Source organism: Erigeron canadensis, chromosome 3 (genome assembly GCF_010389155.1).
Source record: "Erigeron canadensis isolate Cc75 chromosome 3, C_canadensis_v1, whole genome shotgun sequence".
Classification (NCBI taxonomy): domain Eukaryota; kingdom Viridiplantae; phylum Streptophyta; class Magnoliopsida; order Asterales; family Asteraceae; genus Erigeron; species Erigeron canadensis.
In genome coordinates this window covers 37,469,079-37,540,031 of record NC_057763.1, presented here as the reverse complement: position 1 = coordinate 37,540,031, position 70,953 = coordinate 37,469,079, and the positions used below count along the sequence as shown (strand labels likewise).

At 34.1% G+C, this 70,953-nt stretch overlaps 9 protein-coding genes across 10 annotated transcripts in view; 3 read left to right on the top strand and 6 right to left on the bottom strand.

The window, feature by feature from the left end:
- Positions 1-459, top strand: part of LOC122592705 (proline-rich protein 36-like) — a 2,254-nt gene extending 1,795 nt beyond the window's left edge. The window contains exon 1 of the mRNA XM_043764997.1: positions 1-459. This exon is cut by the window's left edge and continues 1,795 nt beyond it. Coding sequence (XP_043620932.1) covers positions 1-249 — 249 coding nt within the window. The 3' untranslated portion in view covers positions 250-459.
- A 3,216-nt stretch (positions 460-3,675) lies between these two features.
- Positions 3,676-16,976, bottom strand: LOC122591111 (chromatin modification-related protein EAF1 B-like). Of its 2 annotated transcripts, none has more exons than XM_043763320.1 (23): positions 16,615-16,976; positions 14,590-14,749; positions 14,442-14,496; positions 14,254-14,351; positions 13,062-14,136; positions 12,842-12,961; positions 12,573-12,728; positions 12,193-12,384; positions 11,613-11,693; positions 10,395-10,452; positions 9,803-10,311; positions 9,680-9,733; positions 9,231-9,285; positions 8,978-9,066; positions 8,816-8,869; positions 8,633-8,713; positions 7,891-8,028; positions 7,686-7,799; positions 7,434-7,537; positions 7,146-7,352; positions 6,448-6,805; positions 4,857-6,261; positions 3,676-4,044 (listed from the first exon to the last, which is right to left on the bottom strand). In XM_043763320.1, exons 2-22 carry the CDS (start codon positions 14,718-14,720, stop codon positions 4,960-4,962), a joined length of 5,031 nt encoding a protein of 1,676 aa, XP_043619255.1. In that variant the 5' UTR covers positions 14,721-14,749; positions 16,615-16,976; the 3' UTR covers positions 3,676-4,044; positions 4,857-4,959. The 2 variants fall into 2 exon arrangements, with proteins under 2 accessions (XP_043619255.1, XP_043619256.1); XM_043763321.1 differs by having other exon boundaries at positions 9,815-10,311.
- A 2,252-nt stretch (positions 16,977-19,228) lies between these two features.
- On the bottom strand, positions 19,229-24,000 carry LOC122592581 (pentatricopeptide repeat-containing protein At5g48730, chloroplastic). Its single transcript, XM_043764843.1, has 4 exons — positions 23,641-24,000; positions 22,344-22,750; positions 21,148-21,855; positions 19,229-19,463 (listed from the first exon to the last, which is right to left on the bottom strand). The coding sequence occupies exons 1-3, from the start codon at positions 23,959-23,961 to the stop codon at positions 21,156-21,158; spliced, it is 1,428 nt and encodes a 475-aa protein (XP_043620778.1). The 5' UTR covers positions 23,962-24,000; the 3' UTR covers positions 19,229-19,463; positions 21,148-21,155.
- A 1,896-nt stretch (positions 24,001-25,896) lies between these two features.
- LOC122592064 (putative SERF-like protein) lies at positions 25,897-27,529 on the bottom strand. Its single transcript, XM_043764274.1, has 4 exons — positions 27,515-27,529; positions 26,778-26,848; positions 26,276-26,392; positions 25,897-26,197 (listed from the first exon to the last, which is right to left on the bottom strand). Exons 1-4 carry the CDS (start codon positions 27,527-27,529, stop codon positions 26,101-26,103), a joined length of 300 nt encoding a protein of 99 aa, XP_043620209.1. The 3' UTR covers positions 25,897-26,100.
- Positions 27,530-27,814: 285 nt separating this feature from the next.
- On the bottom strand, positions 27,815-28,464 carry LOC122590690 (peamaclein-like). The gene is made up of 3 exons (XM_043762871.1): positions 28,396-28,464; positions 28,221-28,248; positions 27,815-27,996 (listed from the first exon to the last, which is right to left on the bottom strand). The coding sequence occupies exons 1-3, from the start codon at positions 28,462-28,464 to the stop codon at positions 27,815-27,817; spliced, it is 279 nt and encodes a 92-aa protein (XP_043618806.1).
- A 5,309-nt stretch (positions 28,465-33,773) lies between these two features.
- Positions 33,774-34,865, bottom strand: LOC122590529 (peamaclein-like). The gene is made up of 3 exons (XM_043762725.1): positions 34,797-34,865; positions 34,620-34,650; positions 33,774-33,955 (listed from the first exon to the last, which is right to left on the bottom strand). Exons 1-3 carry the CDS (start codon positions 34,863-34,865, stop codon positions 33,774-33,776), a joined length of 282 nt encoding a protein of 93 aa, XP_043618660.1.
- A 7,110-nt stretch (positions 34,866-41,975) lies between these two features.
- Positions 41,976-44,231, top strand: LOC122594229 (small ubiquitin-related modifier 2-like). Its single transcript, XM_043766697.1, has 3 exons — positions 41,976-42,173; positions 43,219-43,368; positions 43,912-44,231. The coding sequence occupies exons 1-3, from the start codon at positions 42,084-42,086 to the stop codon at positions 43,972-43,974; spliced, it is 303 nt and encodes a 100-aa protein (XP_043622632.1). The 5' UTR covers positions 41,976-42,083; the 3' UTR covers positions 43,975-44,231.
- Positions 44,232-45,987: 1,756 nt separating this feature from the next.
- LOC122592426 (GPI transamidase component PIG-T) lies at positions 45,988-51,512 on the top strand. Its single transcript, XM_043764644.1, has 5 exons — positions 45,988-46,333; positions 47,069-48,319; positions 50,155-50,304; positions 50,398-50,578; positions 51,137-51,512. Exons 1-5 carry the CDS (start codon positions 46,118-46,120, stop codon positions 51,328-51,330), a joined length of 1,992 nt encoding a protein of 663 aa, XP_043620579.1. The 5' UTR covers positions 45,988-46,117; the 3' UTR covers positions 51,331-51,512.
- A 3,009-nt stretch (positions 51,513-54,521) lies between these two features.
- On the bottom strand, positions 54,522-58,928 carry LOC122593287 (heat shock 70 kDa protein 8). The gene is made up of 2 exons (XM_043765679.1): positions 58,723-58,928; positions 54,522-56,482 (listed from the first exon to the last, which is right to left on the bottom strand). The coding sequence occupies exon 2, from the start codon at positions 56,464-56,466 to the stop codon at positions 54,718-54,720; it is 1,749 nt and encodes a 582-aa protein (XP_043621614.1). The 5' UTR covers positions 56,467-56,482; positions 58,723-58,928; the 3' UTR covers positions 54,522-54,717.
- Between the last annotated feature and the right edge of the window lie 12,025 nt (positions 58,929-70,953).

Genomic DNA, 70,953 nt, shown 5'->3' with positions numbered 1-70,953 from the left:
AATAATGCTGATGGTGGAGATGAAGAAGAGGCAGCGTTACAATTGGCAGCGGAAATTAAGGGGTTTGCTGAAAAGTTTGTAAAAATGGAGAATAAGAAGATTGAGATGATGAGAGATGTAGAGAGATACAGGTTGGAAATGGAGAATAAGAGGATGGAAATGATACTTGAATCACAGCAGATGCTCGTAGAGACAGTTACAAAAGCTTTCGGTGGCTCTCATAAACAACACAAGCTTTCTGCAAATTGACAGCAGCTTAAGGTTATTGTATGGTTCATGATTCAAACTTTCATTTCTTGTGTAGTCAATAAACTTATATTTGCTCATATATAATAAGTAGAAATTGTTGCAAATTTGTAGGTTTTTCATGTCCCATGAGTAAACTATTTAACATGTGAAGGATATGTAACAGAATTTGGAATACATAGTTAATTATAAATCAAGATTGGCACTTTGGAATTTGGATGTTGCTTATTGTCATTACTTTGATGAAGCCACGAAGTGGTGTGAATTTGCTTTCTGTTAAACTTTTATCATTTGAATTTATTAGAGCTTCTTGTTTCGTAGAATGTGGTCATTGCAGTTGATTCATAGTTCATACATACTCTTTAGTACGAGTAGTTTATATCAAAATGCCAATTGATCCTTTTTTGAAATAAAAATTATCTTGATAGGGATCTCAAAATATCCACAATTGATACCATAAATGCTTGAAGAAAAGGCAGGTCTTCTCGATAGTAAACTACAATCTACAATGACTTGTTGCTTATGTCTAAACATGTGTTCCCGACTAAAACTTCCATTTGCTACAACTGAACTTGTGAACAATAACTTGATAACTCGTACCAACACCAAACGATTGTCCAGAGTTTAATCGCCAAACTGTTTGAAAGATCCAGGCAGATTTTTTTATCACGAGTGCAGGATAGACTCTAAAATTGGGTCCTGTAAAAGGTACAACATATGACAAACACTGAAACAATGTTCTAGAAAACAATAGAAAAACAGAATTGCAACTTGCAAGATCTATGGAACTAGAAACAACTGACAGAAAGACCAAACTAAATTATTGATCAATCTTCTGTATGTAAGGCAAATGGCCATATATTGTTAAAATGGGCCAAGAAATTGATCATCTATATTGAAATGATATTATAATCCATAATTTTTTTCTAAGAATGGCGATATGGTTGTCTCCCATTGAAGAAAAATATGATTTGTTGGAGATTTTCTATTTTAATTTAGTTCGGTCGACAATACGTAAGGGTATATAGGGTATATAGTTTTTACTCTTGGAACTTTTGTTAGCTGTACACTGTACCCAGAGGCGGTACTAGGAAAAATCTCTAAAGGGGGTAAACTTAGAAAACTTATGAAAAATAAATCTAAAAGGAGGCAAAATGTTAAAAACCTATAGAAAATTTATAAAAATTTATGAAAAACTTAAAAATACATGACAAAATTTAAATTTAGAGGGGGACATTGGACCCCCTTGCCCCCCTTTTAGTATCGCCCCTGACTGTACCTGTATTCACATAGCTAGAAGGCAGGCTTTTTTCCTCGGCAATAAGGTTTTAGCGAGTCAATAACTCAAAGTTGAACAAACGAACGAACAGAATTTCATGTGGAAATTTTGCAGTAAAGATATGCTTCTTAATGATATATTGATATACCATACCTTATACGTAATGTTTTCTTTCTTTGGTCATGCTAGCTAGCTATCTTGTTCAAATGTGTTAACTCTTCTTCAAGAAAAAAAAATATGTACCAGGATTATTTGTATACTTACCATCTTAAATGGTATTTATTATGGTAACATATAAATCTCTACTCTTGGCAGCTTGGTTTACTCAAAATTACATAAACTGACCACCCTCTTAAAAAAAATTCAGCATAAACCATTCATGCACATCAAAACATCGTTAAACTTAACCAGTTGTCATCAAGTTTTTGTGCGATTGTTAACGATTTTCTTAAGATTTATGTATTTAATAGTTAATAACCAGCTTGTGCCTCTACCAAAATTTTGTTAGCAAGTTCGTAATCACTTTCTATATAGCAATAGGTTTGCCAAGTGAAGAGCCCTCCCTCACCCTTGACCATTATCCAGTGATTTTTTGTTACATCTTCTAATATTCTTCATTTAGGCCTTAGCTTGTTGTTGCGCTTCAGTTTTTTTCCATATGCTTCCTCAACTTTCTAAATTGAACCTCAAACTTCTTTCTGTTTTCACTTCAAACCTTCAGGCTTTTGGTTGACCTTTTTACTTTACCGGTTACCAAATTTACCCTCAAAACTATTTTACCTTTTCATTTTGAACATTCGGACTACTGCTCTGACTTTGTTTTACCAGTTACTCCGATAAGAAATACGGGCAAAGAAATCTTGTTTACTTCAATTTTCACCACTTCGGTTTCTAAGTAATTTTAGTGTGGTTCGTTTTTTTTTTAAAAAAAGTAATTTTACTATTGATGTGGGGTAAAAAATCACGCAACTGAAAGATGAATTTATGTGTTGTTAGAACACTCCTAAATCCTTAGATCATTCCAACCACAATATGCTTGAATGCCAAAGCAAACATATTGTGCTATCAATATGCCATGGTTATATGTTCAATAGGACGGGGGAAAAATGATCAATTATTTTACTCCCTAACATATTAAACACATACTTCATAAGTGAAACCACAAGTGTTATTATATTTTATTTTTAGACACATGCGCGTATATGTATATTTTGATATAGTATCTTTTAATTTGATATAGATAATGACGTGGTATTGGCAAATTGGATTTCAATATCTTAGCTAAAGATAAATTGAATTCAATGTATTAATTTAGAGTGCTAAGAAACATATTACAGAGATGGTCAGCATGCTTGAGCATTTTCCGATCATTGGAGATGGCCTATGCTCCTTAAAACTAGTCAATATTAGTTACTTTCTCATCATATATTGACTATGATCATTGGAGATGGCCTATGCCCCTTACTAGTTTTAAGGACCATATAAACTAGTCTCGGAAAATATTAGTTACCTATGATCCTACCGTAAAATGTTTATTTTCTGGACATTGAAGTGTTTTATACTTTTAATAACATAACATAGAATAGCATATATAAACAAAGTTAACTATCAATTTGTTTTCAAAGATAGATCCCACTTATAGAAAGCGACCTTTTTTATACAAAATCATGAAGCGAACAGATAATTTGGACCAATAGCGAATCAAACTATTCCAAATAGGACCACTGATGTAGCTCAATAATGTCTCACGTATCAAACATTCAAACTTACACCTCGTTATGCCTTACATACGAACAATTATCACCCAACACTTTTCAAGCAAAACCAAATCCATGCAACAAAACCTTCAAGAACCTACATACCAATGACAGACTTTTTGGAGGCATTCAAAATTAATTTTGTGCAGGCAGGACAACCACTTTTGCAAAATACTATAAAAAGACATCATTCATGAGAGAAGAAATATTTAACAAATTACTGAGAAAGTAAGATGTTTTTCTTGCATTCTCACAGGTACATATGATAGTCAATCATTCTTATAGCCGTAAATTTAATTTGCCGAGCTATTGTGTAAACTCAAGATCGACCAATTCAAGTTTGATTTGGTTATCTAAACTGTAATAGACGCTAAGGAAGTGCGGGACTGCAAATGCAATCAATGAAGTGATACATTAAAGACAATTTAACAACATTAATCTAAGTATACACTAAATGAGCTAGTATTTACAAAATTTCCAACAGGCTTTGGCCAATATATCAATGATAACCCGCCTATTACAAAAAGGGTGCTAATACATAGGGCTGATCTAAGGATTAAAAAGATAGATAAAATAAACAAAATGTATAAAGGACGAGAGATGGAAGTCCTGTACACGTACCTCTTTATCCTCCATCTTCTAATGATTTTATACAAAACACCCATGAATTAGCCCCGTCAGCATTACTTTAGTTCAGTTAACCTATTTAGATACCAATATGCAGCTTGTTTCCATCTATTTCCTGATGGAACTGAGCTTCATCTGCAAAATATATCATACCCAGCAATTAGCAGTCTATACAGCTGAATATTGTATTGTACCGTTTCTTATGTAATGAAGTAATACTGATTGCATATCATGTAGAAATAGAACAGCAAAAAAAAAAAATCCAGATAAAGATGATGGTGTTTTCACTGGTTAACAAGAGTGGAGTAGTTGGAAAACAATATCTGAACAAGTTATAACCTGTTCTCATTTAATTTCACTATTCGCATTTCAAAATTGGATGGAGTATGTAGAGGTGCCAAATTTGACCTTATGAATGGGGTAACGAGGGATGTAATATGTTTCATATGAGTCAAATTAAAATCTCAGTAAAAAGGTAGCTGGTCAAACAGGTCGGAAGTGTATCCAAGTGTAATATTACTTCAAAACATTCCTAAATCCATTATCTTATAATCAAAGAATTAGATTATTGTTGCAATAAATATTATTTTGTGATCAAAATTCACGCCTGAACGATTTACAAAAATGAAAGTGTATCCAAGTGTAATATTACTTCAAAACATTCCTAAATCCATTATCTTATAATCAAAGAATTAGATTATTGTTGCAATAAATATTATTTTGTGATCAAAATTCACGCCTTAACGAATTACAAAAATGAACAAACTATTAGCAGGCAGACCTAACTCAACCCTGCCCTACCCCGCCCCGCCCCGCCCCACCCATAATGATATATACATGAAAATCAACCTGTCCCGTACGTCCATAGTCTGACACCTCTAAACCAATAGAGATGCATATATGGCATTTGAGGAAAGACAAAAAGGTAAATGTAAGGGGAAACTAACCTGAAGATTGCCCCCTTACATGGTAACGACAGCTCAAACAAAACGGTACGGCCCAGGCTGCCATATTCCCGTCTAAAATTAGCAGGTAGGTTAGAGGTAGTAGTTATGAAGGAGGCTGCTGTTGCTGTACAACCCCATCATGCTCGACGGGATTAGGCAAGCTGTCTGATGTAGACTGCCTATGAACCGTATCTTGGTTCATAGCTAATCCAGAATGTTCACTCTCTGTACCTACACTGTTTGTTTGCGGGGAAGACACCAGTACAGAACTCTTACCCAACTGTGTTTCTGCATTAGCTGGAGCTATAGATGAAAAAACAACAGCTGTTCTGGTACTATCTGTGTCATTAGAAGGTGCAAGAGGTATTTGGACAGCTGGAATTAGCTGAGAGGTGTTGAGAACCATAAGTGACTCATCTTGTTTTTCTGTAGACTGGTCAGATGTGTTGAACTTACGATTAAGCAGCACTTTTTGAGGAATGGTCGTTTGTTTTCGATTTGCCAGCTTCTGGTTCCCCTGAGGCTGTTGCTGGTTTGTACTTGAGGCAATCATTGACGGATCATTATTCTTATTGTCGCCATTATCAGACAATTGAATAGGCTTCTGTATTTGACCAGAAAATGTCTTCTGCTGGTGTGGTTGACTTAAAGAATGAGGGACAGATTGCTTGTCAGCAGCCTGAGAGGAACCAGCATTTAAGTTTCCATGACCACTTTGCAGGCCTTTATTCACAGAAGATGGGCTCCCTGTAAAGCCATTCATAATGGAGGAATCAGTAGAAAGGTTCTGATTCATTATCATATTTCCCCTAACAGCTTTCATAAGCTTTGCCTGCTGCTGAGGCATCGCCTTTTGCCGTGGCTGAGCATGTTGAAACTGCTGTGATAGACGTGGTCTCTGCTGCTTCAAGACTTGGTTGCCACTTGTTTGCGGGTTCCTCACAAGCCCATGAGGTGGTGGTACAGGATGTTTTGGAGTCATAATTGGTGTGCCCATAGGTGAAATGGACACTGGTGGGGACAAAGATCGTGCACTATTTTGTGGAGATGAAACAGGAAGTTGAGACTCTTGTGTTTGTTGTACATGTGACATCATGGAACTGGGTGTAGAAAAATGCGTCTGTTGTTGTAGTAATCGCTGTTGTTGAAGGTGTCTCTCTTTTGCTATTCGCATTACATAAGAAGGATGTTGTGTGTTGGTTGCATGATTTGGCGGTCCTTGGAAATGATGTGAATGATGGGAATTACTGCTAAGCACATGTGGTGACCTTTGGGGAGAAACTGGATGTGCATATGAGTGTTGAGAAATTGGATTAGGAAACGATGAGCCTGTTCCACTGGAAAATGGAGGAACTGCTTGAGTCGCCCCACTTTGTGATACTTGCTGGTCGGTGTTCTGGTTGGGCTGTAGAAAGAAGCTAGATAATAAAGCTAACTGAAACAATGTATAACTAAAGACAATAAACGAGATAACAGAATGTAGCAAAAGAAACTTAATATTAATATTCTCCCTAAAAGTCTAGATCACTTAAATATAATTAATTATTAATTAAGAAAACAGCCTGAATGAATCAAAATAAAAAGAACTGACCCGAACCATATGCATGGGATCACGTGGCCTCAACATTGAGTTTCCTTGACCAGGACCAGGACCAGCATGCATACTGGCAGAGCTTGATGTTGCCATACCAGAATTCAATATAGATGTCGATGCAGTCCCTTGATAGCCTGGTCTTGCCATCTTAATGTTTCTATTTACCCCACCCATTACACCCGCACCGTTTCCAGCAGGTAAAATCCGCACACCCCGATCATTTACTGAATGGGACCCGGGAGGCAAACTTGATTGTTGAGCATTCCTTGCATTTATCATTTGATTATACTGTTGCAATCTTTGCTGGTCATCTACTGATAATGACCCTGTTCTTGGGATCCCATATCTCCCTTCTCTGAAGTACAAAAACAAATATCAAAATTTGAATCTTTGATAACAGAGAAACTAGGGGTGTGCAAAAACCAGTCTATTTAACCAGATAACTGAGAGAGTACCGTCACTACTTGGTTCAATTCTATAGACCCGGGTTTTTGGTTCACCTGGTCAGGTTACCGGTTCCGGTTCAACCCGTTGACCCGGCGGTCCAACCAGTCCATTTTTAACATTTTTTAAACCTATAAAATTGATCTGGTGTCATTGAACCAGTCACCCGAACAGTTCCTGGTTAACCGGGTTCAATCATCCAGGATGACCCTAATTTTTAAACATTGCTCGTAAATTATTTGCTGAGTTACCTAGAAGAAGGATTGTGTGGAGCAGATGCTGGAGGAAGGTTATTGGCATGAACCGAATTGGAAGAACCAGGTGCTGAGGAGGTCGACCCAGGAAGCATTGTTGGTACAGCACCTTGGTTCGGAGCTGGTAGCCCACCACTATGAGGACCTTGGTAGCCAACTGGAAGACCATCTGGGCTTGATGAGACTGCTTCTAGTTGAAGAGGCCTTCATTGAAGCACAGGGTATCAGGGATTCATGAAAAGAAACAATGGTAAGGACTAAACTAAAGTATAGCAGACAACTCACGTAAGTACATGCCCACTATTCAAGTTATTTGGGCAAACTTGAGAAAGAGCAAATGCATGAGAACTATGGGGCTGCTGCAACTGTTTTGGATCCTGATTATCATTCTTTGCAGATAAGAGAAAGAAAATAACACAGGTTAAGTGAAACATAACTCACATAGAACTAGCAGTCGATATACTTGAAGCATTAGACAAACAAAACACACATCGTGACAAGTTTCAACAAAAAAAGTAAAATAGAGAGATAGTCAACCTGTGTCCTGTAATGTTGTTTTTGTCCAATCGTGATAATTTTCTCAAAATGAGATTTGAGAGTATCCTCTTCCATGGGTCCCTGCAACCGTTGAAATAATTGTCTGGCAGTGCCCTGAATATATTATATCAACATATAGTAGAAACGATTTAGCTCAATTGTAGAATCAATTAGGATAACTAAGGTACATAAAATAAAATATTGCCTCTGGAATGCCAGGTAAAGTAGATGGATAAGGTTGAGATGACCCTGAATCCTCAGCACTATCAGCACCATCACCATTGTTCCGATCCATTAAAATTTTATGGCGCTCTTTGCATTCTTTAGACTTGCGGAAGATGCACTGCACAGATTGCAAAAATTAAATATACATCTATGATGATTGACTACATTAGTAAAGCAAGGTAGCAATTTCAATCCATTTACTTTGTAATTCAAAATATAAAATGAGCTAAAAAGGGAATGATTCAAGAGTAATGGAAGTTGTTTAAGATCTAATTATATCGCATACAACCTTGTAAATCAAATTGTCAAAGTTTTCAAGGGTAACTATAATAACTTTGTAATTCAAAATTATCTCAACAGCTATTCCTAATAGTGCAAAAAAATGTTTGTGGGTCAACCCAAGCCAACTGGCACCTTTCAATTCGTACTAAAATGACCAGTCTTAACCTGAACCTGTATTTAGTTTTGATGGATCAACCAAAAGCACCCATCTTCCAATATTTAGTACATTATGATTCCTGGTTTACAGGGGATGATCAAAGAGACGGTTGGAATATGTAATAACTGAAACTTCAGATATAAAACACACTCGACTTTAATCATGTAAATCAATCAAGACCAACCGGAGTTTCCAAAGAAATTAGAGAAATATACAAACTACACTAACAAAAGGCTTGACAGCTCAACAAAAAATTACAATAACCTTGGTACCCTGCAATTACCTTGAACTGCAAAGTGCTGTTGATAGCATCACTTATAAGCTCCCAGTTGGGACCCATATCATGCACCAGTACAACAAGGGCCTGGGAAAACAAGAACAGTATTATGACATCTTACTAAAAACACGTAACCTCAGCAACAATATATATATATTGACAAACTGAAAAGGAAACCAAAAAATCAACCTGATCTTCAAACAATGACCATGGACTTCCTGAACCTGGCTGCCCAACAGGGGTCTGCAGATGTGTTTAAAATTGATCATTCATGCACAGGACATGTAGAGTATACTTGGAACGGAATATCTAGACTTCACTTAAAAGTATCAGAAACGCTAGACATAATACCTTGGGTGCTTTGACTTTCCTGCCGCGATCACGCACAAGTAATTTCATGAACTTATTTGGATTGGACATATTACTCATTTGAGATGCCACTGGAGAAGGGACATGACCAGACAAAAAAATAAGATTGTCAGATAAATATATAACGAATGTCTAGAAGTATTGTTAGATGACTAAGATGTGATTAAAAAGCTCATGATAACTTAAATCAGTTTTATGAAACCATTGACACAGATGAGAAGCAAAAGAGCCATACCACTGCTGCCATTAGAGTCAAATTGATGTGTATCCAGTCTCCTTGAGTGGTCCTTCTACATTTTCATGAATGTGGATAATTTTAGATTACATGTATTAAATTAATTAATGGAAATATCAATCTGTGAGTGTAACATTGGCACCATGGTAAAAAATAGTTACTATTTGGTGCCAGAGAGAGAGAGAGAGAGAATAATTTTAGCATTTCATCAAGAACATGGTTCGATTAAACCTTGTATAAATGTTTAAGATTGAACAAAGTTAATTCGTGAACAGTTCAGTGTAGTAAGCATGATCTAGTTGATAACCCTATAGCTATCTAAACTTTCTTATATAAAACAAAATGACTTGAATTACTCGCATGTTCTCAATTAGACACCCTTATATAACTTATAAATATTGATAATCTTGGTATGCAAAATACTAGTTCTAAGGATGCTAAAATTTCACCTGGTCATTCTGGAAATTAGAATCAAGTTGCCATCGGTGGTCAAATGTGGATCCCTGCAACACCGTTACACAATCAGAGACAACAATTAAAAAGCAACAAGGCACTAGTAAATGTTAACAAACCAGATGTTTTGCCTTCTTTTTCTTTTTTGGTCTATTTGAAACTTCCATGGAGTCAAAATGTAACTGCTTCTCATAGTCTCCCACTGATTCAACTTCCATATTGTTTGGCATTTGGGACCCTCCATGTAGAATGCTTTGCTCATCCTGAAAGGAATTGTTATCGCCACTTGAAGCATCTGTTCTATTTGGCACCTGTATGTGTCCAGAAGTTCCAACATTGAATGGACTTATGATCCTCTGTCTGGATGCAGTACGTACACGCTTTGTTGGAATTCCAACATTTAGATTGCTGCCATATCGTTTTCCACTTAACACAGAAGGTTGAATTCCAACGGTCCTTTCAACAGGTGGCATATATGGCAGATCACCTCCCATCTCATATGACCTTGGGCCATATAATGTAAACTTTTGTCTTCTTTTTTCATTGGTTTTTGTAGACTTGATGCCTTCAAAACCACCTGGCAGATAATATGTGCTTGTTTCTCCCTCGTCCTCTTCAAATGCATTATCTTGAGATATGAAATTTGCATAAAGTTAAGAGTTACAACCGATAAATTTGATATACAAGGTCATTTGAAGCAATCTGTATTACCTGCAACAGCATCATACCCAGACGTTTCCACTTCCTCTTGCATGCTACTGCCAGTTCTCTAAAGAGAGTAGCAACATCATTAGTCAACAACCAGAAAGGATAAACATGGGAGGAAAAGGATGTTATTTGATTTATTTAAGCAGGCTCCATGAGAGCACAAGCAAATTCCCCAACTCTTTTAATATATGAACTTCTAAATTCCACAGACACGGGCTTACAGAATCCTTCCTAATAAGCTAGACTTCGTTCCACTACAATAGCCTAATATATTTTGAATATTTGACAAATAACTACAAGACGTATCAGGTGTCAAATCTAAACCACTTAAATCCATAAGACAACATACATTACTTTTTTACTATTCTCGCCATAACCTTAATTAATTTATAAATGTGTCCCGGCCATATTCTAGGAAACTTACACAAGCCTTCGTAAATTAGCAAACACATTGATCTGCTGACCCTTTACAAGTTTTATAACTTGAACTAGCCTACATTGATTAGAGAGATAGAGAGTGGAAGTTGAGGTGCCCGACTCAGTTCACCCCACGGACATTGCTTTTGGTATTAGATTTTATAAATTGTTTTGCTTCTGATGTCATACATCTCTTGTATAACGTAGGCTACACTGCTACAGAAATGAAAATTCATTCACCAACAAAGAGTACCCTCACTCCTCGATATTAAAATTCAAAACCAAATATAATATGGCTGAGGAAGAGTCCGGAAACAACCACAGGAATAGAGGTTAGAGCACGTACTCAGAGCCGAAGTTCATATAATAGGGATCCCTCCCCATTCACCCATTTACAGAATAAATAGATAGACATATTCATCATAATACCATACCAAGTATAACTGTTCTGCAAACTATATCTTGCCATATTATTTAATTATCGTGATCCACTCATGCAGTCCAAAATCTATGTCCAATTTCCTTTTAGGTGATATCACATCTTGTGTCCACTTTCATGTGATATATTTTATTGCTACAACGCCTAAACTACCTTAATCTAAGAAAGATTGAAAACCCAAAAGACCAATTTAAGAACTTCACTTACAAGGACTGAAAGCTTCAAGACTACACACAAACACATTATCTATATAAACGATTACTGAATACATATTATAGGCAAAGCCGAGAAGACGTCAAAGGAAGAGAAGTCAGTTCAAAACAGCACATGAAAAAACATTGTATCATTTGTTTAAAGGTTTCTACCTCAAACTGTTGCAAATGGGAATCAATAGCTTTTCTGTAGGCCTCGATTGCACCAGGTGGTACCATATAAAAGAGGTTCTCCTGCATTACAGAAGACAGGAGTTTATATCAAACCAGCTAGATAGAAAAATAGAGAAATAGCAAACAAGCCATACATGTTATTTAAGTTAGGTCTGTCAAAGTGTCATTGTGTTTTTGTAGAAATTAGGGGTGTGGATTGGGTCATAGCAGGACCAACCCGAACCAGATCTAAAACTGATGAATAGTGTAACAGAAAAGGGAACGATCTAAAACAGTTTAGTCCAAAACAAGGGTTTCCTGATATGAACAATATAGAGAATAAATTAGGTTGTTTCAAAATGAAAAAATGATCATATTTTAAGGCCGCATTGTTTCCAAATTCAGACCTAAGCGAGATCCAATATTTTAAAAAACTAAAAGCGTAACTGAAGCAACAATAAAAAATTAAGAACAGGAAATCAAACACAATACAGCCATTTCTAGTTCGATTTTTCAGTTACGGCCTTGCTGTAACAATGGTTGAACGTGATTTGCGAAAATACCAAGTTTTAGTACATACTTCTGTCAAGTTATCCTCCCATGAACAGTCTATAATGCCTATATCAGATATGCTATCAGGAGGTGCAGGTGCTTGATTTGTAGGCAACTGAGCTTGAGAGCTATTATACTCCAGGAACCTTGCCGCGTATCCCTGAACCCCAAGTGCAATATCTTTCTTAAAGCATTCTGGCTTTGATCCCTTGCATTCAGCCTGTCATTATAACAATATAAGAGGTAGGTCATTTATGCATACTCTTAGCAATTTACTCAAACTTCATTACATTGTGAAGTAAATTATTTCAAAACTACGACCTTATCAACCAACAAGCATTAATACTTATTAGTGTAGCTCATAAATAAGCTATTATTCACAATAACAGTTTCAAACATATTGAAAACCTGTATCATGTGCCAGAACTGCAAGACAGCTTCTGCCAAGGTATGAGACACTTCCTTATGCTTCTGCAGAAAACTTTGTTGCTGGAATCTTACCCGCGAAGCATAAGCAACTCTCTGGGAAATTTGAGCAGCTGCAGTAACCTTCCAAAGGCGCTCCTGTTTATAAACAGGAAAGTGAGAATCAAAATGAACACACGGCCACATAACTTCCTGAGTTATGAATACTTAATTGACTAGGTTGACTTAGCTTTAAATCAGCAAAAACAAACCTGCGCAAAATCATTAGCCAACCATGACATTTCTTCAAGGACAAAATCCCATTGTGACTTAGGCCGTCTCTCTAATGGCAACATTCTAGTTGATAATTCGGCTATCCTCTTACGTTTTGCCTGTTTATCACAAGATCTCAAATCAGCTATTAAGAACACTTATATGGGGGAAGCGATCAAATTTCTTCAGTTATATAATTCATTAGAATACAGAAGCAACCTCAATAATACGAGCCTCTTCTAAAACTGAGTCCTCATGCTCTCTGACTGCCAATTTCAAGTTGTCCTGAGTGCATGCATATTGCTCTGAAGCATCAGTGGAATGCCGAACGGACAATGTAGACTCCTGCAAGGGGGTCTCATTAGGTCTCCTATTGCAAGCATTTCCATCTTGAGAAATGAAATCGGGTTCCACGGAAATGCTTTGTTTTCTTTCTGCTTTTAAATCGACGCAATCATCTGAGTCAACTCCTATGGCAGATTCCGGCCCTTTTATAACATTTGTTTTTCTGGCAGAGCCATCCACATTTCGAGTTGGATCAATATCTAATTCATTCTTTTCTGCACCTGAATCGTTACCTATCAAAATTTGCTCCATTGGCCCAGTAGTACTAAGACCATTTCCATTACATTCATCAAAATGTTGAATGGTTAGAGTGCACGATGACTCAGCATCCAAGACCTTTTTGGGGTCAGGTATGATTTTTATCTCTTCTGTATTCCCAAAGCCATTAGGTGAATGTCTAGAATCTGTCAAAGGTGCCTGCTCTATACCCCCTATAGATTCAGGATCAATCAAAGCCTTCGTGGGTGGAGCTTCTAAACCATCAGACTTTATTGTCGGATCACGTTGATTCTCTTGAAAAGCATTAGCATCTAAAACAGCAGAATATGGACCATGTGCAGGACCAAGGGTTGATTCTGCAGCTGGGACAACATCTAATTCATTCTCTCTATGACTGGTAGAATTCTTGAGAGCCACACTAGCATTAGGACTTATGGGGTTGGAGTTGGAATTTAATAAATAGTTCCGCTCCTGTTTGTCTGCATCATGTGTTAATCCCTTAAAATCTCTGGTAGCATGTCGAGAAGGATCACGATTTGGCCGGGATCTAATCCTACGCTTATATGCTTTTTTAGGCAGTTCTAATACAGCAGACTCGCCTGATTCTTTTAATAGCATGAGATTATCAGCACTGTTGGGTTCACAAACTGAAGGGGCCCCTAATCTACCACTACTCTCAACAGAATCTCCATGAGGTGAAGCAGTAATTGCAAAACTACCTTTTGTTTCACTACATCAACATAAGAAAATCATAATAACACAGAAAAAATTATCATTAATAATGATGATGACGCTGGAAAAGAAATATTCAATGCACTCATTTAACACTAGATACACACTAACACACCTTGTCACAAATTGCTCAGGATGTCGATCTGTCAGTGATGTAGACTGGAAACTAATAGACGCTGCCTTTCCAGGTTTTAAGTCTAACGGATCTCCACCCTGAAGATAACAAGCGATTAATCATTTAAGTATGCTCAAAATATGCTTTATAGCATAAGGATAAAGATAAACATAATCCCATCTGCCTACTTTCTGTAGAAACTCTAATTCTCTTCTAAACTTCTCAGCAGCGGTGAACGTTTGCCTGCAAAATGATCCAGCATTTTTCAGTTTGTTTGATAAAAATAAAATGATAAAAACAAAAATTATGCAGTGCACAGAAGAAAACCGCTAATACCTAAGCTCTGCTTGAGTTTTCTCAAGGTCTGATAATTGCTGCAAAGATGGTGTTGAAGAAATTCCAACTCCTCCCATGGAATTAAGCTCGGCATTGACTACAAGCACAAATTCTGAAGTACATCCATGCATACCCACTTAAAGCACCTAAAGCTATGTTCCTGCCATTGATACAAAAACTAAATGAAATTACAAATAAGCAATAGAAAATCCATAAAAAGAAAGGGATCATATATATGTTGTCAACAAAAGCATGAAATAAAATGCTTATAAAACATACTAAAAGAAAAGAAGCATACGGTGACCTGATAAAAGTTCATGCTGAATCAACTGTAATGAAACTATATGCAGTACTTAAGTTTTAACAATTCTCTTATAACAAAAGAATTATTTAAGATTTTGTTCGGATCGGAAAGATGAACCAAAGAGAGATACTAAAGTATAGGGATAAAAATGAATTGATTAATTAAAAGAGTGATAATGCACATATCCAAAGCAGATATCATAAACTAAGCATGCTGATTAACGAAAACTATATGAATACCTACAATATCAATTAAATGCCTCCAGGGCCACAAGTCACAACTAAGCAGAAAAGCAGTAATGCAGTATGAACTAAAAATCATAAACCATCTACCCAACACGTACAACAGTATTTAGGTTCATTAATATAAATACCTTGGGACCCAACACTATGGAGCTAGGTGAAGTAGTGCACACAGTCCAATATTAAACCTAAATTTTGATGTAAGAAATTTCACTAAGCAGCAGACAAGTATCAAACCTCGCTAATAACAGGTATTCAACATTTTCCGGTAATACTAAGACTCATCTATTGGTAACTACAAAATGACTAAATCCTTTTTATTACATAATCTTGGATACAATGTATATTAACCCTCTTAACTGCGAATTTTGTATCAGTATAAACCAAATTGATAGTCCATGGATTATTATGATGACAAATACTGGCCTACTACTTTTGAACAAACACAATCATGATACCAGCGGGTCATTTCAACAAGTAGAAACATATCTCGGATGTCATATTCCTGCATGTGGTTAAGCTGCATGATAAAAACCTAAAAAGGTTATCAATCTTCTCCATGTTTGCAATCTAATCTCCTAGAGAAGTATTTGTCATTGTTAACATCAGTATATCATATATTCACAACATTGTCCAATACGCACAAAATAGCTTACGAGTACTTTGTATCATGATAGAGTCGGGATACAGAACCACAACCAAATATAGCCATCAAGCCTGTAGGTGATCAAAAGGACTATGAAGGGAACCAGACATACTTTACACATCCGACCAATAATTCCCATGAAAAGGCTATAAAACATGATTGACACCTATGAAGATATAAATCAACCTCTATGCTATTTGTTTGCAGATTAAGTTTGAACCATAAAGTTACTTGTGCGGTTGTGCCTGATGAACGAGATTCATATGTATGATCATAAAGAATAAAAAAGAAGTCTTTCTTTCCTAATTGAGTAATAGTTGATCACAAAGCAATAAAAAGAGATATATCTTATATATAGTATTATGTCACGCGACATTCATTTTATTACTAAAAAGTGTGTTATACAAAAAAAACAAGGATTACAAAAATGAACCAGCATAGAAATAATCATTATTTACCAAAACCGTACTATATTTATCGCACGATCATGAATGCAAACGACAGTATCTAAGACTTACTCACGATAAACACACGAGTTAAACTTCAGTTAAACAGTCTTATAACACAGCTCCATTTCTTACTACATTTCATGCCTACTTACAACTACCATCACAAACACTCATAATCTCAACAAAAAAACATGCTCCATCAAAACACACTAATTCCGCATTTCCGACATGCATTCAATCGAAACACGATGATAAACAACACTGCACTTACATAACTACACATACATTAATCTAAAATGAAATCAAACAGAAAAATTCCCAAATTTTCAGATTCTAGGGTTTACAAAAAATACAATGATTTCGTAAAATTCAAAAGAGAAATACCTGAATTACAACAATATCCAGCTTAGAAATGTTTACCCTCACACTTTAACCTTAAATTTTGACCTAGAAATGATCAATTTTCCAAATTAATTTTGCCCTAGAAAATATAGGACACGATGATGAAAAGAATAATAGACTGAGTGTATATCTCTCTTTTGAAATTGCTTGCCCTAATTAGTTAGGATTTATAAATAGATATAGATATATAGATATATGAATGTTGGATATGTATATATATATAAATGTTTTGTTCTGGTTCGTCTTCAAGCTCGTGATGTTAATTGGTTCTTCTCTCTCTTGAAGGTTTCTCTCTCTAAGATTTGTAAAAACTATTTCGTCGTCTTCTTTCCCAGTGAGTGAGAGTAGTGGGCCGGACATGCAGACCGTTGAATCAAGAGGGCTTCTTCTTTCTTTTTCTTTTCTTTCTATTTGGGCTTTTTGTTTACCTTTTTGTTTCTTCAAAAAGAGTGAATCTAAAACCAATATTTCACTAGCGTTATATCCGGCCATTGTCCGAGAATAAAAACCGAACATAAGTTTAAATGTGAGTCATTAATTTTAATATGTCAACCGTTGCTATCGGACTACAATAAATCACTAAACAATACAACGTAAATCTTGGAACGCAAAACTTTGGTTGCGAAATAAAAAATGGCGAAAAAAAATTGAAATAAGAAGCTAAAAACTTTGACCGTGAAAAAAAAAAGAGAGACTAAAATTGTAGCACTATAAATCCTTAAAAATAAAACTTTAATGGTAAAAATAAAAATGTCTTAAAAGATTTAATGGTTAAAGTGTGAAACACTAAAACATTACTCTCTAAAAGTAATGATATATATCAAAATAAAAATAAAAATCAAAGAAGACAAGATGACATCTACAGATCCAACATACTAAGTAAAAAATGAAAAGAAAAATAAAAGCCAAGCAGGCAGGCATACTGTTGATCCAGTAGCCAACCAAGTTGATTCACTGTTTACCTGAATTTCTTTTATATAGAATTTAATTTTAAAACTATCTAAGTATATACCGTGATATCTTTCATAAAAAAAAAAAACAATGCCAAACAGGCAGGCAGATTTTTGTATTGTTAATTATGCATTGTCGATCTAATTTGTATCCAGAGTTAATTACATAGATGGTTTTTTGATATACGTATTTTGCGGTCCTTTTGAATCTGAGTTATTGTAGATTCGGTTCATACATTATTAGTGTTTACACTTGGCTCTTGCTTTAACGGTAGTTTATCAAAGCCTTCGTTAAAGGAACATCAAAGTCTATATCATAAGTCATAACCATATTCGAGTATTGGACACATAGTCAACCTTGAGATCTTTATCTCAATCAAAGTATGTATTTAAGACTTCGTCAGTTCAATAATGTAACGATTATAGAATATATATTTATTAAAGAAAGTATTGGCTTTGTCTTATTACTAAAATGCAAGGTCAAACCGTATGCTAATACATGTATATGACACAAAAAAGTTATTATAGTATCTTTTTTCAGGCATATAATTGCATTTATTTGATATACTTTTTAATCGTTTTTTGTTTATAAATGTATTTTGAACGAGTTAAAAAAAAAAATTCACATCATTTATATCTGTCGATATGTATATTTGGAGTTAACCGAGTTTAAATTATGAGGCTCCTTTATCATATCCAAATTTTGCGGATATCGCTATTTAGATCGGGTATTTATATCAAATATATTTCATTACAAGTTCTCGTCTTTCAACATACAAATTCAGTAAAGTGAAAAGTTGATGCTCGTATTTTAAGAGTATATTTGGCGTTGATGTCTTACACGTTCATTTGATGGCTCATTTTAAATTTGAAATGCATTTATAATATTTCCACGAGTCATGTGAACCATTTTTTTAACTTCAGTTATGTATAAGTCATACGTGCAAGATAACATAACATCGCATACCAATTTTTTTAGAAAGAAAAAGAAGAACCAAATGCAAAGACATAAAAATAAGACGCTCATATTAATACTGAATATCGGACCATCCATTTTACTATTTTAGTATGCATTATGCAGGGGGCAATTAAGACATTACGCTACCTTTCTCTGGAGTGAAATCAAGTGATAAAGAAGTTAATAACTCATTTACTAAGCATTACTGAACCGAAGATGAACTACACCTAGCGATCGACATGCAGCCATTTGCTTAATAAAGGTGCAAACCCCACGGCTAGCACCCAAGGTAAAACAGGTCCAATTCCAGGTCAGACTGACCAATATAATCAGCTGAAGCCTTTTTACAAACTTGAAAAACTCATGAAAAAGCTATTTAAAACCGTTGACGTTCTTAAAAAAAAAAAACTATTTGAAACCGTATCATACAAGTTTGTATTTGCTTATTAGTTGGACGGAAACGAAACTAACAAAACCTTGGATAGATTTAATTTACAATTGAGCATAACCGGTCTAGATACAGTCTTGGCCATCAAGGGATATTTTGGACTGTTTTGGCCATTTCAAGCCTAAACAGACATTAATAAAAGCAGGCTCAATACATGTCTTGGACGTACAAAAAATGTCTTCAAGGTACTAGTGACTACTGGTTGACAAATTCTTATTCTTTTAGTTAAATAAAACGATGAAAGTGTAATATTAGTTTGTGGCATAGATTGAATATATATAACAGATCATATACATAAAATTCTTAATACATCATTGATGAAACTTTGCACGACAAAAGATTACAACATCATCAATGCAGTGAAATTCTCTAAGCTATAACTAAGATCTCCAAAAGCATTATTCAGCTGAATTCTCAAGTTTTCCTCTTTACTCTACAAAGAATTAGGGGACAAGATTTCTCCACAATACTCTTCCTGTGCAAGTAAAGCAGAATTTCGTTACCACATACACTATGTATAGTTAAATAGTAATATAAGTAAATTGTTGACTAGTTTTATATTGAATTATCAATACATTGTGGTGATGGTAATGTGTAGATAGGGAATATCAACCTGAAAGCTGCCCAGAACTGTGACAAATTTATTAGGACAAACCCAAAAGTAATTTTTTTACAACTATTCGTGATGGAGGAATTAGCATTCGGTTAATGAGTATGTCCTAAAAGAAAAATCAATCCAACAATCAACAGCTAACCCAATTCATGTGACACTATTGCCTTTTATTTTATTGCCATCAACATACCATCATTTATATATAACTAAGGCATACAGAAAAACTGAAAAGGGGAGACTCGTTCTCTCCATTTCCACGAAGATTTTTAAGTTAAGTTGGCACAAGGCTTAGAAAAACTTTCAACTTTAAGCCCTTTATTTTTTTTGCAATTTACTTGGAACTACCGAGAGAAAAATCATTGCGTTTTGGTATGTGTAGGGTCCGGTTAGGATACACTATGGTTCGATCCATTTACACGTAGTCTCTTTAACCAGCTAGAATCAAAGCACTATGGCCTAGTGGTATGTGAAATGACCCACAAACCAATAGGTTGTGGGTTCTAGTCTCATCGTGGACAATTTGTATATAGAGAAAATTATATTTTTGGTCTCTCAAGTTGGCAGGATTTTCAGTTATTTCCCTTAAGTGAATTAATTACAGAAAAACCCCTAAAGTTGGTCAATTTTTTCATTTTTCACTCCGTGACTAACGACCGTCTATTAGGTTCGTTAAGTGAGGGATAGATTCGTCATTTCACCATGATTCTTTCGTTTTTTTTCTTCCAAACTCAAACACAAACCCAGATTCGTCATGTTTTGCAAAAAAACGAAATTTCAAATGAAATCACGGCAGCCAAAAATTTTAAAAATCACGCCGGAAAAATTAAAATATAGATTTATCTCTTGTTTCTTCGAATCAGAACACGAAACATGTTGCAATCGACTCATAATTCAATCGTACACGAACCCGGGCCAAAATAATGTGATCTAGACTTCGCCGGAAAAACTAGACCGCCGAAAAAAATTGTTTGAATTGAAAAGAAAGACAAAACAAAGCAATTGCAATTCGAATCCAACCAAATCTAGCCAAAACCGATCCCAATCCAAGCAATTTCAAATCCAAGAACCCTTGTTTCCGATCTCAAATTTGTGTGTTTCGAGTGTGCGTTTGTGTGTCTTTCCGAGTGGGTATGTGCTCGGTGTGTGTTTTTCAGTTGACATTTCGTTTTCCGACCGCCGTGATTTTCAAGATCTGGGTTTGTGTTTGAGTTTGGAAGAAGAATAAGAAGATATCACGGTGAAATGACAACTCTACCCCTCACTTAACGGACCTAAAAGACGACTGTTAGTCATGGAGTGAAAAGTGAAAAAATTGACCAACTTCAGGGTTTTTTCTGTAATTAATTTACTTAAGGGCAATAACTGAAAATCCTACTAACTTGAGGGACCAAAAATGTAATTTTCTCTTGTATATATGTGTCGTTGCGTGTAACAAATTTGCATTTCTTAGAAAAATAATTTACCGGCAAGAGAAAAAACATAACACAAATTGACTCATTTGACAATAAACAACTGCCACCTCTACTTCTCAGGTTGGTATATTTACCTTCAAACTTATCGTCTGAAATCTTCTTTTCCAATGGAAGAGAGTGCAAGCCGAAGCTCCTTCACATGGTTACTCATTCCATTCATGTTATAAGCTTTAATCATAGTTCGATACGTGATTGTATCAGGTTGACATCCTTTACTTTCCATCATTGGTAGGACCCTTTTCATTTCTGCCAAACAGCCCATCATACCATAAGCATCCACTAAGCAGTTAAAAAACACAGTATCAACTGTTACATCTGAACTATCAATGTATCTCAAAAGACCCCCGATCTTTTCAGCTTTTCCAACTTGGGCATAGCCCCTTACAAGTGAACAAAGTGTCACACAGTTTGGTTTTATGCTCTCAGATTGCATTAACCTAAATAAGAATTCCATCTGGGTCAGATCTCCAGCCCGCCCAAATGCATCTATGACGATATTATAAGTCACAAGAGTCCATGTAAAATGGTATTTTTGCATGTATTCCATGACAGCACTCATTTTCTTATAGTTTCCAGTTTTCCCATAAGAATCCAAGAGTATATTAAAGGTTTTGATATTAGGTTGAATTCCTGCACTGAGAAACTTCTCATAGCACTTTTCCATTGTTTCTATTTGCCCGCTGCCACCAAATGCTCGAAGAGCAGAGTTCATGGTCCATACATCAGGCTTACATTCCCTTTGGCGGAGCATTTCCACAAGTGTTGATTCCATGTCCACAAATCTGTTGGCACATATAAAGTAAGAACAGTCACAAGTTAGTACCATGGAGCTCTGGAAAACGGATCAAAAAACAACTGTTGGTAGAGGGAAGGATGGGTTGACCAGAACCATCATTAGAGTCATCTATGATAACAAGATACATACTATTACTATAACAATTACAATAGTAACCTAACTATTTGATTAAGATGATGAGCGAGGTGCGAGAAAATGTAATGACTAATCAGTTTCTACCAATATATGCCTTGCTTTTTCTAGCAGTTTACCGTAAAAAGTACATAGTACATTGCACTATATTGCAATTTTCCCTACTAGACAAATTTCGACCTCTTTGACCAATAGCCAACTCTTTTTCAATTGACCAATTTGACCCATTAGATATACAGCACGGCCCGAATCAGCTCATTTATGAGTATATCTGACGCAATTGCCACCCATATTTCTATACATCAACGCCCTTAAAGAAATATTTATTTGTAGAACAGGTACCTTTTTGCTTTCCCATATGCATCAATAAGGGTATTATAAGTAACTGTATTGGGCTTCACACCTTGTGAGACCATTTCAGAAAGCAAAGATTGCACTTTATCAAATTCATGGAAATGAAGGCACGATTTAATGAGGATTGAATATGTGTATACATCAGGGTGGCAATCAGGAGTGTTTTTCATCTCATCTAGTATTGCATATGCTTTTCGAAACAGGCCACTTCGACTGTAGGCAGATAAGAGAGCAGTGTAAGACTCTTGATTCGCAATACAACCTTCATCGATCATGGCCTGAAACAATGAATGTGCTTTCTCAGGTTGCTTACATTTTCCAAGCATCACTATTAGCTTTACGTATATAGCAGAGTTAGGCCGGTACCAAAGCTGCTCACGGAGTAGTTCAAAAACCTGAAAACAGCAACTACGATTAGAAGAACACATCATATAGTGTCCACTTAGAACTTTTCATTAAAAGAGAGTTCCTGAATGGCAAAAAACATCTAATAAGACCTACAAATAATTTAATCATTATATGCTGAACCATGGGGGGCTTGTTATGAACTAAGACAGGTTGCACAGCTTGTGTGAATTCTTTTCACATAGACGTATATGTAATATGCATTTACATTTTAATAGAAAATATATACAGGAAGCTTACTAGCTGAGTACCTGGTGTTTATTCTAATGAAAACTATGTAAGTAATGTCCAAAAACCACAAAACCAGCACAATTAGCCAGTTAATTGTTACTAGTTAAGTTGTTAGTCCATGAAGTTAGTCACAACACCCTAAGAATTACCACTTACTTGACTAGCTAACAATTACCCCTACACAATGCAACACCTTTCTGGACACGGTAAACCAGTGAGTATCAGCAGGTTAAGCGCTCTGTTGGTGGGGGGTAATTCTTAATTCGTAACCATTTGCCAAATCTTACAACATTTGTGGACATGAAAGATGCTTAGGCTTATATTCATAACACGTTTTGGGGGCAGAAGAACAGGTGAGGCAAAGATCAAACCTAGGGGCTAAGTGAGGCAAAGCAGAGAATATCACCTCAACATCCTGAGCTTCTAAAATCTAATTTCCAGTTACTAGACTTTTCTGCACCCGAATCAGACGCGTGATATTTTAAATGGAGCTCACCTATTGGCCCGTTGGGATACTTTCCAAATGCCCCCAACTCTGAATCCAGATAAGCTAATGTACAACAATTACAAGTAATATACAAAATCCTACTATATATACCAAACCAAAAACCGAAAAATTCGCAACAAATTACCGAAAAAACAGGAGTACCTTAAGAGCAGATTCCCAACGCAAAGCAGTAATACGTTCATGAAGTGCTTCAAGTACAGTTCCTGGAAACAATCTAGTAGACCCTTTTTTCTTTTCAATTACAGCTTTCGTTGCTTCTCTTCTTAATATCACTGATATTGCTTTCTGTGATGCTATTTTTTTATTCACTCTCTCTTTTCTTTCTCTTCTTAACACTTCATCATCAATTGACATTGATTCCTGATAATTTACATTTGTGGGTCCGGTGGGTTTTTTATTTTCCGATGAACGGTTTATGTCCGGTGGGTATGGGTTCACCGGCGGCCCAGGAAGTGAGACCATTTGGGGGGATGAGGTCTGGTCTGATTTGTTGTACTTCAGATATTTGGTTTGTAAATGGGTTTAACTGATGTCGATTTTGTGGTTTTAGGGGTGAAGGATTTGTTGTATTTTACCCCCTTAGGTTTTTACTAAATTGTATCTTTGGTCCTTTAAAGTTCGGTAAATGAGGTGCAACATATATCAGTTGGATACCTCATACCTGGCATGGCACTATGGCAGTCGTGAGGTGCTGGTTGATATCCCTGAACCGTGAGGCCCTAACGCAAGTAAGCTTGGCCGCCCAGCGTTCCCAATGTTGGATGGCATGTACGATTTGATGTCTTGAGTCATATACTGACATCATGATATCTAAAATGGATTTGCTAAATCTTAGAGTATAAATTTTTCATTCTTTCTTTCTTAACTCAAATTATTATTCAAGAAGTTATGTCTTGTTTTACAAATATACTTCTTTAATAGTTTATGTTTCCAAATATAAACATAACATATTTGAAACTACTTTCCGGGAAAAAAAAATATATATTATTTTTATTTGTTGCCCACAACTCCACGGGTCTTGTATTTTTTGTCCAATGTCCATGGCTGGGACAACAAAGAAAACCTAGCTAAGAATTTGGTAGTTATGACTTATGATGGACTTCGAAATCACAAGCTACCAAAATTTTTAAGTATTTCTTGAAAGTAGTTTGCTAATTATAAAAAATACATAAACAATCCTAACTATTCTGATTCTATCTTTTAAAACTAATAATATCGTCATGTTACGTCATTTTACAAAATATGCTACAAACTTCGGCTACTAACCATCTAAATTCAAACATAAACATAACACATATTTAAATTTCAGCTCAAGCTAAATCTACCATAAGACGACTCGAGTTACCCTTCATGGCTAGACTCATAGTTTCCAACAATTTGTGGTGTATATTTTTGTTGGGAAGTAGAAAGTAGCGTTCGTGGGGTTCCAGGTCCTTGAGCCACTGTTATTGGAAAATATAGATCTTCGACTAACTTGTAAATAATATAAGTAAATACTTACGGTTTGGCGCATTCAATTGTTTAACTCTTCAAGTTGTAAACCCGAACCATTCCGGACAAGCTAGGTTCATTATATTCAGGAATCAGGATACATTATCGGAAATATGACATTAGCGTAATTACTTTCACTCGTTTACTGGAGAGCAATATCGAAGCAGAAAATCATAATAGGATGAACTGTTTGAAGATCAATTCCCTAACTCAATAACTTTACATGAGCTTTGAAGTAAGCAAATGCAAATTCCGAACAACTTGATACACAATCTCAATTCTTAATAAACAGGATGCTCTCTAATCTTCTTAAACAGCGATTGGGTTTGTTGTTAAGTGAAGTCTTGTGAAACATCTTTGTCAATTAGTGTATGCATCATCTGGTACAAGTTTTGAGGATCAAATAATCCTTGATGACCCAGATCGTATTAAGAAAGAACGAAAGTCACCAAAACACTTGGATATTTCACGAACAAGTGACTCACACAAATGAAGTCTTCAATCATATGGAAAATAGATTGAGTTAATTTGGTTGCTTTTTGTCACAAATCAATGCAAGTACCGTTTAGGGGAACGAAATAAAAGAAGATATCATATGGCCCCGCTTCCGTAAGGCCCTGCCACCGGATAAAGGATCATCCATCAGGCAGATAGATCATAGACAAAAGTCACGACCTTTTGTAACATGACTAAAGAGTTGGACATACGCCTAATGGGCACAGTAGAATTGCAAAGTAGATGGCTTAATGAAAGCTTAAGAGTCAGAGGTGGTATAGAAAGATGCTTTTGCTTAAAACATTAGCTTAAGAACTATAGTCAAGATATATCCGATCATTGTCGTTTAGATCAGACCAGCAATACATGTATTGGAAGTGATATCACTTTGACTTTACAGAGTCAGCTGTCTTACAGAATGGTTAGAAATTGAAGTGATGAATGACTTGCATACAATATATCATAGAATTAGAATATAATCATTAACAATTACCATTGAACACAACAAAGATATCACCATAGACCGGTACCACAAATCTGTCACAACCCAATAAAGAAACCAGCCAGCCGGCCAATGTGTGTAGAGCTATCTACAACTACACGCTGGCACACCTATTATTGCTTAGTCTTCACTCCATCTTTCCCACCTTTAGCTCCCGCAAACTCTTTTGCTGCTTTCCTTGACAATTTCTCTTGTAGTGCCTTCGCATCCCTAAACCCATAGATACATACAGTCATTATATACATATATATAAAGAAAATAAAGAGATAATAAATATATAATAAAAACCTTTCCCGTCTTTGTTCAGGAGTTAATCCATCGGCTTTTGGCTGCTTAGCCTTGCCGCCAGCTCTAGCTTGAGCCCTTTCTCTATCACGATCTCTCTGATTTCCGCGTATTCTTCTTCTATAGTTAAAGAATCCATTTATACTTTAAACCACACATATTTATTTATATTTTTACACCACATCATATTTGTTTTTATCAAAAATCCCCAATTTTCTAGAGCCATCTTTTATTTTTCATAAACATAAGAAATTTTTTTTCTAGAATTAAAAGGAAAAAAAATCAGAAACATATCATCAGTGTGAAGGATATGAGACATATTCTTATTATTCTCGATTCACCAACGATCTATAACAATGTTATCAGACCCTGTCAAAAATTTTACTTTTATTAAGTTAAATTTTTTTCTAAATAAATTAATTAAATTGGCTAGATTAAAATAAAGAAACTGGCTAGATTTTATAAAAAAAAAAAAAAAATCAAACAAATTAAATCAAGAGCTTACCTGATAGGAGAGTATGTCACGTATAAATGAGTAATTGTTGGATTAATAGAAAGTTGAAGATAAAAAAAAAACTATATGTATGTGGGGTTTGAAGGAGGGGGGTTTATAACATGTGGAATGGAAGATCCCAGAAGCCGCTGAATGGTTTGGAATTTATTCTCTGTGCTACGCGACTGTATGTGCTTTATAGTGGGGTTCACTTTCTGCCTATTTTAAGCCGTTGGATTATATATTACTCCGTATTAAACAAAATTTTACATATTTTATTTTTCATTTTCTATTTGATAGTTAAATAATGACAATTTTTTATATACCTACCTTCAACTATAAAAATAAAAAAAAATCATTTTAAATAAAACTTTTATCTTTAGTATTGTGAATTTTTTAATAACATCATGATTTAACCTCAATGTCCTAAATTCTCCCAAATCAATTCATTTATTGAGTATACAAGTACATTAAACATTACTATAACTTTATTCGTGCAACATATAACATCCACCGACCGTTAAGGGTATAATTAAAAGACTGGATGCATCAATCGGCATCAATTAAAATTAAATGAAAGAAAAAGTTATAACAGTATTATAATAATTCATGTGTAGTAAAACATTGCCACGTAAGCAAGAATGGAAATAAGGAAAACCTAAAATTAGGTCATTCCATATGAACTAATCTTAACTCAAAGTTTTTGTTAGGTATTAGACTTAATGGCCTAAAATTCTTCTAGTATATACTTTTGTTCTCACCATTTTTTAAAGATGAATTATAATCAATTTTTATCTATTTTTTCATCTATAGATCCTTTTCATAACCACGAAACATGCATCAATCGATTTATACGGATAGGACCACAAGTGTCATACAATAGTTTGGGCGCGTCGTAATTACCATCATGAGTCCTCCATGATATTTGTAATGAAAACAAAAACAATTACCCATCGACCAATTGAAACAACTTTTATTGTTTCATTTTCTTCTTGAATATTACAAATAATCAATTACGATAGTAAAACTTACTAATGTCCATTGTGTTTTTAAGGACATTTTGGTTTTCCATATTTTGTTTTCATATCTCGGTAACAAGGACATTCATTTTTGTTACCAATAGCGCCGGAAGAAACACATGAACATTTTCCACAACAATCTTGGCACACATCCATACATTGCCCACGATGGTGGGTTGCTGAACAACGAACTGAACATGCATATGGGCATCCTACAAACTCACACAAAAAAAGTTTGTAATTGGTTATATGATAAATAATCACTTATCACAACATTTGTTATTCTTAAACTAGAAAAAAACGGAACAATTTCTGTTACTAGCATCACGAATATCATGTGCAACATTGCAATAAACATGTGTTAAAAACATCTAATTGTCAAAAAAAAAAATTGTGTTAGAAATTAACATACAAGTTGAAGGGCAAATATATTTACCTTTAATTGGTACATAACCTTGTTTGGCCTGAATAATATACGGGTTAATATATGTTAGAAACATAAGTTTAAATCGTCTCCAAGAGAATTATGCATAATGAATAACCTTAGAAACATCTACGAGTAAATACACACACATAGATAGTTACATACATATATTATTGCGTATACTTACATTTGAAAATTCTAGGATGACAATGGTTGCAATAAGCAAGACAACGAAGTGAAATTGAAATCTTCCCATAACTTAGCACACAAAGTTACAAAACTAAACAAAATGATCGATACTGTATTGTTTTTATTTGTTTGTAAGATTTTAGAATTACTTCTTTTCGAAAGCCACACATATATATATATGAGAAAATGATCCGTACTGCAGATTTTACCTAAGCTTAGATACTGTCACTTTAAAAAAGTTATAAATTAAACCTTTGAATTTGATAAACATACATAGCTCCCTGAAATTTACATAACCTCCTCCTGAAATTTACATAACCTCCCCCTGATTTTTACATAATCCCCTCTGCTTTACCTAAGATAGGTATTGCATGCTTACCTAACATTTCCCCTATATATATATATATATATATATATATATATTATACAAGGTTTTTTACCCACGCGATGCGTGGCTGTTGAATTGATTTTTTAAAATTTTTAATATATAATTTGAATGTGTTGTTTATTTTTGTAGCTACGCGAATAGAGATAAAAAATTAATTAAAAAAAATTGAGCCTTACTTTTACAATTTACAATGTAAAGGAATAGAACAATCAACTAAATAAAAAAATTATAAAGAAAAAACTTCACATCAATTACTCGCAAAAATGAGTGTATCCATTTTTTTTAAAGTGATGCTTCAAAAAAAATATATTCATCAAGTATCTCCATCTTTTATGTCTATTTTTTGTTAATATACATTATTTATGTTAAAATCGACATCTTCATCCCTTAAAAAAGAATTGCGTATAAGGGAAAAAACGGAAGAGGATATAAATAAACCCACCAATTTCAAGAACACAACTTTATATAAACACATTGAAACTCCAACTATCTGTCAATGCTCCAAAAAACATCCAAGAAGCATGGTTTTTGATGTTTATATTTTATATATACAACCAATTCATACCAATATAGTAAACTATTTTGCATGAAAAAATATAAAGTATAAAAACCTGATTACATACAATTTGAATAATTAAGAAAACAATATAAAAACTTATATATTTGTGTAAGCATAGATATGTGAGCAAAAATATAAAATATTTAATCTTAATATCATAGATCCATCTTCCGTGTTCATCTAAAAAAATATTCGATGTTTATATATCTTATCTTAGTTATTATTAAAAGGCCCTTTACCGTGATTTACTTTACTAAAGTTCACGAAATATAAACTCAATATATGCCAATATAATTATTAATTATAGTGAATAGATTTGAATATTTTACCAACATTTAAAATTTGTTAAATATATATATATATGTGTGTGTGTGTATATATATATGTCAAAAATATGTATGGAGATGACACATAGGATAAAATCCTATGTGGCAATGTGCGAATAATTCTTTTAGTTGAAGAGACTATAAAATCACTCGGTTAACTACTGTTTTAATATATATATATATATATATATATATATATATATATATAATTATTAAAACAGTAGTTAACCGAATGATTCTAAAGCATCCTCAAATTAAAACTATCTTATAACATTGCCACATAAGCTTTAATCCTATGTGGCATTTTTATAAATTTTTTGCCATTAATTTAATTATGAAAAAAATGAAGTAAAACTAAAAACTCAAGAGATATTATTTAACGTTGGACGGTATTTTTCTTTAACAAATATTTGTTTCCTACCTTGCTCTAATTATACTAACATTAATTCAATATTAATCATATAATGAATTAAATATTACCTACCCAAAAAACACACATTAGTGTTCATCGAATACAATATATATAGGATTTAGAGGTTTTAAAGTTATCTTTTAATCTCATATTTCTTCAACCACTCAATGCCTAAATTCTTTTAATTATACTATCTAAATATACTAAATTAAATAAAACCATATAGCCAGTTCCACTTTAGTGGGTTGGTGGGGCATTATGCCTCTGGTGGTGCGAACGAAGGTTCGAGCTACATAAGGAGCAATTGGTGTATTAGATTTAGAATAGGAGTAGGTTTAGTCGTTCAAAAAAATAAAAATTAAAAAAAAGTAAAATAAAAACTATATATACATAAAGTTTTAAGAAAATAAAAATAAAAAATCAAATCTTATATCAAGATATAACACATATAGCTTACAATCTATTCTAACATTTATATTATATCAAAATATATTTTTAAAAATCATAATTTTCACAACTAAATTGAATGTATTATGCTTATTGGTTACTTTTTGTTCATGCCTTTTTTTGTTTATAGATATAACTAAACAACGTACGGGTAAAAGACCTAGTATATATATAGTTAAAAGATAAAATAAGAACCAACAAATTGTGCGAAAACTAATATTTGTAAGGATAATATTGTAAATTTACTAATACAAGTTAATTAGTTATCAATTTAAAATAGAAATCTTCCGTGACTTGCTCATGTTTTCATTCACTCATTATTCACGCTTTATTTTGTTCCGCCGCTTCGTTCCTTTTTATTTTCATTGCTATTATTTTGATCATAGTCATACTAAATAATTTCTTATAATTAACACAAGTGCACAATTTTATTAAGCAAAGCTAGAATTAAGTTAAAATGTGGCCCATAAATATATTTACGCTAAACCAACACGTAACAAATTAAAAACACATTTGTAAAAAAGTGCTAACATGTTTGACCATATATATTCGGGTTTAAAGAAACACACAATAAAAAGTTATAACACATATATACAACACGAAACACATATGTGATCGTATCCAAATATCACCATATCGACACATGTAGACAAATCAGACATATGTGTTCATCGAATCACACATGTTTTTAGTTTTGTTATTTTGTTATATATTTTTATTTTTTATCAATTGTGCATAATTCATAAATGACTTAACACAACACATGTATACAAATTGAATTAACAGATCCCACATTGTTAGCTGATCACACGCATTCATCGGATTTTTTGCTTCGTATAGTTGTTTTATTTTGATTAATGGATTACACTAATTCTTCAAAGACGGGTGCTGAAAGTTATTTTGTAGGTGCGTTAAGATGAAACATCTAATTGGTAGTAATAAATGAGGATATATTTGTTTTTCAATAATCTTCTGTAACGTTATATATTCTAACATTTTATATTCCCATCCTACCCTTTCAGACGTCCATGTTGTTTTAACTTTTAATAAGTGAATTTATTTGCCAAAATGTTATTGATATTTATTAAACCGTGATCTATTTAATCTAATGGTTATAATTAATTATCATGGTTCTCGACAATTTTTTAGTTCTCATGATAACTTTACTATATATATATATATAATAAAGATCAAATGAGAAGGTACCTTAAAGAGAGAATGGAGAGAAGGTTGAGTTTTTATTTTGTTTAGCTTCTTTTTTTGAACTTTTTTTCCGTTTTCCACTTTTTTCATTCTCTCTTTAATTAACCAATTTCATATAAAAATTTTAAAATTTTTAAAAAATATTTTATTTTCAAAGGACGTAGCCCGTAAGCTATAGGCGAAACCTCTCAGACTATGGTGGAACCATGATAGCTAAGGGTGAAGCCCGTAAGGTAGATCACCCCATCACCGATCACCCCCTATGACCTATCACCCTCAATGACCTATCACCCCCATCAGCTACCCTTTATTAATATCCTTAAGGGCGAAGCCCGTACCGTACCCTTACATGTATTACTTACTAACTCGGGTTAGAAAAAAAATTTTCTAAATTTTTTAATAACTTTTTTATGGATTGAGTTAATTAAAAAAAGAATGAAAAAATGAAAAAATATTAAAATATAAAACAAGCTAAAAAAAAAAATATAAAACGGACCTTCTATCTGAATCTCTACCCTATAAAAAAGGGTTCTACAACCAAGCTTGAATGTCTAACAGCCATATAAACCCTAACCTCGTATATATATACCAAATGTTTGCAATAAGTCAAACCAATCATTACAATAATAAAGTACCGTATGATTTATTAGGATAGAATATATATATATATATATATATATATATATATATATATTTTGATATTACATAAATTAATATTGTAATATTTTCCATAATTAGCATAACTTGTTTTGCTTTTGTTAAAGAAAATACGATGCTGAGAATATCAAAAACATAAAATGCAGTCCTTATCTATTTATTTATGAGGAAAAGTTAGGTAAAGTATGCAGTACCTATCTTAGGTAAAATAGAGGGGATTATGTAAAATTCAGAGGAGTTTATGTAAAATTTAGGGGAGGTTATGTATGTTTATCAAATTCAAAGATTTAATCTGTAACTTTTTTTAATGTGGCAGTACCTAAGATTAGGTAAAGTCTGCACTACAGATCATTTTTTCTTTATTTATTTATTTATTATTATTATTATTATTTTTTGTGTTTAGACCAGAAATAATTTAATTTAGTTGTGTAAACAAAAACAATAAATACAGTACGTGAAGTGAAAACGTAATATATTTTGATCAAATCAAAATCATGTATTTATATGAGCATGTATGTGCGATGTGGCGCTGATGGTTGTAGCGGTGTAGATGGTAGTGGCGACAGTGTTGGCGGCGGTATAGTTATTAATGTAAATGTAACTGACGTAAAATAAAAAAGTGTAGTTATTTTAAAGGTTAAAAGATATATGTTTTATTTAACTTATTAAGGGTAATATAAATATATTAATTATAACGGCTTAAATTGGTGAATATAGATTGCCTATTTTGTTTTTAGAAAAAGGTTATGCTTTATAAATGAGTAAAGATTCATAATCAAACAAAGAAAATATTATTAATGAATGTATATTCGTATATGATTTTGGTTTTTCTATGTCATAAGTAAGACGACTAGTTAATACTAATATATCAAATAACTATAAATGAAGTTCAACATGTCAAAAAGAGGTAGTATTACGTATTTGACGAACTTAATCGATTATTGATTTAAATATCTGGTTTACAAAGTCGGAATATGCGTTAGGAGGTCCGAAAGCTTTATGCTTGTACTCCCCTCCTTCCCACTAATTGTGTCCAAGTTTGAATATTCAAAGTCTACTCTTTTTTTTGTAAGTTTGACCTTAAATATTTTTTATTGAATTATATAATACTTGACGAAAGTTTTACCTAATGAAAACACATCTATTTTATTATCTACTCGTACTATTTATGTTTGATGTTGTTTTATTCAATGCTTGGATCGTCGTGACTTCCTACACATGTATCTAACGAAAAATTGAAAACAATGAAATAATTAATAGAAAAAATGGAAAACAAGAACATATGCTCGTAAATTGATTCGAAACAACTAATAATGTATCATTTCTTCTTGGATATTACTAAAAGCAATTATAAGAATTAAACTTATTATCCACTTAGTGGTTTTTAAGGACATTTTGGTGTTCCTTCTTGTGTTTTCCTATCTCTGTAACAAGGACACTCATCTTTGTTGCCACTGGTTCCAGAAGGAACACATAAACATTTACTGCAACAATCTATGCACACGTCCATGCAATTTCCTGGATGGTGTGTTGCTGAACAACGAACTGAACATGCAGCCGGACATTCTACAAACACATATAACACACACACAAAAATGCAATTATAGTCAATTGTAAGATAAAATCAACCCTTTTTTTTCACTATAACACTTACATATCTTGGGGTTGGCTATTGTAAAACAAGTATTAAAGTAAAACAAATAAGACAAAATCTTAACTCTTAGATCATGATCAAATTGATGCACGGAGATTCACGAAACAATTGATGCACGATAATTTTTATGATGCACAGTGATTTTCCGTGAAGAGAAACCTACTGTTTTATTTGTTTTACTTTAATAGTTGTTTTATTTTACCTGAAACCTATATTTCTTTAAAGAATCTAAAAGGATGTATTTTGTATTGTTAGCAAAGAGAATATCATATGTAACAACTATGTGTTATAAATATTATTACACATCTCTCACAATCTCACACAACCATATATCCATGTCAAGACCTATTAGATGGGGATGCTAACGATCCTCTACGGAGCAATGGCATCATATCATGATACCATGAAAGCTTGGTTAATGAAGCTCTAACAACATGGTCACCGTTCATTAACCGGACATGAGTTTCTGTCTTGATAGGAATCAAGGGTATTTAAGATCTACGTTGCAATGAACAACTACTTCCTTCTGAAATTAAGAAGTTCTAATAGATTGAAAGATTAGTTAAATATATTTACCTTCAACTGGTACGGAACCTTCGCTTCCGGCCTAAAAATATAAAGATTAACAAGTGTACATTAGAAACAACTAATAAATTTAAATTAAGCACAGGTTGAACTATTTATATAATTATATCCTATTTGAGTTCATGAACATATAAACATAAATACACACAACACATTGTGTATTCTTACAATTGAAAATTTTAATATCGCCATTGATGCAACAAGAAATAGGAGGAGATGATATTGAAATCTTTTCATGACTTGGCCCACAAAGATGCTCAACTCGCAAACTTGATTATTTGTAAGATCTTAGAAAATTGAATTCCATTGTGAAATCCACCCGTGTATATATATATAAAGAAAAGATGTACATACATTTTAGAAAATATCGCGGCAATCTATGCTACTATGAGTGATAATCAAAATGTTGTTATTGTTTTGTCATAATAAAATCTTGGCTAAGCATATATCGCATTTATGTGCAATTACTAACCAAATATGTTTCTGTTATGCGCATAAAAGATCAAATTCATTGTATTGTATAAATATTAGTTTATTACTTTTATATCCAATAGTATTTGGGATACAATGTAAGATATATAGTGAAAGTAATTAAGTAACATATTTACTTTTATAAAATTGTTATCAACGAACTAAATACAATAAAGAAAAATTAAGTTATAAATAGATACTAGATAATTTCCCCCATAATACATAAAACTATTAAGGCTTTCATTAATTAATTAATATACGTTTACTTATTTATGTTATAACTAAAAGAGAATGTTTGGGATAAACTTGGCATCCTTAAAACTCTTTTTTAGGCCTAAAACTCTTTTCTAATTATTTTAGAGCTCTCATCTTTTCTAAATATTTTTATTTTTTATTTACTTATTAAATAAATAATGATATTTAAAACCTTATCATAAATCTTTTCCTATCAAAACAAATCTTTTTAAATTTAAAAATATATATAATATCTTTAAATCTCTCTCAATAAATTATATATATACAAATTAGATTTTTATTAATCATTTTTATTCATATTATTTATCTCTTTTCTATATTTAATAAACAAATCAAGTTAAGTAAATTTCTCAACAAAAACACATACGGTTTTTTATATCATTTTAATTTTATTTTTGGTATTTTGTTCCTGTTTGTTTATTATTTGATATTAAATTGTTATGTTATTATTATTTTTCTCTTTTAATTTAGTTTGTTATCAATTATAGTTTGATTTTGACCGCTATTTTTTTTTACTACAAAAGAGTTTATGCTTTTAAAATTGTTTTGTTCATGTTTTGTTATTTTTTACCTGTTTTGTTATTTATTATTTTGATATTTACATTTGACATATATATTTTGAAAATATCCGTCTATTGAACGAGCCTAGAGACCAATAAACAAATATATTAAATGAGATACATTCACTGTATAATTTTGGATTAAGTTTAGATTGTAAATATTAATTATTTTGAGCCTTAAAATTAAATAATAATACTTATATTTATATTTTTTATTTAAGCAATACATCCTCTCTTGTTTTTACATACTACATGGTTGATGTATTTAACTTGTCTCTCATTATCATCATTTATTATTTTAAACAACTAATTAACACGTAAATAAAGTAAACTAGACGAATGTCCGCCTATTGCGATGACAATACAAAATTACAACATGTTCAACGTTTACCGTTTAATTCAAAGGCCAATATAGAAGAGTTTCATTGTATATGTGTGTGATGATGGTTTTGGGATTGTTTTAGTCTAATTGTGTATGTGATATGTAGAAGATGTGAAAAAAAGGAGGTAATATAGTCTTTTTAAGTTCTTAATTACTTAAATATGGAGGTCTAGTTTGCTTTATATGGAACGAGATGGGTACCTGGGCAATTAGTGTATGAGTTATGAATGTATTAAAAATTAAGAGTATTTTGGATATTTTAAAGGTAGAAAGTTGAAAAGAGAAGAGGGTAATTTATTTTATAATAGTGTATAGATTATAAATAAGCGATTAAAAAATATATATTTTAAATCCAACTGCATATTGTAATAGAACTAGTCTATACTATACGAATCTTCTATTATACTAAAGCACAATTATTTTAACAATTTATTAACCAATCATATCACTCGATTTTATAAAATTTCTAATTTTGACTTTCTTTGACTTTTTATTATCTAAATATCTATAGATTTTAATATAAATATAAATAAATGTCCCCCATCATGTCGACCATATACCTTTAAGATAACTACCTTAAAATTAATTATAATTAATATAAATATAAATATTTCATCTATATAATATATTTAATTTATTATTATAAAATCACTATATGAAGTTTTAATCGGCAAACAAAAGCCCAAACATAATGACACATCTCTATCTCATTCTAATCACAATCACAACAGGATACTATTGCAAAGGATCACAACAGGAGGTGGTCACAAACCAGGTTACAGAGCACCACGATATATAATAAACTGATCAAAGGATTACTTGAAACCTAAATCCAAACCAATATGAATTCATTTTATCTATCAATAAAAAAAAGGTACAATTTTTCCCTTTTTATATATTAGTTTTATGCATTAATTAATGTTTATGTTTATAGTTAAGAATTTCAATCAAATAATAGTCCTGATTCTTTTCAAACCATATAAGAACAATTATAATTCTTATCAAATTATATGATAGTTATTATATAAATTGTCATATTAGGCTGCATGATACCATACGTGCATAATACCATACGAACAAATTCAACCAAACCATCAAAATTACTCAATCAAACAAATATGGCTTATAAAAATCATATTACCCTTTTGTAAGACATTAATTATCGACTGCTGGTTTGTATCTACAACGTCCAGTTTTCTTACACGGATAGTTGTACGTTGCAGTATATCGAGTTAAGTCGAAAAAGGGTCTCAAAGTGTTGATCTGTGACAAAGATGAAAAGACTTACAACACTCAACAAATATTGCAAAAGATGAAGGAAAATTAAAAATATATATGATTTTAGTGTTCATTTATTATATTTTACCTTTTATTTCATAACATTCTTAATATTTGAATTGAACAATTAATTTTTAGTTATTACTTAAAATTTGAAATTATTAGCTTTTATGACTAAAATGTATGAATACCTAATATTGATATGTTGTAAGTCCCGTGTTCAGTGTTGAACACGGGTTTAAAATTGTTGAACTAATGACTTATTAACCAATCAAATCGCTCAATTTCATTAAATTAACTTTCGCTTATGTCATTATTTAGATTAAATATAAATTAAAAATCATAATAATCATTATCCAAATATATTATTATATTAGTATTTATATTAATTTGTATAAAAAGTTTCATTAATTTATACTTTTTTGTTTTCCATCAATAATTTACAGTTTTTAACCCTGAATACTTTATTTATATTTATTTATTATTAGCCATAACTTGAGAGAATTTTTAAAAATTTATAATCATTTACTTATTTTAAAAAAAAATCAACATATGATATATTGTATATAAAAAACTATTTTAAAACCTAATGACTTATTAACAAATATTCTAAATATTAGATTAGATTTTTATAAGTTATAAATCTTTTAGTTTAATATGTAATATAAATACAACTTGAACTCTAGATACATATCTCAAACATAATAACAGATAATGATATACAACATCCTTATCCTAAACACAATAGGAATCACAGAACATGGGACGATCACAGAACAAGACACGATTTACAACAGAAGGTTACTTGAATACTAAATCCAAATCAATATGAACTCTATTCAATATTCATTCTATCTCTCAATGAAAAAGGTACATAATTTTTATATATATATATTAGTTTTGTGTATTAATGTTTGAAGTTACAATTGTCACTCAAGAGTCTTAATTTTTATCAAAAAATATGAAAACAATTATAATTGTTATCCAAGTATCATAGGACAAGTGATTGAAAATAAACATATGCGTGTTATGGGTTCACAACTTCATATCATGATCAAGTACATATACTTGAATGTTAAGTACTAATTCTTAATTGAGCACAATTGGTTTTAAAAAATTCTATTATAGAGAAATTATTATAACATATACCTTGTGGAATGACTACGACAAACAATTCCATCAAAATGACTCGGCTAATAATGACAGCGACAAACCTATGATTATTGTACTATATCGTCAAAATTATAAGTTTTTATGATTTAAATGTATGAACATCTAATTTTGATAATATTGTAAACTCGTATCCAGTGTTGGACACGGGTCTAAAATCTAGTATAATACTAATATTAGCATAAAACATATATGGTGTCTCTTATAATTGAAATAAATTTGAATGATAAGTCATTAATAGTCATTAATCACGGGATTCGCACTACGGTGTTGATGGCTGCAACATCGGTCTGGAGGTGTTGACAACAGGTGTTGATCAAGGCGACTATTGGTAGTGTTGACGGTATTGAGTAATGCAGGTTGATGCAGATGTGACTGATGTAAAGGTGGTGGTGGAAAATATTTTACAAGATAGAAAGATACCCACGCAATACAACATTGATATGGTGGTGGCGATCGGTGGTGATGGGCCCTGAGTGGTGATTGCAGATGCAACGTGATTTACGTAAAGGTAGTTTATCAAAATAAGTAATGAAAATATTTTAGAAGATAAGAGGCTCATGGTGTAAAATAGTTCATTAAGGGTGTATAAATTATATATTAATCAACTTGTGAACAAATAGATAGACCTTTTTTCGAGGAAGAAAATCCAGAATGAACACTTTTTTTCATGCGCTGTATGTGTTGACTAGAGGCGTACTCGCGTGATCAATCGATGAACGTGATTTTACTAATTTTTTTGATAATCAATTTTAGAAGTTACGGCATTTTTTACATCACATTAGTCACCAATGGCCGACATAATCGAACATCGTGTTGTCACCCTTAATTTAGACTTTATGTTAAATCTATACAGCTCCATGCATTGCATGAATACATTTCTCGTTCATTTCTGATGGTGTTGGCATTGTAACCCATGCCACGTTCCTCATTTCACACTTTCAACCAAACTCTTTATGACATTTCAATTTTACCTTTTCAACTCACATTCCTAAATTTTGTTGTCATCACCAACCGATATTACAAGTGGCAATTATGAGAATTCGAGTACCCTGGGCGAGACGAGAAAAATATGGCTGAAACTCTTAAAGAATTCAAATATATATGCAATTATTTTTATAAATTAGACTTTATAACAATAATAAAATCATAGTATTTATAATTCATTCATTAAATAGTTATTGAACTTAAATATATATATATATATATATAATTCATTATACTTACACATGTGTAATATATGTAAAAGAAATTTAACATTTGTGCCCTAGTCAAAAGTCAGATTTGCTTCCTCTAGGCCTCTCATGGACATTACATCTCAACACATTAACACACAACAACATTTATATATATACAGTGAGAAAAGTGACTATGTTTTAAGACCTAAATTTAGATATAAAACTCTTTAGGTACTAATTTTTTTAATATTTATTGTATAGTAGATAAATGATAGTACTCCATGATTTTTTATAAATTTATCTATATACTAAAAACCAACTTAGTTTTTACAAGTTGGTATGCACAAAGTACAATATACAAGCATATTTGCATAAGTTACAACCATATAACTTGCGTGCTTTATCTCAGCACATTTTTTTTTGTCCTTTTTCTATTTCTCTTGGTACACCCACCCACCACACCTATTCTTATCCGAGTGTAAAAGAAAAAGCCCCCAAAAGCAAAGCTAAAAGTACAAGGCCTTAGGCATCAAATACAACCCCCTTATAGCATGACATTAGGCTCAAGGGTATTTTCTTAACTTAAAAAAAAAAACGCCACCAGCTCCGCCATCTCCAGTATAATTGTCGTCGCCGGTCGCCGTTATGTTTTTATCATTAACAAAATCAACATCAAAAATCTCTAAACAACTTCAATGGATGTAAAAAGAAAGAAAAAGATTATGAATAACATGGTGTTAATAACAAAAAGGATAAATAAAAAGTTATCTTCATCATCATGGGCACCACCTCTAAATCTAAAAAATAAAAAAGAAGAAAGATGAATAAGGTTCTATTGTGGTATGTGCGGCTGCGACAGAGTATTGGCCTGCCATTTTCGCTGGCCGGTACAAAGTTTTGTAATAGATGAAACTTTTGTTTATGCAACAACAAACCAAAGGAGAAAGATGGTGGGAAATGGAGGCATGGAAATCAAATTAGATAAGACAAGAAGATAAATGCGTTTTTCCTTAGCCGATTGATTCCAGAGGAGAGACTCAGAGAGAAGCAAAGAAAGTTGTTTTTTATTTCATGGTTTTTGACTCATTGGTACTACACAACAGATTTTACTATGACATAATGAAAAAAATGAGAAAAGATGATGGACATGTGTAATCAGTTTGTAAAAGGTGTCTTACATGTTTTATGTGGAATTTTAGTTTATATTGTATAATGTAAAAGTTAACTCAACTGATTAAGAATTTTTATCTTACAAATGCTTGAGTATTTTAACATAAACAAAAGTTCAATATTACATAATTTATATACTTTTACTTTATAAAGATATTAATAAATTTATATCTAAATAATGTATATTACGTACTTAAAGAAAGATTAAAATAGGTATACGCATAACGCTCAAGCGATGATGGCTGTAACAGCAACGGATGATGATGATGACAACAAACTCTTGATTGAGTATATTAAGCCATTTAAAAGTAGTTTCGGCAATTCGCATGTTTCTTTTTTATTAACTTTCAACTTGGATTAAAGAATTTTTTTTTGAAATAGTACTGATAACACATGTAAAATAGAATCCTAAATTATAACGAAAGTTTTGTATTATTTAAAATACCTGCTTAACTTTTCTCAATTAAGATTTTGATACATTATTAATGTGTATTAAAATATGCAACAACATAAAATACATCAAAACTTATAAATAAGTTACCTATGATAATTAGCGTTTTCTGCGTCAACACACGGGTTGAGTTACTAATTAAAATACTAAGATGCGATAAATTCCATATCCAAACTTAAATATTTAACCGCTTTAGGCATTACAAACGTTGGTATAGGCTAGTAAAATAAATTATTGCTAAAAGATAATAAAAAAAATCAAATACACACCTTAATAAAAAAGGAAAAGAAACACGAAAAACTCATCAACGAAAACAACCCATTAACTTTTGGCGGGCCCAATCACCTTATCGTCCTATCCTTGAAAAATTCCCTCTCAAGAGTTTTATACGGAACTCAAACATACATTTAAATATAGTTAATTATTCAAACAACCCAATCCTTATAAAAAACCGCCTTTCTCTCCCACTTTTGATCTCCAACTACAACTCCGTGTGACCCAAAAAAAAAAAACCCTAGAAGTTTTCAATCAATAATAATAATGTCGGCGACCGGAGGTGAAAGCGGATTGGCTCAGGAAGATGAGAAAAAGCCCATGGATCAGCATATCAATCTCAAAGTCAAGGGTCAGGTATACATACATCAAACCCTACTTTATACAGTATTTCTAAACACACACAACTATATATATTTTTATATGTAGGATTAATTTTATTAACTGTTTGGTTAGTTTTTATTTAATTGTGTATTTTAGTTGGTTAGTTTGTTGATAAAATTAGGGCTTACTTTTTTATTCATATCATGTGTGTATGTATATTACTCGTATGTTTTTATTTTAATTGATATCTCGTTTAAATAATAGGTTTAAACCTCAGAAATTTATATGGAATTGTTTTTCGTGTTTAGAATTTATTTTAAATGTTGTGTGGTTCGGTTGCGTACTTAAATGCAGATTATTATTGTTCAAACTTTTTAGTTGATTATTTGTTTATCTTTTCATTTATATTGTCTCGAGTAAAGACTGTAAAGTTTAAGTTTCTATTGAGAGTTAGTTAAAATACATTCAGAAATTTGATACCGTGCGATTTTGGGTATCTATGGCGCGCTTTGTCTGTTATGAACATGCTCGAGTGTCACTTCAACTACTTTACAAACTGTAGATTACTACGCGAGAAGTCCATGATTGTGTATGCATGTTAATTGCTTTATGTACCTAATACTTTTATTTGTTTGATGCGAGAAAGTGTGTCATTTGGTAATATCTGTTGGGTATATATACAAACATAACTCAACTAGTCATTTGATTTCATTTTGAAAAAGAATGACCATCCCTTAAGTTCTTAAATGATACTGGTTTCGTTAGGATAAGGTGACATCCTAACAAAATTGTGAAGACGTGATAATTTACCAAGAGAGGAACCTTTTGTTCGGTTTTATGACACGAGTCAAACGACACATTTTACACTTTATATAAGTCATTCAGAACTTATATACGTTGAAAATGTGCAGTGGATTACAGTTCGCATACGCTATTGAATTATTTGACCACTATTTTCTAGCTTTTGTAGCTATGCCACCCTTTCTTTTTCATTGAAAAAGCTGCTAATAAAGTGAAACCTACTTTCTCCTGTAATCTATAATGATTAACAGCTTTCTCATTCTGTTGTTTATCTTAGGACGGGAATGAAGTCTTCTTTAGGATCAAGCGCAGTACCCAGCTAAAGAAGCTGATGAATGCCTATTGTGATAGGCAGTCGGTGGAGTTGAACTCTATTGCTTTTCTGTTTGATGGCCGGCGTCTTCGAGCTGAGCAGACCCCTGATGAGGTAGCCTTATACGGAGTTTTTTTTTTATTATTATTCGTTTGTTTGATAATTTCATACATTTTGGTTTATTTTTGGTTACAATTTTACATCACTTTTTCGTATGATTACGATCAAAACATTGCATATAGATATTTTTGTCTTCATGTAAAGAACCGGTTATGAATAACATCGCCTGAATGCCAAAGTGATTTGCGAAACAATGTCATATATAGTTTTCCAACCCAATGCCAAACTCTTTCTAGCTTGAACTTGGTTTACCAGAGACACTTTTTCTTTTTTATGATATGTACAATATCCCATTTTTTCAATAATAGATCATATTTCTGAATGAGATGATCAAGTCTTTATAACATAAATATAATTTTTTGGCAAATCTTATCCTTATAAACCTCATCTTTTTATGCTGATTTCGTTTTCACCTCCCAGGGATAAAAAAAATAACCTGGATCAGCCGACTTATATATGTGTTAAATGTCTACATATATAGGAGTAGTATTTCGTATGTTGTTGGAACTGATATCCTTTGTCTATGACTTTATGCAGCTTGAGATGGAGGAAGGCGATGAGATTGATGCTATGCTGCACCAAACTGGAGGTGGGATCTAACTTCTACCATTATGAAGAGTAGTAGTGGCTGCTAATAGATTATTATGGTAGGTTGAATGTCGACTATGAATAAAACCTGAATAGACCTACTTGTGTTACATAAGTAGTTGTCTACATGAAGGTTTTAAATGTGATACATGTAGTAGTGGTAGTAATGCTTGAATCTATTTTAATGTTCCTGGCTTTTACATAATGTGGGGTTTGTCAAACGGCTTTTCATGTTTGTGAGGTAATAGTATCCTTGTTTGTGATGATCACTCGACTATAGTTTTCTATTGTTACAAATCATGTTTAATGTTATGTGTGGATTCCATACCGAACAATATTTTGTTGTTTGCTAATGACATATGCACTCACTGAATGATGATATGGGCATCAAGTCATCAATGACTTTCACATTAATCTTCTTTTCAAATTGTTGTTGGAGTTGGATCTCAAGGCATCTTAAGATGACAAATTGATATCTTCAGAAGATGAAAATTTTTTCAACTGAGAATTTAAGTGGATAAACCTTTCATCATGTTTGAATTGTTTTGATTGGTTTAACATAGCTCCCAGTTTAAGAAGACCCAGATATGCATTCTGATTCTCACATGAAATGTCTGTCAAGGAGATTGGGCATTTGGGCTTTGAGCTTGGTGTGTTAGTTATAAAACCTGTCAAAAAAATGAAACTAGAGACGGAGAGGGAGAGAGAGACTCGGGGTCGTCTATTTTAACAGCAAGGTCAAAAGTGAAGTGTATCTATAGTCCTATTGCAGTGGCGGCTCAATCTATATCGTGGCCTAAAACAAAACTTATAAATGAAGCCTATTTACATCTAAAACTCATTTTAAACTAAAGGAGTACAAAAATCCAAAAAATAATACAATTAATTTCCCGTCAATCAATATATATAACAAACTCCTTCATTATCTAAGTTCCATTATATAACCCTTTTAAGAACCTTATGACCAACCCAACTAAGTGGGATTGGCAATTAAAAGTTCTTATTGAACAAATATCTTAACATCCGTTCATCCTTATGTTTTTAAGCCTCTATATCTTAATTTTATTATTAAATTCTTTTATTTGAAATTTATCTAAAATCTATAAATAAAATTAAATGATATATATTTAACATTTATATAAAATTTGAGATCTTCAATAATATGGGGCCTAAAGCCCTTGTTTTATTTGCCTTACCCTTTAGCTACTACTGTCCTATTGAGACGTCATGTTATCAAGCTTGATGGTTGATGTAGAATAGTTTTAACTTGATATAATCAAACCCTTATTCATTTGAGTCACCTATTAATCGATTTTTGTACTTAATTCGATTATCAATAATGAGCTTACAAATAGTAGATAACGTTCAGGAATGGTGCTTTGAAGGTTCAAGTTAACTGTATTGTAGTTCTTAAATACATCAGAGTATGTTCACAACAAAATTTGAAGAACTTATGTAAGCTTGAGCTTATGATTAATGTAAAATTAAGTTTATGATTAAGAGCATCTACAATAGTCACCAATTAAAAAACTAATAATTTGCACTCAAAAAAGTTATTTTTGACTTATTGCTAATGGAAAAGATGACCTTACTCAATGATTATTTGTTCAATTGCTTAAAAGGCCATCATTAAAAAGGGTTAAAAAATTGTTTGAAAAACTTTTTAAGAAACGAGTATTGTTTTTAATAAAATAATATTTACTAAAACTTACATTGATAAAAGCAAAATACAAACTTTTTGTGACATAATAAGATGTTGTTAGCTCGAGCCGATAAGTTTTGTGTAACTATTAAAAGTCTTAGAAAATGTGAGGTTAATCATATTTGGCGAGGAATTAAAATTTTCTAAGTTGTATCAACTTTAAGACTATTAGATTTAATTCAATAGTTAAAGTTGTTATAATTTTACCTATAAAGTTGAATCAATTGTAAAAAATAACGTATACTTTTGTCTCTTAATAAAAAAATTAAGATTATAAGGTCATGAGTTCGAATCCAGGGCGTTATTAAAAAAGAAGTGAAAAAGTATTTGGTCAGAACCATGACCCGACGAAACATAACCCATGATCTCTGATTTGATTTGTATGTATAATCACACACTTTCAAAATCCCAGCAATGTCCGAATGACCGAATTGTCATAGCACTCCACCCAACATGCCTCATTTAGTCTCCTCCATTTTCATATTATTTCTGCTCGCATGCCACGTCACCTCTGAATCCACCGGAGAAGAAGAGTTCACCGAGGAGCTACTATTCCGGCCACTTCCTGATCGGAAAGTTCTTTCTCATTTTCACTTCAACACTAAACTTCCGCCAACAAATTCCTATGGACATCATCATCGCCTTTTTCCCAAAGCTATTTATCAGCTGGTATATACATAATATATTTATATTTTTTATTACTTTAGTTTTATTACAGATTTCTATAAGATTCGTGTATCTATCTACCTATATGTATAGCTGTAATGTGATTTAGTGATTTGTTATTATAACTAGTAATACTTGTTAGGGTTTAATTATTGGTAGATTAGAGTGAAGTTACTGCATATTATCGAGTTTAGGTTTCCGTTGACGTATCTATTAATATGTGTGTTTCGTTGCTGCCTTTTGATAAAACTTACCCTGGATTCAGTTTGAGACCCGACCTATTACGGCCAGTGGCCTGAATGTTAGTGCGTTATATGTAGTGGCCCCAAGCCCCAATATTAGTTCCTTAAGTCAATTGCCACCTTTTCGTGGCCTGTCTTCTTCTGAGTTTTGTAAAAATCAATCATTGATACTGATGCTAGCTGATGCACACAAGTACATTGACCAGCAGATATTATGATATTATGTCAACTATCGATTTAATTGCCTATGCTTTGTGTTATATAGGTAGCTGATTATTTTTTCAACATATTCCCATACTTATACATCCTGCTTTTCTAGAACATAAGCTTTTGTGCTCTTGACTAGTTATTTCTTCCTTTCGTTTCATTTCCTCAACTCTTTTTAGTCTGTTTATTAGCTCTGCTTACTTGAACCCAAAATGTTGGAAACGAATCTAGATTTTTGGTCTGCATGTTTGTGGTTTAAAAGAATAACCATGTTTTCTTCACTTACCAGGTTCACAAATATAGAATTAGAGAAATGGAATTGTCTTTCACACAAGGCCGTTGGAACTATGAAAGTTGGGGTGGTTTTGACCCTGTTGCTAGCAGCAATGCCAAACCTCCTGGTGTTGAATTGTGGGCTGTTTTTGATGTCCCCCCGGATCAGGTCGATGCTTCGTGGAAAAATCTAACACACACACTTTCAGGGCTCTTTTGTGCTTCAATTAACTTTCTAGAATCTTCTACCGCCTATTCTGCTCCTGATTGGAGCTTCCGGTCACTTTCAGGCAATTTAAGATATGGCTCGTTACCTCGAGAGGCTGTTTGCACTGAGAATCTGACTCCCTGGTTAAAGTTGCTTCCGTGTAGGGATAAAGCTGGGCTTTCTTCATTGATGAACAGACCATCGATTTATAGAGGATTTTATCATTCTCAGCGGTTACATTTAACATCGGGTGAATTTGATCCGGTGGCTTCAGGTCATGGAATAATGCTTGTACAAACCCTTACAGTTGTTCTACAACCAGATGATTTGGAAACTCATGCTGCATTCTCCAGCAGCAGAAATTTACAACCTAGCTGGTCTATGAGTTCATTATTTGGAAGAACAGTTGATGGAAAATGTGCTCTTGCCGAGTCCAGTAATGTGTATGTTCAACTTGAGGGGAGCTTGTATGGTAATATAAAAGACACACTGAACGATCATGAAGTCGAAAAACCCCCATATGAAGATTTTGGGAGTAATCCAACCTTTGTATTTTCAGTTTCTCCTGACAGAATAATAAAAGAAGTAAATAGCTTCCGTAAAGAAGGCTCGTCTATTTTATATGGTTTTTCAATCAAGGATTATCACAATTCGAAGACCTTTGATCTGGGATTCAGATGGAAGCTTCCGATTAGTTGGTCATGTGTGAAGGCACCCTTACGTGTGAGCCGGTTTTTGATGGGAAGTGGGAATGAGAGGGGTGCTATTGCTCTCTCTTTGCAGTCTACAGAATGGAGTCAAAGTCTACGAAAGATTGACAAAAATGAAGAAAGATGTAGGTTACGGGTCGATGTTTTCCAAGTTGTACCTTGGTATATTAAAGTATATTATCATACAGCAAAAATATATGTGGATGGAATACCACAATCGATCACAGCTACCATTGAAAACATGCGTGTCTCACCTTCCGAAGATAAGGTGTCCCCTGGAGTGATGGAAATGATTTTAAAATTACCTTGTGAGATGAAATCAGCTTCGTTAACTCTAGAATTTGACAAGGTACACATTTCATATAATTTGTATTAAATGTTGTCTCCCATTTCCCAGCCTACTGATTATCTAACTTTATGTACAATATGCAGAAACTTGTGTAGGGTACTCTTATGTGCAGTATTCATTTTTTCTATAAGAAGTATTTTTTCAAAATCATACTAGATGGTTCCTAATTTAGTTTACCACCTTAGATTTAACCTATTACCCAATTAAGTGCTGTCATGTGTTTGCAGTTCCAGGACTGCTAATGATATAGTAATCTAACATATAGTATTGATCTTTATATGGAAAAATGCAGTGTACTCCCACTTATCTACCAAAGTATACAACCTTCTTTTTCGACACAAAAAGTAAATGTAGTCTACATTCATTTTCTTGCCCGACATGTCAGTTGTTATAATTTTGTTATGTCAGCGGCGTCAGCCTCCACGTGTAAAATGATGGCTGTAATTCATATAGTTTCATTCATATCTGACTGTTATATGTTTCCTCTTTCTGTTGTTGTAAATCCACGTCTTATCCACCGCCAGGGATAATAGTTTATTGGCGTTGCCTTTGCACATTCTCTGAAGAACCTTTTCATACTTTCTGTTTTGTACACTTTTTGAACACATAATACAGAGGTGAACTGATTGAAAATTTGTCAAAATCATACTAGATTGATTCCTAATATAGTTTACCACGTTAGATTTAAGTTTTTACCCATTTTAATGCAGTCATGTACTCATGTGTTTGCAGTTTCAGGACTGCTAATGATATAGTATCGATCTAAATATGGAAATATGCAATGTACTCCCACTTATCTCAAAGTATACAACCTTCTTTTAGAAATGTAGTTTACTTTCATTTTCTTGCCAAATAGTGTAGTAACCTTGAAAGTATTACCTTAAGACATGCAAGTTTTAATTTTGTTATGTCAGCCTCCACGTGTAAAATGATGGCATGATATATATATATATATATATATATAGGGGTGAGATAATTTGAGGCCACCTCTTATTTTAGGACCAACTAGGACCATTGATTTTTGTACACCATCATGATCTACTGCGATATACAAGACTTTTTTGTAAAAACACTAAGACTTTCCGGCGATGGATCCATAGAAAAATCATGTGTAAGTTACTTACACATGTGTAACTTACACATGTGTAAGTGTGTAAGTAAACACTAAGACTTTCCGGCGATGGATCCATAGAAAAATCATGTGTAAGTTACTTACACATGTGTAACTTACACATGTGTTAGTGTGTAAGTTAACTTACACATGATTTTTCTGTGGGCCCGTCGCTTGAAAGTCTTAGTGTTTTTACAAAAAAGTCTTGTATATCATAGTAGATCATGATGGTGGTGTGTAACTTACGAAAATCAATGGTCCTTTTTTAGTTGGTCTCAAATTATCTTTCCCCTATATATATATATTAATTTCATTCACAATTGGCTATTACTTTTTTTCCTTTTTTTTTGTTGTAACTCCATGTCATGTGCACCACCAAGGATTAATAGTTTATCGGTGATTTGGTGTTGCCTTTGCATATTCTTGATAGTGCAGTAAGTCAGTAACCTGGAAAGTATTACCTTATGACATGTCAATTCTGTTAATTTTGTTATGTCAGACTGTCAGTCTCCAGGTGTACAATGATGGCCGTAATTTGTATAAAATATAATTTATTTATTTTTTAATCATTTTATCCATAGTTGACTATTTTTTGTTTCTTTTTTTTTTGTTTTAAATTCACGTCTTATCCACCGCCAACGATCAATAGTTTATTGTTGTTGCCTAGCCTTCGCACATTCTGGTATGTATTTTTTTGTGTGCTAATGAATTAGTACTACCACAGGGTTTCTTGCACATAGATGAGTATCCTCCAGATGCTAACCAGGGATTTGACATCCCATCTGCCATAATCAGCTATCCGGATTTCCAGACACGCTTGCATTATAAACAGGATAATGCTTTGATCAAGTCACCTATGGTGTCCAAGATGCAGGTATTGTACTTGGAAACTTTCAAATGTGCAAGCATCTATATTTCTATATATTACTCCATTATATCATCATATTGGGTCTGATTTCTGCTGTAGGAAAAAAGAACGATATTGTCTTACACAGAAGTGCTTCTTGTTCCTTTGACAACCCCTGATTTTAGCATGCCTTACAATGTAATCACAATTACATGCACAGTCTTTGCATTATATTTTGGGTCGTTGCTGAATGCGCTGAGAAGGCGTGCTGGTGAGGAAGAAAGACTACTGAAAAACAAAGGTAAAACATGTTGGCAATAATCTACTTGAGAAATCTGAAGCACATGATTGCTTTTAAGATTATAGAACATAGCTGTCAGTAATTCAATTCACTTGCTTTGTGGATTGATAACCATATAACATGACAACAATAGAAGTGAACTGCCGTTCAGTTTTGTCACTGAAAGTCTGAAGAACCTTTTTATACTTTCTGTATTGTTCATATTACATTTGATACAGAGGTGAACTGATTGAGTGATTGAAAGTTGTTTTCCCATTTTTTGTTAGGTGACACAATAATGGCTACTATTTTTTTCAAACAGAAAGACATTTAACATCATTGCTGCTCCATAATAACTGTGCCATTTACATTTTTGTGAAAACGCAATTCTGGAATACCACTTATTTTTTCTTTGCATTTACATAATGGTTGAGTATACACAATGCAGTTTGACTGTGTACCCTTCTTTAGAGAATACAAGCATATATAGTCCTTACTTGAAACTGACTTTCAGATCTATATCCTAAATCTCCAGGGCTATTTTAAATCTGTCACTTACATATTTTCTAAATCATGCAGACAAGAAGACCGGAAAACTCCAGTTGCTGTTGTCCAAATTGTCGGCTAAATTGAGAGGAAAACCTTGGGAGCCACCCTCATCAACACCACCACCACCACCATCATCATCATCAAAATTCATAAGCTCGAAGGTAATTATGAAAATCATATTGGTAGCTGCAATGGCTTTTGGATGGCAGTATTATTCCGAGTGACCTTCAGAAGTAGGTAATGCACAGTTGCACACAGCCTGTATACTACTGTAACGAACAAACCCTAAGATTTTGTTTATTAGGTCCTACAGAAACTAGGAACACTAGAAGTTAACTATATTGTTTTGTTCCGTATCCTGATTTTTTATAGTTATCAAAATTCACCACCATCCAGTTTATCACCATTTAGACGATGGTTAGTTCAGTCCTGAAACTTGACTTCAGACTTCAGAGTGAGGGACTACCCTGTGGGCCTGGGTAATTTGCCAAAATGGATTTTGGGCTGGGTCATGTCACACGCTACAACTTTGTGTCCACATTAAAATAAATTACACTCCTTCCGTTCCAAAGTTGATGTCCGGTTGACAGAAAAACACATTTATTACAGCTTATTTATTTACTAATGTTTTATCAAACATCAGTTTTACCAATATGGACACAGATAAAGTACTAATGAATATTTATACTTGCAGAAAATAACAATACGATGACAATGATGATCTTAGTGTTTAAACAAAGTGACCTAAGATGTATATATATTATTACAAAATATTACATTCTAGAAAAATTTATATATCATGTTTAATAACCGGTTTTCTAATCGAATTGGTTTGGTTCAAAAGACGGTCGAATTGGTTCAACGCGTTAGACCGGGTTGATTAGTCAACCCATATTTTTATAAATATGCTAACAATTGGTGTAATTCAACAATAAAATACACTTAAAATCCATCAACAAATAATACCGACTAAAAACAACAAACATATATATATATATATATATATATATATATATATATATATATATATATATATATATATTATTTTAAGCTCTACAAACGACTCAAATAAAACCATAAAAAATATAATATTAAAAAGTTAATCAAAACACTAGTTATCCCAGAAAAAAGCAAAAAAAACTGTAATTAAGTGTAAAACTAGCTTTAGTTAAACTTATAAACCTGGCAAGTTTTCTAAAGAATTGGTTATTTTTGTTGCAACTATAAATAATTTGGATCCTAAGTTTTATAAGGCCGGTGCTTATAGGTTGTCTTCCATGCGTCCCAAAACTCCGAAGACGCTCCTCTTCTATTGAATCTATGCGTTTGTCTTCTGCGTCCTTCCAAAACGTCTTCACGGTGAACACTGATGGACGCTCCTTTGTGGGCCAGCAATCACGTTTCATCCAATTAAAAAAAAAAATTTGAACGTTTGGAATTTGTAGTCTTCAACGACTACTTTTTTGGGTCTTTTTCTTCATTTTAAACGAACAAAGCCCCTGTCAAAAAACAAACAAACCAAATCTCCAATTTCTTCACATATTGCAACCGAAAATCAACACCCAAAATCCTCTACATACAACCAAACCATGCCTAGAAAAAACACCCAAAATTAACACAAAAACAAGAATGTTGGCGATGATATGATTCAAAATCTTCTTGACTTTCCTCCAACACCATCACTGGCAATGTCGAGCTCGAACCCACAAGGTCAATCTTCCAACTCCCAATTCCCACTCAACTACGGTTCACCATCGTATAATGTCAACCCGTATTCTAGTTCGTTTTATAATAATCTTAGGTACAACCCGATCGAGGGTATAAATAGTGCCAATAATATTTTGTTATTGCAACAATGGCAAGCTGCTCAAATGATGCAACACGTAGCAGCCGCGGCAGCACCACCACCACCACAACAACAACCGATTCCCGTAGACGACGAAGCTGAAAATGAAAGAGTGGGAACTAGTGTCACTTCTGCCACTCCTGTAGAAGACGAAATCGCAAACCGGCAAAGCGATTGACGAAAAAAGCCAAGGAGGTGGCAGAGAAGAAGAAGTGGAGCGAAAACGAATGTGTGATATTGACTAGGAGTTGGGTGCATGCTACGGAGGACACCATCAAAGGGAATGGGCAAACGGAAAACGTGTTTTGGACAACAATTGAGAGGTTGTTTAACACCGCATCAAAAGAAGGTTACCGTAACATAAGTCAACTTCATGGCAAATAGAACAAAATCAAATCCAGTTGTAAGAATTTCGGGACTGTGTTTAAAAGGTTTAGTGACAGATCCTAGAAAGGAAATAATCAATTCGAAGACTGTATATAAAGAGAAGAAATAATCAATTCGAAGACAGATCCTAGAAAGGAAAAATCCCCAAATCAAAAGGAAACCCTAAAAAAGAATTTTAATAAGATGATGTTAGTATTTTCATATAAAGAACCGGATTCAAATCAGAAGCAAGAAACCTGTCTCTGATACCATGTAGAAATTAATAGATCTTGAATTATAATTTAAGTACAAACCCTAATGAAGAAACTGATAGATTAATATAGATGATAATATTCATTGTTACATACCAAAATAGAAAAGATTTTAGAAAATATTAATACATAAAAATTAGAACAAACACTGCCTGAAGATTACATTGAAAAGAGAAGGTAATAACGGCTATATCAAAACGGCTACAGTGAATGTTAAGAACCCTAAGGGATTTTCTTCTTCCTCCCTTTGTCTTCTTCAATCTTCACAACTGGTCCCTGAACTTTAGCTTTCCTAAATGACACTTCTAGTCCTTGCAATAATTCTGCAAATATAAACAAGGAAAACAAGCCAAGTTATTTATACAATTAAGTTGTATAATCAACATTGACCTCCAGAAGTAGGTAATTCACATAGCTTGTATACTACTGTAACGAACAAAGCCTAAGATCTTGTTTATTAGGTCTTAGAGAAACTAGAAACACTGGAAGTTTATAACCATATTGTTTTGTTCCGTTTCCTGATGTTCTATAGCTATCTAAATTCCCCCCATTTCAATTATCATCATACAGAAGATGGTTAGTTCAGTTCTGAAAGTTGACCTGAAAGTGAGACTGGGTAATTTCCCAAAACGTATTTTGGGTTGGATCATGTCACCCGGAAGTGGAACTACTTTTTCGTCTACTTCAACATAGATTATACTCTTTCTGTCTTAAAAAGTATATATATAAATTTTGAAATCCACAAACAACCCGGTTAAAAACATTTTAAGAACAATATAAAATAAATAGTAAAAAACTGATAAAACAAACATAACCTTGAAAGCAAACAACAGCTACAGTTGTAGTTGTGAAGTCTAAAGAAGGAACACTAACATTATATGTAGTCTTGTATCCGAAAAGGCATTGTACTCTACCCAATGCTGGTAACAAGTATTCGAAAGCCCCGATAAAATAGGCATTTTTATAATTGTTACAACTTACAAATACACAAGTCTACGACATACAATACAAACATGGCTGCATAACTGTACTCTTACAACAATCTACCACTCTTTATTAGTGTCCTGAACAACGCACAATCATTAAAACAGAAAAAGAAACATAAAATGAACACAGCTAAGACGTCATCACTTAGGTATTTTGTTCTGGAGTGTTACCACATTTAAGGTAGATCCGAATGATCTGTTCAAAGCATTGGCACATAGCCCATGACCATCGTCAGCAGTTGGCATCCTCACTTCCATCATAGGAACCACTGGATTTTTTGCTCCAGGCATTAGAACCCCAGCCATAACTCTAAGCATATTTGAAGCATCAATATCCATACATACATTGATTTCTGGTACCCCTTTAGGAGCCGGAGGTATCCCTACAACCTTAAAATACCCCAACATGTGATTCTCGTCCACCGTCTTCTCATCACCTTCATATACAACCACCAAAGCCTCAGTTTGGTTGTCATGGACCGTTGTAAAAACAATCTCTCTCCTGGCAGGCATAGTAGTGTTCTGACTTATGATGGGTACAAAGTTGTTTCTATCTGCTTGAATCCCGATGCTATTTGCATTTACCTGTATAGTTAAAAGGTCTAAACTTCCAAAAGGATCATTAACGCCAGAAGCCAATGCCCCTTCCAGTGCCGCCCCACGAACAGCAGCTTCTAATGGGTTTATATTCGAATAGATTTCACTTTTTTTACAGATACCCATCACAATGTTCTTCACTTTAGGAATATTAGTACAACCACCAACCAGAATCACGTCATCTATACATTCGGCTTTCACCTTTGAGTCATCCAGGCATTGTGTTATTAAAGCAGCACACTTTTCAAAAACCCGGTTGTTGATTTCCTCAAATTCCTCCACATCAATGACTTTGCATATTTTTGTACCATTTCCGAGGTCAATGTCAATTTGAACACTGGGTTGAAAGGAGAGCCTGTGTATTGCATCTTGTGTGGCAACTCGAAGAATGCCCATAGCTTTTATTTCCTGAAATCCACGACTCGAAAAGAGAGTATCCATTTCAGGTAAAAGATGATGCATTGTATTCTGAAGCAAATCCTCGCCTCCTATGCTACTACCTGCCAGTGCCTTCATCTGTGACACTCCCCCAGCTGTCGCTATTATAGCCGCATCTGTATACCCTGCACCCATGTTAAATATAAGACCAATTTTCTCACTCCCACTACCCATATTTTCATTTAATGGCTGCTGTTGTTGTAGCTGTTGCTGGGCATAGAGCAAAGCAACAGCAGCTGGTTCAGGCATCAATCTGAGAACATGAAGACCAGCCATCGCACATGATCGAGCAATCCTTGTTAACTGAAACCTGCTAAACGCAGCCGGTACAGTTAAGATAACGTTTCTGACAGGCCGTTTAAGTCGCATTTGTGCTAAACCTTTTAATTCCACAAGATAAATTGCAAGAACTTCTTCCGGGGTAGTTGATCTCCATATGTTATCCACCAATGCCGCAATGAACGGCTTGACACCAACACCCAAAGTTTGAATGAGAAAAGGTAAAGTCTTGCTAGCTTGAGAGACAATTGGGTCAGTGTCAAGTCTACCGATTAAACGCTTCATGTTAAAAATGGAGGACCCCGACAACATTTCATATTCATTAGATAGTTGATTAGTGACTCCGCCTACAGGGGATTCGTCTCTAAAAGTGACATACGATTTGATTAGCTTTTGGTTTCTTGTGTTCCTGATAAGTTCTACTTGGGAATTGGAACCGTTCCAAACCGCAAGACTAGCATGACAGGTACCGATGTCGATACCGATTGCTATTTCTGGGAAAGAGGCCGACGATCTTTCCTCCCCGGCAGTCGTATCACTGTCCGACGCCACAGTGTATGCTTGTTCTTCACTCATTTTGCCCGGCTCCTGCCTGCCAATGTATCATTTGATCTAGGTTAATAATTAATCCACTGTAACATTAATTCAATCACAAAAGAAATGTCAAAGGTTAAAAATTAATCCACTGTAACATTAATTTAATCACAAAAGAAATGTCAAAGGTTAACAATTAATCCACTGTAACATTAATTTAATCACAAAAGAAATGTCAAATCAACTTTGCTGATGATAACTAATAACAAACACTATCTACAAAAATTATTGATATCATGGGTGTAAGGAATTGCTTAGTTAAATGCTTGACTTTATTGATTATTTTCAAACATAATCAATTAGCCAATTACAGACCCGATCTACCAAAATTGTTATTTATCGTTTTACATATGGTAAATTGACATTGTAAGTAAAATTTGATCAAACGGTTAACATCCTTAGCTCTGAGGAGAGATCAAGATATCCATGTCATGTGTTATAAGGCCAAAGGTCCCTTCCTTCATTAGATGGAACCTAAAAGCAACAATGGAACCTAAAAGCAACATTTATATCACATATAGGGTAAGACTGTCTATATCTCAACCTCCCTATATGGTATTGGAAACCAAAACATGTTGATGACGACATTAACTTACTATTTATATGGTGTTTTTTATTCAAATTAGTATCAGTGTGTTTTTTTTTTTACAAATGCAACATTAATGAGAGTAATATTTAATTAAAATTTAATTAAAACTAATGAGATCATTAAGACGCGTTTAGTTATGAAAAATACTTTTTAGTTTTCTATTTTTAATTTTCCAATATAAAATGGAAAAAGATTTTCATCTTTAAAAAATAAATGGAAATTTTGAAACATATTCAAAACTAAAAAATGTTATTTTCATTTTTCATATCATATTCTAATATATTTGGTTAAATGAGAGGTTGGAGGTGAGACAGAGCCAGGTCTTAGCATATTCAACATGTGCTTAAGAACATGACCCATATTTGATAAGGGCCCAAAAATATGTAAACTACATACACGCACTACACTTATTTTAAAAAACAATCAAAAGCTTTTCATTCACTCAGGTATCATGGTTTTGGATTAACGTGAATATTTAATTTGTCATGCTATTGGTATGTTTATAATTTTAAAAAAGTATATTTTATGACATTTTCTTTTGTAATATTGAACATATTGTTATATACTCGTATAATATATACAAAAAATTTGTATACAAATTGCTACTTTACACAATCGGATGCTAGTCTCTACGTCCCTGTTTTGACCGTTCATTCTCTTAGGTGCCAAAGAAGAAATTAAAAAAAAGCCTATAAAAAAGCAAAAAAAAATGGCCCATAAAATCTACAGGATGGCCCTGGGGTGGGGTGACGGGGCGGGACGTGGTGAAATGGGAGAAAGTTAATATACTTGTGGTTTTTAAAATTTAAAAAATGATGGAAAAAAAATAAGAAAAAGTATTTTAATTTTAAGTATAAAGTTAAACAATGTTTTCGGTTTTTTTAAAATCTATAATATGCCGGCGTTTTATATATTTCATGTTTTTTTGAAAAACAAAAATGAAAAACAAAGTTTTTTTTTCTAACTAAACGCCGCTTAGTTTTTAGTTTTATAGAATTGCTTTTCTTTTCCAATTCCTCAATACCCGTGACCGAAACGAAGAATATAATCAAATGAAAAATGATAAATCCTCTTAATCAAATAACCTAATAATCCTCCAGATACTTTAGGGAAGATGATATGTGGTATACACTAATTAGGTGACATGTGGTATACACTAATTCTCTTTCATAATCTTACCCCTGATTTTTCCATGTGTCATTATCTCATAATTAAAAAGATTATTAGGCTATTTGGTTAGGAGAATTAATCATTTCCCTACTCGAATACATACAAGTACTCTATTTCAGTATTTTGGAAAACAAACCACTTGGTGAAGCAAGCAGACAGAGTGACTACCTTTGTATAAATAGTTCTACCGTGGGTCAGGTAGCCACTCTAAAAAAGAAGAAAAATGAAGAGGAATAATTTGGCAAAATGTTATCATCAAATACACTATTTGACTAAACAGATTTAGGAGGGGGAAAAAACAACAAAATCCAGTTAAGATGGAACTACAAACAATTGAAGCATTAAACCAACAAACAACATATGATATTCAAAATTTGATGTTGTTTGATTCCAAAATCAATGCTGATATATGTTTATATATCAACCAATCACAACAAGAAGTATAAGAAAAAATCACACTGAGAAGAAAGACAACTTACGGTGATCTCACTCACTAGAGATGGCAGAAAGAAGGAAGGAAATGTGTTTTACAAATATTGATGATGTGATGAGGTGTATGTATTTATAATTATGTTATTATATTTTGTATAGATTATAGATATAAATCAAATAGGGGAATGGAAAGGAAGATTTTAGAAGTTGATAGAATGTGCGTTTGCTTTTCTTTTGAATTTGGTCTTTTCTTCTAGAGCTTCGTAGACAAAACAAGTTAACATGTTGCACCCTAATTTATCCTGTGCCATGTGTAAAACAAAAAAATTTAGAAATTTGTCAAGACCGTCATAAATCTAAAAAATTATGAAAATTCTTTGATCTCATGTATTATTTGGTATCCATTAATTCTTTAACCAAGCTAGTGTGAATCTTAACCACTCATGTATCATTTGGTATCCATTAATCTTCTAACCAAAATAGTGTAAATCTTAACCACTTAATAATCACATAATTCTATATTATATGTCTTTCAGTTTAATATCATTACACAGATGTATTAACCCATTATCTTGACTTTTGTTTGACTCGTAGATAGTATCTTTTTCTATTCAAAACCCTTATTATAAGAGCAATGAAAATTTACACATGACATCCACGACCCCCATGACAATTACTTGTCATATTAAACCAAATAATGTTATAATGACACATTAATTACAAACATATTTATACAAACTCATGTGTGACCAATAACATGAAGAAAGAGAATGGTGAAAGAATAAATAATTTTGTATGTGATTGGTCACTTAATTAGCTAAATCAGTTTATAAATATTTGTTTGTAATTGGTTTGTGTATTTAGCATATAGGTTACATAATTGACACACACACACCAAGTAAACTATACACCTGTGACTTACTGATGTGTATTTTCTAGTCTTAAATTTATGAACACGAAATACATAGCTACTGACTACTACACACTTGCGGGCAGTGAACCCGTTCGTATGCAATATAGTTGACTTGGTAAGCCGAGGTCGAACACAAGGACTTAATAAGAAATTGTTACAATAAAATGATTTAGATAAAAGGGGGGGTTTTGTGACCGAATTGTCACGTTGCAAAGTTAGTGAAAAAAGTCAGTAATCCCGTAGGATTAATTGCAAAGAGTATTTGATTGGTTGAATCTTAACACATATTTAAAAATGAACACCTACTTGGATCAGCTCACATGCCAATCATCGGGTCTAAATATTATTTGCATTTGTTGAACGACTCAAAAAGTAGACAAGATGAACTCCCGTTATACTTGAAACTTTAACTGCTCAAAACATAATTATTGCTCCCGCACTTAATTTCTCCTCTAAACAGTTAAACATTAAATTCCTGAGTTGATTTTATGATTTAATCTTTTGAAAGCTTTCTCCCGAACTGCTTATTCGCCTAATCAGATCCCTCTATCATAGGCGTTTACACATTCAAAATGAATTTAATTGTTTTTAATCTTTATCGTTGATTTCTCCCGAACTCCAACGATTTCAGGTTAATTATAGACCGATTAACCATTTGATAAATCAATTGACAATGACATAGATTTCTCCCGAACTTCTAATTACAATCATCAATCAATTAATATAAAAGTTGAAAACAATATTTAAATCCAAATAAAGGTGGATCTTCGATTAAACATATAAACCTTTTTCAACATTCACAAGCAACATTAATTCGACCCTATGACATGCTTACTACCCAAGCGGGTGCTAATGATTTAGCTACTCATATTAAAAACACAAGAACAAACAAATAGAGAGGAAATCATATTATACCAAATGAATGACGATAATCCGGTAGCAATGATGATTACAATCCAAAGCTGAAAATAGGTGAAACCCTAATCACTTGTTTGCTCCCAAGTATTCAAAACTATATGAAAACTAATAAAATTGTGTTATGAATTCGTCCCCAAAGTGCAGAATCCTAACTGATCCCATGTACAAAACATGCGTGTAACGGCCGTTACTGGGGTAACTGGCCGTTACACTTATACTACATGTCTAACGGGCGTTACTGGCCTAACGGCCGTTACTCACCAGTTGATTCTAACGGCCGTTAGTTCTCTAACTGCCAGTTACAGGAGAAACCACATATCACCTCTATAACGGCCGTTACTACAGTAACGGCAGTTACAACTTCCAGATTTCGTTTTCTTCATCTTTCGCTTGATTTCACCCGAATCCTTCTCCCGTTTCTTCCATAACTCATCAAAATCGACCAATTCATTCGTCTAATCAATTTCCAACCTGAAAACACTCAACACACCTTCAAAGCATCGAAAGTTGGATATAAAACTATCAAAATGACGAATAATTGGTTCTAAAATCACGTGGGAAATGGTATAAAATATGATACATCAAATCCCCCCACACTTAAGCTTTGCTTGTCCTCAAGCAAATCCAAACTGAAAATCATAAAATTCCTTGGCACATCATAGAACCACATTTCAGTTATCAAAAAGAAGCTCAACCATAATTAAGAATGTAAATAAATGGTTAGGCAGTTTTAATCTTAAATGAAAACCGGAACGTTTGACAATATTTGACTGATATACAAGCCTCAATAACACGACTAAGCACAAATGAAATGAACAAGTGATATCTCGCCTATCCTACTCCAACTAACTTTCTTTTGGGGTTGAATATTCGAATAATCACTCAATAGCCAAGTCGTGAGGCATAATCTTTTAACCATAGGCTTGTACAAAGATCGTTCCTAAGTCGCCAAGGCGCATGCGCCCTATAACGTCTATCAAAAGAGGACTTTAAGGGTTGTAACATTTTAAGGCTAAACAAGGTATTTGAACAAGGTATGGAAATTTTGGGTAACAAGTAGTGTTAAACAAAGAACTAACACAACATTTAACAAATTTTTCACATATAGTCTAGTCCAAACAAACCCATGTCATTAGTTGCCAACGGTCCACATCCCAAGAAGTTATCCCGACCATACCCCAATAGAACGATCCAAAAACCGACACCATTGTGGTGTAAGACAATCAAACAACCTATCAACCAAATCTAACCGTGTTGACTTCAACAAACTTGCCAACCTCAAACACTCTAATCAAATATATCAATTTAAGAACACTTCATTGGTTTTAAACGACGTACCAACTTACATAAAATGATTTGACAAAAGGGAGAAATACCAACTGACAGCCCAAGCTTCTTCTTTCGTTTTTATATATATATTTTCTTTTTTTTTTCTTTTTCTGTTTTACAATTCTTTTATTCTCTTTTTTTGTGAGCTACTTTTACTCTAACTAATTGGTATTCTCTTACAAAATTTAAGAAACAGTGACAAATCATTACGAAAGATGCCAAGATTAACAATCTAGACTTTTCCAAAAACCATGACGAAATCAAACTACCCCCATAAGATGAGAATATCCCGACCGACATAATAAGGCAAAACCCAAACCATCCAATCTAGCAAAGGCAACCAATGACCCACCAGGACTTCGACTATCGGTATGGCGAGGAAAGGTTTATTTTTAGGTAGATTTAATAACAAAGAACAGGCTAGTGACAACAGGTTTTCTATTGTTTCTTGCACTAAAAGTGAGTGCAACATACGGGTTTTCAACGGGTGGTTCACTAACCAGTGTAGTTAGCTACTAAGCACATCACAAAACATGCACATAACAGATTTTTACGAAACAAAAGGTGAATGAACAAAGAACAAAGGTTTTATCCTAAATTTTCCTCTTTATCATCTAGCAAGATAACGGAACGATCAACAAGGACAAGTTCTAGAATCAACGCAATCACCGACACACTCATAGCAAATGAAATAACTCGGAAATGGAAAATCAACCTCAAATTTGCACATCAAAGTTCAGAGCTCTAAAAGAGACCCTTACTTCCAGATAAATCCAAAAGCCTAAGAGAGGGACAAATTTACAAGGTTAAAGGTTCCAAAACCGTAACACCTATCATATCTAGCAATGAATCAATAATATCTCACAATTTTGGTGTTTTGGTGCTATAAGCATGCTAGTAATGTTATTAATCCAAAAGGAATGCCATGTTAATTAGTCAAAACACATTCCACATATTAAAATTTTTTGCCAAGGGTGTAGTTACATTGCTCACTTATATGTATAATTATGTGACAAAAGCAATTAACTACAAGGACAAGCAAGCAAAAGTTTCAAAATTCCTCTAAAATACCAGACTTCTCCTATTTACCATCCCCCCCACACTTAAGTTGGACAATGTACTCAATGTCCAATAAACTAAGCCAATCTAAGGGAAATAGGGAAAGTAAACTAAGAAGCAAAGATAAGGAAGAAGAAAAACTTGTCGGGTATGAAAGGTGTTCCATGCGTGAATGATGCCAACAAGAAACATAAGCGTTGAACTTACTGTCAGCATATGCATATGACAATCAACGTGCTATCACTACGAACACACAATAAAACGTTAACGTATATATAAAAAGAAAACTCTGCAATGTAGAATTCCATGCAATCAAACCAACATGCAAGAGAAAGAAAATATAGTCTCATCACCTCTCAAAGGTGGATACAAACAATTAAATACACATCCAAGGATAAACTGAAAATGTAAAAATGTATCAATGATAATAACCAAAACCATCCATGCTCAAAACTCAGGAGGAGGAAAAGCTGAAGGAGCGCCATCACCGTCACCATCACGTCGCCCCCCAAAATATGCCATAGAAATCAAAGGCATTTCCAGAGTACCTACCACCACTATAGGGAGGCGGTTGAGAACTACTGGTACCTGCATCAGATGGGGCCGCCTGGCCATACTGGGGATAGTAGTGATCAAAAGCATTCTGGCTGATGGGATAAATCGACGGTGGCATAAACGGCTACTGAGGAGGGAACTGCTGGGGAGGTACCTGTGATGGCACGGAAGGAACCTGTGGAGGAGACCCTGAAGCAATCCAACTCTGCATGTAAGGCTGGAAGTACTCCTGCTGATACGCCATTCGGTTAACCAGACTACCGACAAAACGCGACCAATCATCCTGGCGGTCCAATCGGTCGTTAATCCCAGTGATCCCATGAAAGATCTCGTCCACATGCTGCCCTAAACCTGAAAAATCAAAAGCATGTGAGCTAGAGGTGGCACCTCTAGTTGGCGCAGAAGCACCAACACCAGTATCCGGCTCCTCATCCATCTCATCCTCATCATCCTCAGCATCCATATCGTCTCCTTCATCCTCCGAGTCCTCATTCTAGCTAACCATACCCATTCGAATCATTGTCGCCCTATCAAGTACCCCACTGCGACAATAAGCTTGAAAACCCGGTAAAAGACCAAATTGATACGTCTGGACCAAACCCATCCGCCTTGCCAAATGACAAACAAGGAAACCACCGGCTACATGACCCTTGGCTTTACCATGCCCCTTTTCATACAAATATAAAGCCACAGCCCTAGCTAAATTGCAAGAGACCTTCCGAACCATGCAATACAAGAAAAATAGATCAGTGCTAGTAGCATTATTTGAACTACTATGCCTATTGGAAATGGTCTCGGCTATCATTCTCAAAAGCAACTTGTAAACCGGGTTCCGAACAGCAGATTGTTTGACATTATAGTGGAATTCTTGGTCACTCAAATTCTCCTCCTCCCAAAACCTAGCTGTAGTCATGGATGCAGGCCATTGAACAATCCCCTTTGTAAAAGCCACCCTCTGAACATCATCCTCACTATAAAAACCTAAATGAACCCCGAACTCTTGGTAGGACATACAATGAATTTGACCTCCTAGATGGAATGTCATAACTGTTTTCTTACAACTTCCCTTGTCCGTATTCAACCTAAACGAACTAAAGAATTCATTGCACAAGTGTCTCCAGATGTTAGTGTTGATGGAGAACAAGGCCCTCCAAGGGGGTGTCAACAATCCGTTCAATTCCTCAACATTTACCCCTAACTCCCCCAGGTTATCGAAATCTAACCTACGATTAGCAATAATAGGTTTACGCTTCACCGCATCTAAAGTAATCTTAGGTTGGTACTTTGCGGGTACCTCCTCGGGAGTACGGATGACGGGGGCTCGAGCTACCGGTTGTCTAGCTCTTGAGGCTGAACGTTCAGCTGCAGCGGCAACCCTTTGCATGTCACGCTGTCTCTTGGTGGCCATCTACAAAATCAAGCATACACATATATAAGGCTACAAAACAATGTAATGACTTCCAAGTCTACAAAAACTTAAACCAAAAATTAAATCACAGAAATCATCTAATTAAAATCTTTCTCTAAATAATAGAACAAAAACCTTAATTTCGACAAAATCAATTTAAGTGACTAATAACAAACATCATCCATGATTTTTAGTTCAACAAACTTTAACCCCCCCCCCCCCACACACACACACACACACTTAAACTAAATAATGGGGAAGAAACAACTAACATTATGAAGCTTATGACTATGTTTTCGAAATCTAGCATGAATAACAATAGCCATACCCAATTGATTTGAACCCTTGCACACACAATATCTCCAAGAACAATAATTATCTTCAATTATAAAAATGAAAATTAAAAGAAAAGATTGAAGAATCATACCTGAAGAATTTTATAATTGAACAAGGAATTTGGAGATTGATAAGAGAAAAAGAAAAATAAAGACTCAAAGCTACCCCTTTTTTTTCTGCAATTCGTGTGTGTGTGTATGTGTGAGAATTAGATTTTTTAGATTTTCCTTACAAAAATTGACTTATCTTATCCTGAAAAAACGCGTGTAACGACTGTTACTGGCCTAACGGGTGTTACAGTTCAACATAAAGACTAACGGGCGTTACTAAACAAAAGGAGGCTAACAGCCGTTAGAGATCTAATTGGCCGTTACAGGGAAGAACCAAAACTCCCCTCCTAACGGGCGTTAGGAGGGTAACGGGCGTTACACGCACATTTGTATGTCAGTTTTTAACGGCCCCCTAAGACATAACAGACGATAGGACCAATCGTGTCAACTTTTTAACGACACGATTACTTACCTCTACACGTTACTTACCTCAACGCGCGAGACGACCTTCGAGCCTGCAATTCTTGATACAAAGACATTAAAAACATGGAAAATAATTGAAACTAACGGAAATAAACAAAATCTTTTTTGGCTTTTTATTAATTTTAAACTTTTTATGGATTTTCGATTTTAGGAAAAGAAAATGACAAGATAAAAATGAAAAATAAAATGAAACAAACTCGGGTTGCCTCCCGAGAAGCGCTTAATTTATTAACGAGTCCTTAGCTTGACTCGATCACCTGATACTTTCACTTGTTGATGGCATAAAAACCAATTTCGAACACCTCCGCATTTTCTTCATCTTCTTCATGATAATGCTTCAAGCGTTGTCCATTTACAATAAAGCTCTCATCATTGCCATACAACTCCACATATCCGGACGAATAGCTTCTTTTCACCACATACAGTCCAATCCATCTCGACTTGAGCTTTGGTGCTTTGATTTTGTACTTTGATTGAAACAAAAGAACCTTGTCACTGGCTTTAAATTCCTTCCTCTTGATCTTCTTATCATGCCAAGCTTTTGTACGCTCCTTGTATAGCATGGAGTTGTCATAAGCTTGCAACCTCATTTCATCCAACTCGTGCAACTGCAAAAACCTTTTCTCACCAGCCAAGATTAGATCCATATTACAATTTTGCAAAGCCCAATAGGCTTTGTGTTCAATCTCAATCGGGAGATGACAAGTTTTTCCATAAAGAAGCTTATAAGGAGTAGTACCAATTGGAGTATTGTAGGCGGTTCGAAACGCCCACAAGGCATCATCAAGCCTCTTGTCCCAAATTTTTGGGTTATCTTGCACGGTCTTTTCAAGGATCCTTTTCAAAGCCCTATTCGTGTTTTCCACGTGGCCGCTTGTTTGAGGGTGATAAAAGGTGGAGAACCGATGGGTGACCCCATACCTCTTTAAAACCTTAGCAAGCTGGTGATTCGCGAAATGGGACCCGCGATCACTAATTAAGGCCTTTGGTACACCAAAACGACTAAACAACTTTTTCAAGAATTCAATTACAACTTTAGCATCATTAGTCGGGAGGGCTTTAGCTTCGGCCCACTTGGACACATAATCAACGGCTACCAAAATATAAAGACACTTATGTGACGGAGGAAAAGGACCCATAAAATCAATCCCCCACACATCAAAAACCTCACATACCTGTATCATTTATTGAGGCATTTCGTCTCTCTTAGTGATATTACCTTGACGTTGACATGCATCGCACACTTCCACCAACGTTTTTGCTTCCCTGAAAATGGTGGGCCAATAGAACCCTGCATCATATACCTTCTTACCCGTCACAGATGGTCCGTAATGACCACCGGTAGGACCATGGTGGCATGCATCCAAAATCACACGTGTTTCAGCACCGGAAACACATCTCCTGATCATTCCATCTACACACATTCTAAACAAATACGGTTCCTCCCAAAAATAATCCTTAATCTCAGAAAATAATTTCTTCTTTTGTTGAGATGTCATTTCTTCGGGAAGAACGTTAGCACAAAGATAATTAGCAATGTCTGCAAACCATGGTTCTTCTTCTCCTTGTACCTGCATCAAATCTTCATCAGGAAAATAATCATTAGTCTCATGCTCTTGCAACTCCTCAAGGTGAGGGTTTTCGAGCCTACTCAAATGGTCGGCCGCCACATTTTCCGCCCCCTTTTCATCCTTGATCTCAATGTCGAATTCTTGCAAAGCAAAACCCAACGAATGAGACGGGGTTTGGCATCTTGTTTGGAAAACAAGTACCTCAATGCGGAATGGTCGGTGTAAACAATAGTCTTATTCAAAACCAAGTAGGGACGAAATTTGTCAAAAGCATACACAACGGCCAACAGTTCTTTCTCGGTCACGGTGTAATTTTGTTGGACCGGATTCAAAGTCTTGCTAGCATAAGAAATGGGACGGAAATGTTTATCCTCCCTTTGGCCTAAAACGGCCCCTAAGGCAAAATCACTAGCATCACACATTAACTCAAAAGGTAATGACCAATCGGGTGAAATCATAATTGGTGCATTAATCAACTCTTTCTTTAACAAGTTAAATGTGTTAAGACAATCATCATCAAACACAAAAGGGACATCTTTTTCCAACAACTTGGTCATTGGCCGGGTTATTTTCGAAAAATCCTTTATGAACCTACGATAAAAACCGGCATGACCCAAAAAGCTTCTAATTGACTTGACATTAGTAGGTGGAGGTAACTTGGCGATAACATCAATCTTTGCTTTATCAACCTCTAGACCTGCTTTAGAAACCTTATGTCCCAACACAATCCCCTCCTTAACCATAAAATGGCATTTCTCCCAATTTAAAACCAAATGTGCCTTTTCACATCTTTCAAGCATTTTATCAAGACTCTCTAGACAACTCTCAAACGAACTACCAAAAATAGAAAAATCATCCATGAAAATTTCCATGGAGGTTTCGATCATGTCTTGAAAAATGGCAATCATACATCTTTGAAAAGTTTCGGGAGCGTTGCAAAGACCAAATGGCATCCTCCTATAAGCATAAGTGCCATAGGGACAAGTAAACGTGGTCTTTTCTTGGTCTTTGGGGTCAATGGGTATTTGGAAGTACCCGGAGAACCCATCCAAAAAGCAAAAATACTCGTTTCCGGCTAACCGTTCGAGCATTTGATCAATAAAGGGTAAGGGAAAATGATCTTTGCGGGTTGCATCATTCAATTTCCGATAATCAATACATACCCTCCACCCCGTGACAGTTCTAGTAGGAATCAATTCGTTCTTTTCATTCAAAACTACGGTCATCCCACCCTTTTTCGGCACACAATGCACCGGACTTACCCATGAACTATCCGAAATGGGGAATATGATTCCCGCATCAAGTAATTTAATTATCTCCTTTTTTACCACATCTTTCATGTTCGGGTTCAATCTACGTTGCCTTTGCACAACCGGTTTAAAATCATCAATAAAATTTATGGTGTGCTTACAAAATTCTGGACTTATACCCGGGATATCGGAAATTTTCCATGCAAAGGCCTTTTTATGGGCCTTTAGGATGGTCATAAGTCTAGACTTTTCATCCTCCAAAAGTGAGGAGGAAATGACAACAGGCAAGAAAGATGTACCTTCAAGATAAGCATACTCTAGATGGTCCGGAAGTGGCTTGAGTTCCAAATCGGTAGGAGGATTCTCCACCGAAGTTAGCACTCGTCTTCTATCATTAACGGTGATCTCTTCAAAAGTTTCATCTTCCGGTGGCGTTTCATCAACACTTGACGCCATGATTTCCTGCACCATTTCACCAACCATTTCTTGTTCTTCTTCACTACAAGCTAGAAATGCTTCATCTCCCTCCATATCCAGAAAATCCATGAGCTCTTTTTCCAAAACATCTTCTTCCTCGACTACATCGATCCTGAAACAAGATTCATCACATGAGTAAGGATGCTTAAGAGCCCAATCAATATTAAAAACAACCCGGTCATCGCCAACCCCTAAGGAAATCTCCTTAGCTTTAGCACGGATGATAGCATCCGCGGTCATCAGGAACGGTCGGCCAAGAATTAGAGGGACATTAATATCCGCCTCCATTTCAAGAACAACAAAATCTACCGGGAATATCATATGACCTACCCTAATTTGCAAATTTTCCGCTATCCCCATGGGATATTGGAATGAACGATCCGCTAGCCTAATGCTCATGCGGGTAGGGGTCAAATCACCTAAAGACAATCTTTTGTATACAGAATAAGGCATTAAATTTATGTTAGCCCCTAAATCAGCTAGTGCCTTATACAAGACAGCACCAAAAGCACAAGAGATCAGAAAACTCCCTGGATCTTCTAGCTTAGGAGGGATCTCATTCTTGATGATAGCTGACACCTCGGCACTCAGTACAGTTGTCTTTGCCTCTTCTAACTTCTTCCTATCCGAAACAAGATCTTTGAGAAACTTTGCATAATTTGGCATACCTGCAAGAAGATCAACTAAAGGAACAGTTATGTTAACATTTTGAATTAAATCAACAAACTTTTTTAAAATTTTCCTTGATCTTCGCTTTCCTCAATCGTTGAGGAAAAGGTATCTTTGGCTGATACGGTTTAACTGGTGGTTTCTCAACAGGAGTCTTCTCAGCAGTCTTGGATGGAACGGCCAGTGTCTTCACGGCGGGTTCCGTTTCCATCTCGACCTCATCATCAACGGTTCCATCGGCATCAACCTGCACAAGAGGAGTAACATCATTAGGCCATGGGTTTGCAGAATTATAAGTGTTACTTGCTCTTGTTGTGATTGCATTGACTTGCTCGTTTCTAGCGTTCGGGTGGCTATACTTGGCTCTTGATCCTTGGCTATTTTGCTGAGGCTTAGGATTCTGCTGGGTATTGCTCGGTAATGTACCGGGCTGCCGATTTGATGTTCCTAGCCTTTCAAGCTTAGCCTCGATATCCTGAAATGTTGCTTGAGTACTCTTCGAACTTTGCTCAAGCTTATTTGCCAATCCATCCAACCTAGTAGTCATAGCATCCCATTGAGAGGCCATCTTCTCACTGGTAGCTTTCTGAGCGCCTACCAAATCCTTCATGATGTCTCTCAATTCCGCATTCGTATTTTGCTGACTGTTGAACCTGCTAAACCTGCTTCTACTAAAACCAGAATTATTAGCATTAAAATTAGACGAAGGATAAGAAGTACCTGATGACCGATTTTGATAACCGGTACCCTGACTGAAGTTCCCTTGCTGATTCTGGACATAGTTAACTTCCTGAGCTGGCTTATCCGGACAATCTTCTGAATAATGCATGTCCCCACAGTAGTCACACCCATCAGCAATTACCTTAACATCTCTTTCAATGCTTTTGAATCTCACATCTTGGTTGTCAAACCTCTCGTTCATCTGCTTTGTGAGGGCTTTGACTTCAGCAACCAAGCTTGATTCTTCACTACTCTCCAACTTTGCCACAGTCTTACCACTAGTTCTCTTACTTACAACCTCATCGCGATCAGAGAACTCCTTGGCCATATCATCCAAGATTTTGTATCCTTCAGCCGGGGTGACATTGTTCAAACTACCTCTAAATGCCCCGGCTAATTCCCTTCTAGTTCTCTTTAGCAACCCATCATAGAAGATCTCAACCACTCCTTCCATGTTCAGATTGTTTCCTGGGCAATTCCTGATCATCTCCTTATATCGTTTCCAGGCATCCACTACATCTTCCCCTGGATCTTGAGTGA

What these genes read in the sequence shown, in the direction of transcription:
- LOC122591111 (XM_043763320.1), bottom strand. Translation starts at nt 14,720, where the DNA reads ATGCATGGATGTACTTCAGAATTTGTGCTTGTAGTCAATGCCGAGCTT. An exon ending in TGGGTATGATGCTGTTGCAG is followed by an intron (nt 10,312 to 10,394) that starts GTAATACAGATT and finishes TCATATCTCAAG; the next exon opens with ATAATGCATTTGAAGAGGAC. An exon ending in AATAGTGGGCATGTACTTAC is followed by an intron (nt 7,353 to 7,433) that starts GTGAGTTGTCTG and finishes GCTTCAATGAAG; the next exon opens with GCCTCTTCAACTAGAAGCAG.
- LOC122592581 (XM_043764843.1), bottom strand. Translation starts at nt 23,961, where the DNA reads ATGGTCTCACTTCCTGGGCCGCCGGTGAACCCATACCCACCGGACATA. An exon ending in GTTGGGAATCTGCTCTTAAG is followed by an intron (nt 22,751 to 23,640) that starts GTACTCCTGTTT and finishes TGCTGTTTTCAG; the next exon opens with GTTTTTGAACTACTCCGTGA. An exon ending in GCATATGGGAAAGCAAAAAG is followed by an intron (nt 21,856 to 22,343) that starts GTACCTGTTCTA and finishes ATGTGCCAACAG; the next exon opens with ATTTGTGGACATGGAATCAA.
- LOC122592064 (XM_043764274.1), bottom strand. An exon ending in GTGACATACTCTCCTATCAG is followed by an intron (nt 26,393 to 26,777) that starts GTAAGCTCTTGA and finishes CTTTAACTATAG; the next exon opens with AAGAAGAATACGCGGAAATC. An exon ending in CCTGAACAAAGACGGGAAAG is followed by an intron (nt 26,198 to 26,275) that starts GTTTTTATTATA and finishes CTATGGGTTTAG; the next exon opens with GGATGCGAAGGCACTACAAG.
- LOC122590690 (XM_043762871.1), bottom strand. Translation starts at nt 28,464, where the DNA reads ATGGGAAGATTTCAATTTCACTTCGTTGTCTTGCTTATTGCAACCATT. An exon ending in TCATCCTAGAATTTTCAAAT is followed by an intron (nt 28,249 to 28,395) that starts GTAAGTATACGC and finishes TATATTATTCAG; the next exon opens with GCCAAACAAGGTTATGTACC. An exon ending in AGGTTATGTACCAATTAAAG is followed by an intron (nt 27,997 to 28,220) that starts GTAAATATATTT and finishes GTGAGTTTGTAG; the next exon opens with GATGCCCATATGCATGTTCA.
- LOC122590529 (XM_043762725.1), bottom strand. Translation starts at nt 34,865, where the DNA reads ATGAAAAGATTTCAATATCATCTCCTCCTATTTCTTGTTGCATCAATG. An exon ending in CGATATTAAAATTTTCAATT is followed by an intron (nt 34,651 to 34,796) that starts GTAAGAATACAC and finishes TTATATTTTTAG; the next exon opens with GCCGGAAGCGAAGGTTCCGT. An exon ending in AGGTTCCGTACCAGTTGAAG is followed by an intron (nt 33,956 to 34,619) that starts GTAAATATATTT and finishes ATGTGTTTGTAG; the next exon opens with AATGTCCGGCTGCATGTTCA.
- LOC122594229 (XM_043766697.1), top strand. Translation starts at nt 42,084, where the DNA reads ATGTCGGCGACCGGAGGTGAAAGCGGATTGGCTCAGGAAGATGAGAAA. An exon ending in ATCTCAAAGTCAAGGGTCAG is followed by an intron (nt 42,174 to 43,218) that starts GTATACATACAT and finishes TGTTTATCTTAG; the next exon opens with GACGGGAATGAAGTCTTCTT. An exon ending in CTGAGCAGACCCCTGATGAG is followed by an intron (nt 43,369 to 43,911) that starts GTAGCCTTATAC and finishes GACTTTATGCAG; the next exon opens with CTTGAGATGGAGGAAGGCGA.
- LOC122592426 (XM_043764644.1), top strand. Translation starts at nt 46,118, where the DNA reads ATGCCTCATTTAGTCTCCTCCATTTTCATATTATTTCTGCTCGCATGC. An exon ending in TAACTCTAGAATTTGACAAG is followed by an intron (nt 48,320 to 50,154) that starts GTACACATTTCA and finishes GTACTACCACAG; the next exon opens with GGTTTCTTGCACATAGATGA. An exon ending in AAGACTACTGAAAAACAAAG is followed by an intron (nt 50,579 to 51,136) that starts GTAAAACATGTT and finishes TAAATCATGCAG; the next exon opens with ACAAGAAGACCGGAAAACTC.
- LOC122593287 (XM_043765679.1), bottom strand. Translation starts at nt 56,466, where the DNA reads ATGAGTGAAGAACAAGCATACACTGTGGCGTCGGACAGTGATACGACT.